The sequence below is a fragment of the Vicia villosa genome, linkage group LG2 (genome assembly GCF_029867415.1).
Source record: "Vicia villosa cultivar HV-30 ecotype Madison, WI linkage group LG2, Vvil1.0, whole genome shotgun sequence".
NCBI lineage: Eukaryota > Viridiplantae > Streptophyta > Magnoliopsida > Fabales > Fabaceae > Vicia > Vicia villosa.
Window position 1 is genome coordinate 132238378 of NC_081181.1, and position 72089 is coordinate 132310466.

The 72089-nt window shown below is 33.8% G+C and overlaps 4 protein-coding genes and 1 non-coding gene across 5 annotated transcripts; 1 reads left to right on the forward strand and 4 right to left on the reverse strand.

Moving 5' to 3' along the window:
- Positions 1-15390: 15390 nt before the first annotated feature.
- LOC131646826 (cytochrome P450 71D8-like) lies at positions 15391-17293 on the reverse strand. The gene is made up of 2 exons (XM_058916783.1): positions 16372-17293; positions 15391-16059 (listed from the first exon to the last, which is right to left on the reverse strand). The coding sequence occupies exons 1-2, from the start codon at positions 17269-17271 to the stop codon at positions 15448-15450; spliced, it is 1512 nt and encodes a 503-aa protein (XP_058772766.1). The 5' UTR covers positions 17272-17293; the 3' UTR covers positions 15391-15447.
- Positions 17294-24033: 6740 nt separating this feature from the next.
- Positions 24034-26270, reverse strand: LOC131646827 (cytochrome P450 71D8-like). The gene is made up of 2 exons (XM_058916784.1): positions 25341-26270; positions 24034-25086 (listed from the first exon to the last, which is right to left on the reverse strand). The coding sequence occupies exons 1-2, from the start codon at positions 26235-26237 to the stop codon at positions 24475-24477; spliced, it is 1509 nt and encodes a 502-aa protein (XP_058772767.1). The 5' UTR covers positions 26238-26270; the 3' UTR covers positions 24034-24474.
- A 3741-nt stretch (positions 26271-30011) lies between these two features.
- On the reverse strand, positions 30012-35803 carry LOC131650047 (uncharacterized). Its single transcript, XM_058919789.1, has 5 exons — positions 35356-35803; positions 34774-35145; positions 30651-31046; positions 30385-30526; positions 30012-30282 (listed from the first exon to the last, which is right to left on the reverse strand). The coding sequence occupies exons 1-5, from the start codon at positions 35801-35803 to the stop codon at positions 30012-30014; spliced, it is 1629 nt and encodes a 542-aa protein (XP_058775772.1).
- Positions 35804-40407: 4604 nt separating this feature from the next.
- On the forward strand, positions 40408-41275 carry LOC131650048 (protein LIGHT-DEPENDENT SHORT HYPOCOTYLS 3-like). Its single transcript, XM_058919790.1, has 2 exons — positions 40408-40469; positions 40858-41275. Exons 1-2 carry the CDS (start codon positions 40408-40410, stop codon positions 41273-41275), a joined length of 480 nt encoding a protein of 159 aa, XP_058775773.1.
- A 17122-nt stretch (positions 41276-58397) lies between these two features.
- LOC131654477 (small nucleolar RNA snoR69Y) lies at positions 58398-58493 on the reverse strand. Its single transcript, XR_009299508.1, has one exon. It is a non-coding gene; the product is annotated as a small nucleolar RNA snoR69Y (small nucleolar RNA).
- Positions 58494-72089: the final 13596 nt, after the last annotated feature.

The window sequence follows — 72089 nt, forward strand, 5'->3', positions numbered from 1 at the left end:
TTAGTGTTACAATGAAAGCTCTCTTTTTATATGAAGCTTTAAAAATACTTTCTCTCAACTATTCTTCTTGCCAATGCCTCGTGACCCAAGTAATAAAACAAGTTCCTTTTGGTCAACTCTGAGAAACCTCAATGACGATGAACCTTAGAAGACTCGCCACATCTCTGCCCAAGCTCTTGAAATAAGGACCAGTCGCAAGTTTCAAAGTATAGGTGAAACCTGTCTTTTCAAGATCCTTGATTCCAATTCTGAATTATTGATTAATGATGCATGAGTTAGGTTAGATGACCTAATGGAAGGTATATACATGAATGCAAAAGTCTAAGCCAGTTAGAAGTTAAAGGGTAGGACAAATTTGGGGTATGACAGCTGCCCCTATTTAATCGTCTTAAACCTGAGAGTGAGATTGGCGCTAGCCTTTCGAACATTGAAGGTAGAAGAAGGTTAAATATCAAAGTACCCGAAATTTGTCCTGAAAAGTTGGTATGAATGTTATCCTTATTTTTTTGTTTTGATATCTGTTGGGGAAAAGAGAATTTGGTTTTGTTTTTCTGGTGGAGTATATGGATGAATGGTGGTTGTCAGGCGGGAACTGACTTCACCGTAGGATATTAGACGAGGACTGAAAGTGATGGAAAAGATTTGCCAGGGCGAGAACTGGACTTTGAAAAAGTTTGCCAGGGCGAGAACTGGACTTTGAAAAAGTTTGCCAGGGCGAGAACTGGACTTTGAAAAAGTTTGCCAGGGCGAGAACTGGACTTTGAAAAAGTTTGCCAAGGCGGGAATTGGGCTTTGAAAAAGGTTTGCCAAGGCGGGAATTGGACTTTGAAAAAGTTTGCCAAGGCGGGAATTGGGCTTTGAAAAAGGTTTTCCAAGGCGGGAATTGGACTTTGAAAAAGTTTGCCAGGGCGGGAATTGGACTTTGAAAAAGTTTGCCAGGGCGAGAACTGGACTTTGAAAAAGTTTGCCAAGGCGGGAATTGGGCTTTGAAAAAGGTTTGAATGTTTGAAGGTAAAGGATTTACAACACGGGGGTTGGACCTGAAAAGTTTTCCCATCCGGGGGAATGGACCACGAAGACTAGTGACGACTAGACTCGATCAAAAGACATAATCACGAAGATGTTGATGCTTGCGAAGCATAAGAATTACATTAATCCCTCAGGCCAAAGGCGGAGTGTAACTCTTCAAGAATGGCAATCGTTCGAATTACCACACACCAAGTATGGTTATTCAAACGATTGAAAAATGAGATGGGTTGAATGCCCACCCTCATTCGCACTCTAATTTGCACGCAGCACGCGGGAAATAACCTCGGAGACAACGATTCTGATGAAGAAAGACATTGTGTCTGATCCACACTGGAGAGAGAAGATGACACTTCTTCTAGGGATATACATCACTTCGTACCTTCTGGGCACATGAAAACTGGCTTATGCATTGATGCATGTTTGAAAAATTTTTTATGGCGTAATGCTCCATTTTGATGGATATGCTACGCTTTTGAGGATGCAATGCTATATGCAATGGAAACTATGTGCAGAGTGCCAAATAAAGGCATTAGTGATAGAGAAGCATGATTATTGGGGTCCGCTGCTTGTTGTCCTGAGACGCCAATATGGATCGGTGTCGGAAATCCTGCAGTACCAAAGATCATTGGCAACTGCACTGAGGGTTGGAATGTAGCTTTGTTGGGGAGGAAGTGACTTCATCTGACTTTCCCTACATCTTGAACTGCTTGGGGATGGTGAGTTTGAGGAGATTCCCCCGATTCACCATGTTGAGGATTAGAAATTCAGACAAGGAGACCAGGTTGGGGGAGTGGAACAACTCCCATGAGAAATAAACTCATGTGCTTGGGGAGAGGCCAAAGTTCCAGGAGAAATAAACTCCTATGATCGGGGAGAGACAATACAACTCAAGATTTTGCCCCAAGCTTCACGACTTATGGAGGAATTCTCCTCAAAGGATCCTCGGAGAGATTTGTCGAATCTCGACGTAACTGCCCCAGATTGGTTGAACCCAAGAGAGATTCCTCGACTTGATTGCCCCAGATTGATGGAAGCTTGAATGGATGCCTCAGTTGACAGAATCTTCACACAACTTGCCCCTTGGAGTAATCAGCCTTTGAAGTGAATGGCTCATGGAATCGATCAACTTTTTCTGCAGTTGTTCATTGTTTGATCTTCCTTGATGTCAAATGTTTATTCACAAGTAAAAGATATTTGTTTTGAAGATGACAATCCTAATGCAATGCTTATGCTAGCTTCGAGATCAAAGTTATTAAAACAAAGTTGTGACATTCAGTGTTTGAATTATTTGTCATATCGATATCAACATAAATGGTAAGCAAACATCTAGGAGTCAGTTTTACACAACTTGGTGTGGTGTGCTTTCGAAATAAACCCAGCTTCAATTAGGTCTTTCAAGGGTTGTAACGTGGCCTGGTTCACGGTTTTAGAAAGAAAGGATTTAAGGCTCAAAGTCTAACCTAACCCACCCATTCTTCGTGATGTTCTCCAGTCCTGAGTTCAACTTAACCTGATACGAGCGTTCATCCTTCAAAAAGAGTTTGAAATGATTGAGGGATTAATGGAGTCTTCTTGGACATGGCAGTCACATTACCTTTCGATTTGGTGTCTGATCACACGACTTTGTTCTTTTAATCCTTATTTTTTGCTTTTGCTTTTCTTTTTGTTTCCCTAACTTTTGCCTGGACAAATTCTTTTGAATTTTATTTTGGAGTCCAGCGGGATGCCCTAATTTTTGCCTAAGTCACTTGTTTTCAAGTTGTTGACTTAGCGGGCTTTTCTTTCTTTTTATTCACCTTTTTTTTTTTGAACAAGTCGTGTGATCTTGAATCTTTGATTTGCGGGAGGTGATTGTGACTGCCTCATTCTTTGGTTGATGAGGGATTACCATTGCGGTATTGACTTTCCTCAACCTTTTGAAAGATAACCATTGTTGTATCCTTGGACGGACACTCCTGATGAATTTTGATTGCTCGATCAGGATAATTGAACGCTACCCTGTCCCTGGGTTAAATGTGAGGGTTTTTTCCTTTTTTTTGTATAGAAAAGAAACTCCTACTTCAAGGCTCAAAGGGGTTAAAGAGGGTTGCACTCCCTTATATCTCCAGTGTTTGGGGGTTAGAAACAATGCCTGTACATCCTCAGCGGGGTTTTATTCAAAAGCACACAATTAGAGATTTTGCATTTATTATTTTTTCATCATTCTCCTTTTGATATTTTTTTTTTAAACCAGAGTTTGATATCGATAGACAGAAAGATATGAGTGAACACGAATGGATTGATTCGAAACTAGCATATGCAATGCATTTTTATTATTTTTATTAAAAACAAACCAGTTTTACATGGAAGAAACATTTAACAAAACAAGGAAAACTACAAATGAGAATGCAGAAATGAATTGATGATTTCCATAGTTGAGGAGGCTTGACTCCGTCTGGACTTGTTGATCTTGAATACTCTTTGTAGTTCCTTCCAAACACTTCAGATTACTTCAAAAGAAAACTCCAACGAAATCACCCAAGAGTTGTAAACTTTTGCCTTACTTTAGGGATTCGAGCAATGCGAGTGATGCAATGCTCAAGATAAGAGTACGTCTTGCTTATCCCTCGTGCGGGAGCCCCAAGCATAGTTGCTAGAGTGGTAATCACCGTCAAACATGGAGGAACCTTGCATGGCCGTCAAACTTAGAAAAGCTATATGTTGTGAGGAAAGAATTTGTTGATTCTGGAGACTTTCTGAAATCTAGGCATTTATTCGAGCAAAGGAATTCCATTCACCCATATGTTTCCTTCTTGAAGGGTTATATGCCTCCCATCAATCAACTGTTGTACTTTGGCTTTGAAAGCATTGCAGTCCTCAGTTGAGTGCCCCATTGATCCAGCATGATATCCACATTGCACATTAGGGTCATACCCAGGTGGAAACGGTTGTGGTGGAGGCTTTAGAGATTTGGGAACCACCAATGAGCTTTGAACTAGATACGGCAAAAGTTTAGTGTATGTCATAGGAATCTGGTCCAGCGGAGCATTTCTTCGTTCCAAATTACTTCTAGGTTGGCGTTGATTCGGATGACCTTGTTGATGTGGAACACATTGCTTTTGTGGCAAATACTGAATCGGTTGTTGTTGGACCATCTGAGGTTGTTGATTGATAGTGGTGGCAAAGGCTTGTGGAATATATTGGCCAGGAGAAACTAGGACCATCTGATAGTTAGGAACCTGAACCTGAGGATAAGCAAGGACTTCCTCTTCTTCAATCTCAGAGATTGCGTTTGTTTCACTTTTCTCTTCTTCTGTGAATTCGGAAACATTAACAATATCCTGAATTTTACCCATCTTTAAGGCGTTTTCAATTCGTTCCCCTACGACCAACAAACTTGAGAATTCGGAGGAAGCACATCCAACCATCATATTCAGATATGGATCTTTCAAAGTATTCATGAACATGTCTACAAGCTCTCGTTCCAAAAGAGGAGGTTGGACTCTGGAAGCTAATTCTCTCCATCTTTGTGCATATTCTTTAAAAGACTCATCAACCTTCTGAGTTAAACTTTGGAGTTGTATTCTAGTAGGAGCCATGTCACTGTTGTATTTGTAGTGCTTGAGAAAAGCCTCTGCTAGTTCATCCCATGTGCGGACATGAGTTCGTTCAAGTCGTGTATACCACTCAAGGGATGCCCCACTTAGGCTATCCTGAAAGAAGTGCATTAGAAGCTTATCATTTTCTGCGTACGGAGCCATCTTGTTGCAGAATGCCTTGATGTGACTCATCGGACAAGTAATACCCTTGTATTTCTCAAAACTGGGAACTTTGAATTTAGCGGGAATCTTGATATCAGGCACTAGGCACAAATCCATAGCATTCAAACCAGAGGAGCCTCGACCTTCTAAAGCCTTCAATCTTTCTTCTAGGAGATGGAATTTTCTCTCATTTTCCTCGATCGGGAACTTGAAAGCTTCAAGCTCGGAATCGTTCTCTTGATGTGAATCCTCCTTATTTGGAACTTCCACGGGCACAGGTTTTGATCCCCCATTAGCAACAGTAGTCGGAGTACTATTAGCCAATTTAGCAACACTTTGTCTTAGCTCTTCTTGCCCTTGAACAACAACATGGAGAGTCTCAAAGAGTTGGGTCATCCTTTCCCCCATAGTATCCAAGTCCTTACGAAGCTCAGCCTGATTCTGTTCGAGATGGTCCATGATTCTCTTCTGATTAATCCTTGTATGCTACGGATGTAGGGAAGTCAACTTTGTTGAAGAAACAGAGATCTGGATTGAAAGGACCCCAATTAGCTTCTGATGCGGAACCATGAAATGCATGATATGAATGCAATGTTTCATTTCCGAGGAATCCTAAAGTCTTTTCACACGCTTTTCTTTTCATTTTTTCTTTTGAAATCCAAGCTTTATTTTTTATAGAATATCTTTTCTTTTCTTTTCTTTTCTTTTCTGCTTTTCTATTTCTTTTTTCTTTTCATTTCCTTTTTTGGAAATAGACTTTAGAATTCCTCACAAATGAAGTGGATAAAACAATGATGTTATGCAATGCAAGCATGGGATCAAGGTCCATATGATCTGAGTAACCACCACACAATCCTCTGAATTACTGATGTGAAGCTTCTGTACAGGCCAAATGTCACAGGATCAAAGGTTCGACGCCTTTTTGAATACCAGAATATCAAGCACCATGAGAACGGACCAAATAAAGGTCCGACCTCAAATACGAAGAGCCAAAGGTATGTAGGAGTCAAGGTTTCCTGTCCCACCCCAATCTCACGGGTATGAAGTCTAGACACGGACAAGTGGTCCCTAATGGTCACTAGGGTCTACAGTTCCCATGGGGTACAAAGTGTTTGAGGCAACAAGCGTGCCAGACACAGTGTTCCATGAAAGAACCTCGCCCAGTTGTGGTACCCCATGCCAATCTCAGCCATAGCAAGCGCTACGGGAGTCAACATGAGCATCCACGCTAATCCTATGTGTCACTTGGCCTGGGTAGTGGGCCTTTTACCTCAAAAACCCCCCACCTGCAAAACAGAACAGAAGACCCCAGGGAACACAGAATATAATCCATATGCATGATGTGCAAACAGGAATAAACATGATATGCAGGCAAAGAATAAGCATGCAAACATATATACAAGGTATAGACATAAAACAAGTAAACACCCAGTAAATAAACAAACAAACGCAGGCTAGGATCGACTCGCTAAGAATGGACCCGCAATAGGTCTAGCAACATCCCCAGCAGAGTCGCCAGCTGTCGCACGCTCGCGAAAAATGAACAGAGTCGCCACCAATATATTTATCCCATAAGGGAAAGGAATATCAGAAAACCTAACAAAGGAAGGAACAAGGTCTTGCGACCAGAGAATCAAGGTACGGGAGTCGGTTACGCAAGGGGAAGGTATTAGCACCCCTCACGCCCATCGTACTCGATGGTATCCACCTATATTTGTTTCTATCTAAAGGGTGTGTACTATGTCTATGTCTACATGCGGATGAATGCAAAAGAAATACGGGGAAAAGAAGGAAATATTTACAAATGTGCTCGTTCAAGCCCCGCGACTTGATGCCTACGTATCCTTTTCAGGAATCAGAGCGCCGTAGTTCGGCTCCATAGTTTTGTTTGTTTTTGTGTTTTTTAGTTGGGCGGCGTTAACGTTCGCGCTCTTGCACAAGGGGACAGCCTAGGATGCAATGGAGCGGAAATAACGGTGCCCTTAAGAAAGCGAGAGAAGAGAGAGAGAGTTTGAGTGTTTCGAGGAAATCCCTTAAGCAAGGGAAACTCGAGTTACTCTTTGGTTTGTATTTTTTAGAGGTTGGGAACTTACGCCTGAATGGAACCCTTAAGCAAGGGAGCTCCAAGCACTCGAACATCCCTTAAGCAAGGGAAGTTACAAGCTTCCATTCCCTTTTTATTAGTCAAAGTATTTATTAGTCATTTTTTTTATGAGTTTTCTTGGTATTTTTATGGGAGTTTATTCAAGTATTTTTAAATGTTTTGAAGTTGTAAAAAAAGAGAAACTAGCCTAAGTATGAAGGGAATTTCTACCTAATGTTATCATGGTTTCTACCTAAGGTTAGGAATAGAAGAACATGGAAATTAAAGTCACATCATGAGCAAAATTGAGTAAGGATACAATGGTATAAAATTATACACAAGCATGAAGTAGCAAGTCAAAAACATAGTGCAAAAATGAATTAAAAATACTACTATTCTTATGAGCTTTTAACGAAAGTTTTTATGTCAACAATTACTAAAAAATCTAACAAAATGTTAAAAAGTTTTATTGATTTTCATTGCTGTTTTTATTACCTAAAAAAGCATACAAAACTATATGAAAAAGAACCTAAAACTAACATGAAGATATGTACACAGGGGGGGGGGGCAAAATTAAAATAGGGGTGCATGCATGAAACTGGGCGCAGGGCCCATGGGAGTTAAGCCCAACAGACTTTTGTAGCAAACCAGAAAAAGAGAAATGGAGTGTGCATGGGCCCGGTGGGGGTGTGAAAGCAAATTCGTGATAAGCCCAAGAGAATTGATCCACTTTCTACTCACAATTTTGTTGTATCAGATTTTTAATTAAAAAAAGGTAATTGAATAAAAAAATTAAAAGAAAAGGGGAATTAGGGTAACCTCTTGTGGCTATTCAACTCAACGTTCCTTCTCCCTCAACCGTACTCAGGTGACGACGGCCGAACCTCTTCTCCGATCGACAAATTGACGGCGCCACCATGACGAACACAACCCCGATGACGCTCTCCTTCTCTTATCCTAATCTCTTTTGGTTTCGGACAACGGTGGAGCGACCGAGTTGTCTTCTCCGACGGCGCCTTTCGACTCCGAGCGTGATTTGTTGCGTCCTCTCTCTCCTCTTTTGATTAGCTTTTGCTGTTGAAGATCTGAGCCCCTGATATCGTTGTAACCTTGGTTAAGTACGCAGATTCAAGCACCTGATGGAGAACTCGTCATTGAAGATCGAAGTTGTTGAAGAATCGTGAACATGGTTCAGAAGCTAAAGATGATGAATCGGCCATCCCTTTTTTATTTTTCTTGGAGAATTGAGATGAACAAATTGAAAATTCCAGAGTCAGCGAAGAGAATTTGTTACAGGTATGTTCTCCCTTTATTCTAATTGCCTCTTCCTTTTCTCGAAATTCTCGCTCTTCTCCTTCTTCTTTTTCTGTGTTTTGATCTATCGGTGAACTGTCGTATTGTTGTTGTTGCGTTGAGAGGATGGTGAAGAGTATGAATATGAGAGATATACAAGAACGTGAATTCTGAGGTTTAGCTCTGTTGATCAGAGTTTCAGTGGTTGAAACTCTAACAACAATGGAACTGAGCTTTAGTGAAAGGGTGAGGGAAGTGAAATAGAAGGAGTTGCAGAGAATTGGAGGGAGAGAGGTGGAAGATGAGTGTGGGAGAGTGATGAAGATGGAGAATGAATGTGTGTGTGTCGTAGAGAGAGTTGAAGGTGAATGGGAAGAAAAATGGCGTGAGTGATGAAGAGTGAAAGGTGAGTGTGATGAATGGTGTGTGTGTACTTTAGGTTTTAGCACTTCTTCTCTCAAGGTTTGCAAGCGAAACAATGACGAAGCTTAGTGCTTGTGCTTTCTGGGTGTCTTTCTAAGTGGGTGGAGCTGACTTTTTATATGGCAATGATTGGGTGATGCTGACGAATCCTTGAATGTGGGACTCGAAATTGCAGTTTCCATTGAATTTTCTAATTTCTTGAATGTGGGACTATGTTTGCAGCACAGTTTTTAATTCTTTGAGTGTGGGACTGACTTGGTTTTCTTTGCTTGATGCAGGGCTGTTGTGGGGTTGTAGAGATTAGAACCTGCTGGAAAGTTCTTGCTGAGATGTTAATGAACCAAGTATGGATGTTAACTTTGTGCTTGCCCTGTAGGTGTTAAAACTGAATTTTATGCGAATTTGAGCTGAACCGGCCTCGTGCTGATGGCAATTGTATAGTAAGATGAATGTTTGGTTTTGAATGTGGATGTATATTCTATTTTTTTTGTTTTCTTTTGTGTGAACTCTATGTGTGAAGTTAATGATGTTTATGTGGATTGAATAGTTATTGAACATGGCTATTAATGGTTAGGATTTGTGAAGCTTTTTCCTTTTTCTTTCTATGGCAGCATCCTGATTTTGTAGCATGGACTCACTGAATGTGTGATGCTGAGTTGAATCGAATTTTTTGATTGATTTCTGAACCGGCTTTCTTGGATGCAGGCTGGGTTGTTTCTTTGACTTGAATATGCTGGTTTTGGTATGAGTTTATTTGCAGCATAGCAAGGTTTGGTTCAATCTTGCATTAGCTTTCAGACTGAAACTGTGCAGTGTGGCTGTCGTGGAATGGTAGGTTATGCAGTATTTTGTATGGTTTTGAATATGTGGTATGAAGTAGTATGTATGCAGGCTGTTTAAAATTCTATTTTGGTATTTTGGTTTTTGACTTATGGCTATGTGGATTTTGTTCTGAATGATTTTACAAGGTTGTTGGCTCATGTGCAGGTATGATTGTTGCAGGGCTGTTTTGAATAATTGTTGAGACAGAGTATATACAGGGCTGTCTTAGTGTGGTTTTGGTGTGGGTTATATTTGAAATGTGTATGAAATGCATGGTTTGAATTGAGTTAGTAAAGAGTTAACTGATATTGATGTTAGGATTGTTTTTTTTGGTTTCGAAATGCAGGTGCTGTTTATGATGTGAACTTGCTTTGAATTTCTTGTCAGAAGTTAGACTGAATGCTTTGGATTATGAACTGCTAGTTTAGAATTGAATGATATCGAACTGGACCCGGTTCTGTTTTGGTTATTGAATGCCATGTGTGCTGCCATTTGATGTGTTAAGATGTTGCAGGTACATGATCATGTAGCAAGCCTTGTGGTATGAAAACAACCTTGGAGATTAATGAGCAACATGATGGATGATGATGAGGAAGCATAAATGGCCTTGAGGTTTCAGCCGAAGCAATAGGTCTGATGGAGATGTGTTGACTTCGGTCAACTGTAGGTCAAAAGTGTAATTTTTTGTAATTTTCAATGGAATGTGTAATGTAATGGTTCCTTAATGGAATTTGGAATTCTGGACATGATTGAAAGTATATGCATGTATGTATGTACAGGTTGTGAATTTATTCACATGGACAAAAGATGATGGATGAAAACAATATACTCATGATAAAGCTTAGGGTTAGGAACACCATAGCTTGTAATGTAATGTAGATGTAACAGGATCTTGTACAATTTTGACAAGGATTCTCTTCACTTTGTACCATTTGAAACCTTTTTTAGCCTTTCTTTCTTGTAATCTCAATATTTCAATTCAGATCCTTGAATGAAATCCCAAAGTTATCTTGTATCACAGGTGATATTGTTTGATGGACATAAACCAAATGATCCTTAGTGTTACAATGAAAGCTCTCTTTTTATATGAAGCTTTAAAAATACTTTCTCTCAACTATTCTTCTTGCCAATGCCTCGTGACCCAAGTAATAAAACAAGTTCCTTTTGGTCAACTCTGAGAAACCTCAATGACGATGAACCTTAGAAGACTCGCCACATCTCTGCCCAAGCTCTTGAAATAAGGACCAGTCGCAAGTTTCAAAGTATAGGTGAAACCTGTCTTTTCAAGATCCTTGATTCCAATTCTGAATTATTGATTAATGATGCATGAGTTAGGTTAGATGACCTAATGGAAGGTATATACATGAATGCAAAAGTCTAAGCCAGTTAGAAGTTAAAGGGTAGGACAAATTTGGGGTATGACAGTAATATGAACGATTTTTAAACCTCCCATAATTAACTCAACATTTATCCCATAAAACATGCCACGTCACTTTCTATTCTAATTTCATCCTTTAGCAGCTGATGCGACTTCAACTTCCGCCATTGTTGTGTTGGTTATGATGCTTTGGTTGCTTCTGCTAGGTTTCGCAATTTCGTCCATTTAGAAAATGAATGAAAAGAAAATGCTATTTTTAATTAAAAAATAATAATTTAAAACAAATTGAGAGTGGGACAAATATGCAATTATAAAATGATATACAAAGTATTCATGACATGACAAATGATATAAGTAATAACCAATCTATGTAAGACATGTCAAGTGGGTAAAGTTACCCAACATTTTAAGTTGGGTAATGAAGTAGGACCGTTATTTTAATCTAATATTAAAATGAGAGAGGAAGCTTGGATAAATGTAGTAGTTGATATCTTTTTTCCTACCACTCTCCATTGCTCTCACTTATATACCTTAATTTTAGAGTTTTCAAATTATTTTAAAGTCAAAATTACCCTTGGACTCTATCAAATGATCAAATGAGTCTCATTAGAAATCAACAAGTCTAAAAAATGACACCTCAATTTTAATAAATCAACCATGTATTCTATGTTTTCTTTATTTGTTTATTTTTAATTTTTACCCCTTTTTAAATTTAAATAAAAAAAATAAACCTAAATTTTATTAAATTTTTTGAGATAGCGGGATAAAAAATGACGTCGATTATTTTGAAAAATAAATTCACCCCAGACAAAATTGAGATGCTGCATTATTCATATGCCATTATATAAAAAAACAAAACGGTTCTAAATTATATAATATAAGATATGATACCACATGTAAAATTAGAATTGGTATTACATGATATTGAAACACGCTTACTTGTTGACAGGGTTGTCTCAAAAAATTTGAAGGTTTTGCTCCAATTATAAAAAATGGCCCTAATGAAATAGATCATAAAGAAATAAAAAAATAGTCATCTTTTATTCATTTATATAAATATTAATTAATAAATATTATACATAAACGAAAGGCAACAAGCTATGAAACTATCCCTTTTTGGATTGCAAAATTAATCCTCTTAAAAATAACATCCATAGCCCTAGGGGATACACAATTATTATCCATAAGTGTTTAAACTATTTGTAAAAGATCTACGATTTCTGGCGCTAGAAAGCCAAATACACGTTGAATTGCCAGAACATGTTTTCTCATGTTTAACCACTTTACTTATAGTGTCTTTGAGCATTACCTTAATTAAGTCCACACATGCTTTTGTCTCTCTCATCCACATAAACACAAGAACATATGTTGGCCTCAGTGTATATCTTCTGTCAAGTGGATCAATCAAGATTTTCATATGCACCCCCCTTTTATTATTTATTTAATTAAGATAACTTAATTAAAAATAATACTAATCTTGTTAACTTTTTTAATATAATTTTATAAAATAAAGTTTAACAATATTTCTTTCTATAACAAAAGAAAAACAATAGATTAGAGCACAAATGATGATGAATTATATTTCATCATAATATTTTGATAATAAATGAGTTGGTATGATGAATGTTTAGATACTTAATTAGGATATCTATAGTATCTAAAATTTATATAAAAATAAATTGAAATAAAATAGTAAGGGCTACAATAAATAACCAATGTGTAAATTAAATTTCAATCTATTATATAAAAAAATCACTTTATCATTGAAATTTTAGTTGGCATAATTTACACATACATTTTCCGTGCATAAGATATAACCCTTGTGGATAATTTTTGTAAGATAATAAAATGATGTTATTGTATGTAGCTTTTGTAAAATGATGAAATAAGAATATATAATGTGCTACAGTCAAGTATCAAAACCGCAAACTTTCCTTCATCAGAAATAAATTCATTTGATGAGCTACACCACATGAATTGTTAACTATATATACATGTATTAAACTATTATAAGTTTTTAATCATACCTCCCGAAATTTTAAGGCCTCTATTTTTCTGAGATCCTGCACAACAGACTAGGTTGCACATGCAAAAATCCGATACGTCTTATTGAGTTGAAGCCATGATAATCTGCTCTTTAGAATGGCCAAAGTATTTGATTGAATTTTCCTTTGCCTTATCACATGCATCAATATTTAGGTTTTTCAATAGGGTAAACATATTTTGTGTAACAAAAAATGGGACCTAGCCTATCTATCTATAAGATAACAACGCTAATACCACCCATCATGGATCCTAGATGTTAGGTCTACACTTTAAAACACAAATCATAATTAGTGTTCAAAGTACATTATTATTTCCATGCATAAGCATAATCGAATTAATGAATTTCATTTACAACATCAACCTATTTTATAAAATCAAAATTTACAATAGATTGTATGCCACCAAAATATTTCTATCAAAGGCTGTCTTAAACAAAGTCTAAAAACAAAGAACAACTACCACTTAGGCTTGAAATTCCAAAACCTTAAAGAAAGCAGTGACCTAACTTTACATCAAAGAAAAAACAAAATTGTCACAACACGTAGAACTAACTTAGAACCCTTTGTTTATTTTGGCATGTGTTATTTGTTACAAAACTTGTTTTAAAAATGCACCACATTTTGTTTTCCCATTGGTTACTTATTTATTCGATGTGATATTTTGTTAAGAAATGCATATTTTATAGTAATGACTTATAAAAAAAGCATGAAAAGTTTTAAAGTCTGGAAAAAATACCAGTTCTAAGAGGAGAAGATGATTGTATCCATTCGTTTATCCAGAATCATAATCTTACTTGAAAAAATAAAGTCATTTTAATATTTTCATATATTCCAAAATACATATTATCAAACCAACTCCAACCCTAAATTTATCCTCCAATGGACCTAGAAATCTCGCCAAGAAAGTGATCAATAGAATACTCTATTCATTTTCTTCCATACTCTCATTCTATTCAATCTTTATTCTTATTTTCCATTCCAAAAGTGTGAGGAACAAACTTGAATATTTAAACCTTGTGTGTTTGTGCATCACTTAAGTGGATAGTGTTGTTCTAGGTTGATGCATCAATCAAGTGAAGTTTGATCTTGTTCATGCAACTTTTTGTTTCAACAACTGGTTTCTAGAGAACTGGTTGTGATTTTTGAGAAATCTCGAGCAACGTCTTCTTATCTGAATGGCCATTTTCCAACAAATCTTTCCACTATGAATGGCAAGAACTATAATAATTGGTGGAAGCATATGTAGGTAGTCTTTTGCTATCAAGTAGTATGGGATATTGTAAAGAATGGAGTGACACTAATCATTGATAATGCCACTGATGAATAAAAGACTTCTCATATAGAATTGGAGAAGAATGATTATAAAGTTCTCGTTATAATCCACCAATGTGTTGATCCGGACAACTTTGAAAAAGTTAGAGATGTAGAATCATCAAAAGAGGCATAGGACATCTTGGAAAATTTGTTTGGTAGTTTGAAAAGGTGAAAGAAGGGAGGTTACAAACTCATAAAATAATGTATGAATTGCTTCAAATGGAAGAAAATAAAAGTGTAATTGACTTATTTATTAGGGTGACTAGACTCGTGAATCAGATCAAAACGTGTGGAGAAGTGATGTAATTAAGGTTGATAGTTGCAAAAATATTGAGATCTTTGCTTCCAAAATTCGATCATGTTGTAGTAGTCATAAAAGAATCAAAGGACTTGTCAAGTGTGACAAAGAAATAATTACAAGAAACACTTGAATCTCATGAGCAAAGAATGATTGAAAGATAAGCAAGTAAGACTAAAAAGTGCAACCTTTGCAATTTACAAAGTAGCTATGATGATATCCAACACTTAATGTGTAGTTGCGATTTGGTTTAAAAAGTATGGCAGGCTGTTTTTTCTTGGTTAAACTTGCAGGGACTGCATAGTCCTGTGCTTGAAAGTTATGAGCACTTGCTGGATTTTTACTTTAAGTTGAAGGGAAAGGTTTCCAAGGGGAGGGAGGTTTCTATTTGGTTAGCAGTAACTTGGTGCATATGGAAATTTAGGAATGGCATTATCTTTAATAACGAGATTGGGGATTTCGAAGAAATTATATTCAAGATCAAGATGTTTCATGGCGGTGGATTCAAATAGGAACAAAGAGACTTAATTGTAATTTCTATGAGTGGTCTAAATACCCTCTGGATTATATTTAAGTAGGATTGTTATCTCTGTAGGGGTGATTTCTTTGTATTTTATATTCGGGTTCGAGTACCCTAGTACTCTAAGTTTGAATATAAAGTTGTTTATAAAAAAAAATGAAGAAAGAGGAATATGCTATATTAGTATGTATGTGAATACTATTATATGATATATGTTGCAAATGCAACCACATAACGTCATCCCCAATTTAAGACTAATTTAATGTCACATTTTTCTTTGTCAAGTATTTTTGTGGTTTGGCGGAAAATTTCAACTTTAAGTGAATAAATAAAATATATCACAGATTCGAACTTACAAACCTACACATAATTTTATATAACTATTTATTAACATGACATTTACTGTCACATTTTATTATTATATAACAAGACTAAGGTTCAACTTTTATTTTTGAAATTTTACCTATCACAAGACAGTATATTTAACTTGACTTATAGAGAATCAGATGGCATAAACATTAGAAATCAAATACAACTCACTTTTCCTTCCAACGGCTAATCCAAAATGTTCAGTCATGTCCAAATCTTCATGTTTCATCTCATTTGGAAGCTCCCAATTAAAATGATAAAGTAACAAAGCCAAAGGAAGCATAACACTAGCCAAACCAAATGACATACCAGGACATATTCTTCTTCCAGCTCCAAAAGGAATAAACTCAAAATTATTCCCCTTAAAATCAACATCGCTATCATCAAACCTCTCTGGAATAAACATCTCAGCATCGTTCCAATATTCAGGATCTCTTGCCACAGCCCATGCATTTATAATAACTTTAGTATTTTTTGGTATTTCATATCCGTCGATGATGGTTAATTCACTGCTTTCTCTAGGGACCAATAAAGGAGAAGGTGGATGTAACCTTAAAGTTTCTTTCATTACCAACTTTAGATATGATAGATCTTGTAGATCAGATTCATGTATTGTTTTTTTCCCTTTGAATGCTTCTCTTAATTCTGTTTGTACTTTTTTTCTCGCCCCAGGGTTTTTCATCAGTTCAGACATAGTCCATATTATTATTGTTGCTGTTGTATCAGTTCCAGCAACAAATACATCCTGAAATATCATCAACAAATACAAATTTTTATAAATATTTTCAAAAATAGAATATATATATATATATATATATATATATATATATATATATATATATATATATATATATATATATATATATATAGTCAACACGGATGTGGGATTCTAATATATTTCTATAATGTGACTTGGCCTTAGCGTTAACGTATTTTATGTTATAAGTATCTGTCGATCGATCTCACTTATTGTCAACCTTAATTATAGAGTATGTTCTTATTTGTTAGTGGTCAACTGATCATCTACATAGAATTATATTAGTTCAAAGTTACTAACCCAAATCACAGCTTTGATGTTGTTGGTTGTTATTTCTACATCAAGGTCACCACTTTGTTGGACTCTCAAAAGAACATCCACGAGATTTTCCTTCTCGACTTCAATTGTGTTGTCTTCTTTTCCTTTGGATCGCTTTTCTTGGTGTTGTCTAACAATATTTCCTATGATTGTGTCTACGCGTTTGTGAAATTTTTCTAATTTAGATCTCATCCCGGTTAACATATGTAACGGTTTAATTGAAGGAAACAAATCATCAATATCAAGTCCACTCGACAATTCTACAACCTTTTTAACCAATTCAACAAATTCATCTTGATCTTTTGATTTATCACCAAACGTCGCCCTTGCAATAACATTACTCACCATGGTGAAAATTCTACTAGTGAGATTGATTGTCGAGTTTGTTGATGATTGAATTGATTGTATCAACTTTATAGACTCATCTTCTCTAATATAAGAGAAAGATTGAACCCTTTTAGCACTTAAAAGCTCTAACACACATATTTTTCTCATTTGTCTCCAAAAATCACCATATGGAGAAAACACAATATCTTTTGAGCCATAAACCATAATTTCAGGAGAAAGAAGTTTTGGCCTATTGGCAAAAACAACATCATGTGTTTTCATGACTTCTTTTGCCAATTTGGGAGATGATACAATTATGGTAGAAATTTCACCAAGTTGTAGATGCATTAAAGGTCCATATTTATGAGCAAGGTCTCTTAGAGCATGATGTGGAAGTTTCTTTGACAAGGCTAGTTGATGAAGGTTACCAATGAAAGGAAATTTCTTTGGACCAGGTGGCAATTTGTTTGTTTTTGGGTTGAAATATTTTGATAGCAAATGAAATAAGAACAATAGAAAAAAGGGAATAATAAAGTAGGAAAGATGAAGTTCCATTGTGTTGATATTTTAGGGGAGATTGATTACTTAACTTTAAAAGTTTGAGTGTGGTTTAGTGAGATACTATGAGGTTGGTATTTATAGACTTTTGAATAGAGATATAGATTGTTATGCTTTCATATAGACCTTATGTTGACGTTTAGTTTTTTATGGCTATGCTTTTAATAATGTCTATTTGATGTTGACTGATCTATTGACTTTACTTTTTGCTGACCAAACTTTTCTAGTTTTGTTCATAAAAAAAATTATCTGTCTTTAAATATAAAATTCTCATGAGTTTTTTTATCACTTTTTATGAGACTTATTCTAATTTTAATATAAGTTAACTATTTATTTACTAACACATTTCTATTTATGTTATATTATAATATTTTATATCATGTGTAGTAATAATAATACAAATATTAAAGATAAATTTATACATTTATATAATTTGTCATCAATATAATTAAAATTGAAAGCTGAATTAAATGGAGTGAGATGATAATAAACTACATCACACATACTTAAAAATATATTGAAACCTCAGGTTCTTTTAAATACGATTAAGCTAAGCTGACGATAAAATAAAAATTGTCACCCTGCTACGTTGCATGCTGCTCTCTTTCTTTTTTGGTGAATATCATGCATAGTTACATCACACATGATAACTAGTCAATGAATATATATTATATAAACTATAAAAAGAGTCATATGTAAACAGTTGATTTTAAAACCTGAAACAAAAAGAAAATTTCTTCACCCACCTCCCAACCTTCTTGCCCACCCCTGATGAATTTACCACAATATCCCTTGTTTCGGAAGTTCATTTCCGAAACTGTACTTTTTTTCTTAAAAAAGGTGTTTTTGGAAATGCATCTCCGAAAACGTGTTTTTTTTAATATAAAATATTGATTTCGGAGATGCATCTCCGAAATAAAGTTACTTTTTCAGAAAATGTGGTGTTTCGGAAGTTCATCTCCGAACGCACCCCCCTTGGGGAATTCGGAAATGAACTTCCGAAAATATGTCTGGACAGAAGAAAATGAAAAACAACAACAATTCGCTTTATTTAATCGGGTGAAGATTACAACGATAATATTACATATAACTAAAGTTACATATTGTTGATCACAGGTAGGTGGGGATGAGTCAACATTTTGATAACATCGTCCGCCGATCTTTGAAGTTTCGCGTCCAACTCGATCGGGCCTTTCGAAGAAAATCGGTCGAATGTTGTCCACAAAACCGCCAAATTTCGTCGTTCTTGATCTCAAAAGGTGTGAACTTAATGCCTCCCTCGTCGTTAAGTGATGGCGAGCGGTACTCAAACTTGACAACCTTTCGATTCTCGGGATAGTGCAAAAGCGTGTTGAGCGACGGTATCAACTCCGCAAACGGCGTGTCGCGCGAGAAGCGAAATTGGAACGGCATCGGGTAGCCGGTTTCAAAGTAGACGAATGCTAGGTGGAGGTAGGTTTGTGTCATTTGTGTTTTGTGGTGTGGAGAGGATGAAGAAAAGTGTGTATTTATAGACTTATTGGAGCATTGATGGCCTAACAAACCTTATCCTGCCTCAGGGGACATTTCGGAAATGAACTTCCGAAAATAGGAGGCAGACTAGCATATTTCGGAAGTTCATTTCCGAATTATGCAGAAACAGACATAAATTTTGCATTTTGTTGATTGCTTAGTGTGTTGTCTAAATTGAACATATGGAATTGACATGAACCATAAATTAGACAAGCAAGTCATAAAACATAATTATATTATAAATGTATTGAATCGGTCCGATTTTACATGATAAACAACAATACATACAAAAAACGATCCGGAACAAACTAAAATTCACCGAACCAATCGGTGGATCCTAAGTCCAAAATAGGCTCATTCTTCGACCGCTCTCTATTTTGCTTGCGCTCTTGGCTCATCATTTCTTCAAACTCCGCCATTCTTGAAACAAAAGGATCTGGCCAAGTCTCCGCCTCATTTGAACGATGTGCGGTCCATTGACAACAAGTAGCCGGTATAGGACACCCCGGTTTCAAAAACACTTGGACGAAGTGCCGCGATCGTAGATACCCGATGCATATGATTCGGCCTGACGAGTCCAATGGCGGTCGACTATGAAGTGGAAAGAAAGTCTCACATAGTCCAAACCTCGTCAAATCGACGCATACAATATCATATGCACTTGCTATGAGATGACCCATATCGGGGAATGACATCCACTTCGAGACCGGAGCGATACCGGTAAGTGGTGGAACAAGTGAATCATGAATTTTTGCAAACTTTTCTTGATTTTCATATAGTCGGCCGTAGATGTCCCGATACGAAGTCAACTCCGCAAGAAGTTCCCGTCAGACTAAAGTGTGATTATTTTCCCCTTTACCGAGCAAACCCGCAACGGCCCGATATCCACAATTGCCGTTTCCGAATTATATCAGTGTTCAGCAGAATTTTGTTGAATCAATGTAGTGAAATAGGGAATGAAATAAGTGATGTTTACCTGAAATTGTAGCTTGCTATGCTCCCTTTAACGTGATCAACGGTTTGAAACTTGATTTTAGGACGAAAAATGGATGGAGATTGATTGGGTTTTGGAGAGGGTTTGGAAAAGTGTTGGAGAAAAATGATGAAATAGTGAAGGAGGGAAATTTGTATATGCAGAAATATTTTCGGAAATGAACTTCCGAAAATATTAACGGTTTTGACATTTTCGGAGGTTCATTTCCGAAGACAAAAAAAGTTCAAAAAAAAAAGCGCTTCGGAAGTTCATTTCCGAAGCAGGGGTAGTTTTGGTTTTTCGCTGGGGGTGACCCCCATAGGGAGGTGGCTAAAGAAATTTTCAACAAAAATTAAATAATGGTTAAGCATTTGAAGAGACGTAAGTTAATCATAGTTGATTAAACTATTAATATTGAAAAAATTATTTGAAGTACACATTTTTTTATTTTATATAATTTTACAAAAAAATTTAAATAGATAATTATTTAATATTTATGTAGGAGTATTTAGTTTAGGTTGCATAAAAGATACAACATAATTAAAATTATTAAATGCAATTTTAAATTTTAAGACTATCGGATAAGCAAAGGACAAAAAACAACTAAAAGAATTACATATTTAAAAAAGTTGTTTGAAAAATTAAGTTTGTTGATTATTCATATTATTTTACAAATGCATTTTTAAGAAATAAATTATTTAATATTTGTGTAAGAAAATTTAGTTTAGATGGTATAAACAGATGCAACATGATTAAAGATGTATCGATAAAACATATTAATGCAATTTAAACTTTGAACAATGTCATATAAAGAGGCTATAAATAAACTTCTGCACCAAGAGTTTCAAATCGAGGACATGAGTTTGTTTAAATAATTTATTTTTGTTTGTACCACAAAGTTTTGAGACTTATATTTTTGCACTAAGAGAAAATGGCCATGATTCTTTATTTGATCTTACTCCTGTCATGAGTAACGAACTTTTTGAATTCAAGTCTACATTTTCTCATGTAGAAAATAATGAGAGTCTTGAAAACGATGATAATTATGATCTAATTTAAATGTCACAGAATAATGAATCACTTCAAGAAAACATATTTGATTTAGGAAACATGACTAGAAAGGGGAGATTTTTGTGAAAAATCACCACAAAGGAAGGAATCAGTCCACATCTCAACACTGTCATAAATTTGAATTGGGGACTCCTAAGAAAAAGAAAGATAAGTCTATCTCTGTTTCTAAGATTTGTATCCTGATATAGATGATCTTGTTACCACTAGAAAACTTATTAGATCTTGCACTAAACACCTCGTGTCTAATTTTATATCATATTCAAATTTGTCTTCATCTTTGTCTGCATTCACCTCAAAATTGTCTAGTGTAGAAATTCCAAAAAGTGTACAGGTTGCTCTAGAAATTCCAAAGTGGCGGGAAGTTGTGCTTGAGGAGATGAACGCTCTTGAAAAGAACAAAATGTGGAGTGTTACGACACTACCACGGTGCAAGAAGATAGTTGGATGCAAATGGGTGTTAATTGTGAAGTATAATTTTGATGGGTAAATTGAAAGGTACGAGGCTCGCTTGGTGGCTAAAGGCTTTATTCAAGCATATGGTATACACTATTCAGAGACATTTGTTCCTGTTGCAAAATTCAACATTTTATTAATTCATCTATCTCTTGTTGCTAACCTGAATTGACCCATACACCAGCTAGATGTTAAAAATGCCTTTCTCAATGACGATTTAGAAGAAGAAATGTATATGGACATTCCTCCCAGTTTTGAAAACAAATCTTGATCAAATGTATGCAAACTAAATAAGTCTTTGTATGGATTAAAAGAGTCCTGTAGAGCTTGGTTTGAAAAGTTCACTCAATACACGAAGAAACAAGGGTACATTCAAGGACATGTTGACCACACCTTGTTTACAAAGTTCTCCCAAGATGGGAAATTTGATTCCCTTATTGTTTATGTTGATGATATTGTCCTTACTAGAGACAATACATTTGAATTGGCAAGAGTAAAAGAGAAATTATCAGTAGACTTTAAAATCAAGGACTTGGGACTTATGAGATATTCTCTTGGTATGATGGTTGATTGGTCAAAGAATGGTATTATGGTTTCACATTCGAAATACACTCTAAACTTATTGAAAGAAACATGAATGAGTGGATGTTGTCCTACAAATACCCATATATAGATCCTAATGCTAAAATTTTAGGGAGAAGGTGATGTTCATGTTGATACTGTAGAATATTAGAGTCTGGTCACAAAACTGATTTATTTGCCACACACCCGACCTGATATTGCTTTCTCAGTTAGTGTAGTAAGTCAATTTATACATTCTCCTTTCAAGGAACATCTTAAGGAATTTTATAGGATACTAAGATATTTGAAGGGAAATCCCAAAAAAAAGCTTATAATTTTTAAGAATAGTAGTGAAAGAAATGTGTTTATCTTCACTGATGATGATTGGGTAGGTTCAGTCATAGATAGAAGATTAACCTTTAGATATTGTACATATGTTTTGGGTAATATTGTGACATGGAGAATCAAGAAACATGGAGTTGTAGCAAAAAATAGTGCAGAAGCCAAGTTTAGAGCTATGTCACAAGTTATTTGTGAAGGATTGTGGATCCTTGGAGTCCTAAAAGAACTTAATATGAAAATTGAGCTTCCATTGAAATTGTACTCTAACAGTAAAACTCCCTTTAGCATAGCTCGTAACCCAGTTCAACATGACAGAACCAAGCATATTGAGATTGATCGACACTTCATAAAGGAGAAGTTAGATGCTGGAATCATATGTATACCTTTTGTGACTTCAAGTCAGCAAACTACATATATCATATGACTAAAAGTTTGGTAAGACTTACCTTTGAGCATTTGAGAGACAAGTTGGGCATGATAGATAACTATGCACCAATTTAAGGGGGGAGAGGTTTAATGGAAAATACATCAATATTTTTTTATTATTTTCTAGAAAATTCCATTATGTTTGTTTATATTCCTTTATTTTCCAATAAGGAGAAAATTTATTGTAGCCTCTCTTTATAAATTAGCCTTGTGCTGAGGAATTAACACAACATCGTTTTACCTATTATCTTCATTAAAGTATATTGATATGGTGGTCGTCTAGGATCCATCACATTATACGTCAGTGACGCAGCCGCGATGGTGTCGTTATTGATGTATGAGGTAGACTAGATTGTAAAGTTGAAATCTAAAGATAAATAATATCGGGATTCCTAAAGAATTATGATATATATATATATATATATATATATATATATATATATATATATATATATATATATATATATATATATATCAAATGAGAGATTTTGAATTGTTTTTTATATTATTTTAATATTTCCGTAATTATTATGTGGATATATATTTTTTAATCATATTAATTATATTTTTAAATTAAATGTCTTAAATAATTAAGTGATCAAATAAAATTAAAGGCTAATTAGATTTCATTTAGAAATTAATTAATTAATTAATTAATTGGATATGGACTCAAATATGCTATGATCCCTAATATACTGCATACAAGCAGTTTATTTCTTCCCCTCATCTAAATTAAAGGAGTATCTGGTCCATACCTTAGAAGTACCAGTTGATAAAGAACTATATATAAATCATCAGATATTTTTTGTTTGTCTCTTAACCTTCATGGATTTCTAAAATCAACTTGTAGATATTTTAATTATATACATGCATATACATGTATGACCATGCGGCATCCGCGCTACAGTGTATATATGATTAATCGCTATTGATTTAATTCTAACATGTACTTTTCATATAAAAAATGTTATCAATTTTTACTTGCATAAAAAGGCTTTTTTTTTTAAACATGTCAAATTTCAAGTGTTTTTTTTATAATCACTTGTTGATTAAAATATAGCTATTTTTATATAGAAAAAGTGTTTGTTTATATAAAATCATTGAATAAATTTTTAAGTGTTTAAACCTTTTTTTTTGTGTAAAGTATTGTAAATTTATTAAAATATGTTAAAAAAATTTACTTTTATTTTAATATCAGCATATTTATTTATTTTTAAAAACAATGTTGATTAATGTCGGTATTTTTTTTAACATTTTCGTAAAAAAATTATTACAACTTAGTATAACGAAGTTACTTTTAAAATATATCAGAATTTTCTGATTAGTCTATAAATCTATAAGATAAATAAAGAGGATATATATTATAATGATATTATGATTACAATATTATGATATGTTGCAAATGCAACCTGATATATCTGTTGGTGGTTTGATTACCATATGATTTACAATCAATGCATTTATGGATTTTTTAAAAGCAAATGAAATATATAAATGAAAACGAAGAAGGCACTAACGACCAAAGTACACATAAATCACCACAAAGAAATGGCACAAGGAGTGTCCATCTAGACCAAAAGTACCAAAACAACAACAAACAACAAAAAGTTACAAAGAACCAACAAAACAAACTGCACCAAAAATACGAGAGGTGCCAAACATAGAGAACAAGGAATCAGAATCAGGACAAAACTAGATCTCTCCAATAAAGGAAGCAGAATCAATGTAGACACCATTGCAGCTGCAATACTAAGACCACATCACATCACATTTTATTATAATACAACAAGACTAAGGTTGAACTTTTATTGTTGAAATTTTACATATCACAAGACTAGATATTTAACTTGACTCATGTGGAATCAGATGACATAAACACTAGGAATCAAACACAAGTCACTCTCCCTTCCAACCGCCATTCCAAAATGTTCAGTCATATCCAAATTTTCAGGTTTCATCCCATTTGGAAGCTCCCAATCAAAATGATAAAGCAATAAAGCCAAAGGAAGCATAACACTAGCCAAACCAAATGATATACCGGGACACATTCTTCTTCCAGCTCCAAAAGGAATAAATTCAAAATTATTCCCTTTAAAATCAACTAAATTATCATTAAATCTCTCTGGAATAAACATCTCAGCATCGTTCCAATATTCAGGATCCCTTGCCACAGCCCATGCATTGATAATAAGTTTAGTATTTTTTGGTATTTCATATCCATCAATGATGGTTAATTCACTGCTTTCTCTAGGGACCAATAATGGAGAAGGTGGGTGTAACCTCAATGCTTCTTTCATTACTAACTTTAAATATGATAAGTCTTGTAGATCAGAATCATGTATTGTTTCTTTTCCTTTGCATACTTCTCTTAATTCATCTTGTACTTTTTTCCTTACACTAGTGTGTTTCATCAGTTCTGACATAGTCCATAATATTGTTGTTGCAGTTGTATCAGTTCCAGCAACAAATATATCCTGAAATATCATCGAAAATACAAATTTTATAAATATTTCCGATGATAGAAAAAAATATTTATAGTCAATAACGATGTGACACTTCTAATATATTTCTACTTAAAAAAGATTTGACATGTCCTTAGTCTAACTTATTTTAGGTTATATGTATCTGTTCATCGATCTGATTTATTGTCACCACTGATTATAAAAAATATTCTTATTTACAAACGGTTATATTTAAAGAATTAGATAATTAGTTCACTGTTACTTACCCAAATCACAGCTTTGATATTGTTGGTTGTTATTTCGACATCAAGGTTACCACTTTGTTGTACTCTCAAAAGAACATCGACAAGATCTTCATTCTCAACATCAATATTGTTGTCTTCTTTTCCTGATCGCTTTTCTTGATGTTGTCTAACAATGTTTTCTGTGATAGTGTCTACGCGCTTGTGAAATTTCTCCAATTTAGATCTCATCCCAGTTAACATATGTAATGGTTTAATTGAAGGAAACAAATCATCAATATCAAGTCCGCTAGTCAAATCTATAACCTTTTTAACCAATACAACAAATTCCTCTTGATCTTGTGATTTTTCACCAAACGCCGCCCTTGCAATAGCGTTACTCACCATCGATAAAATTCTACTAGTGAGATTAATTGTTGAGTTTGCTGATGATTGAATCAATTGTATCATCTTTGTAGACTCATCTTCTCTAATATAAGAAAAAGATTGAACCCTTTTAGTACTTAGAAGCTCTAAGACACATATTTTCCTCAATTGTCTCCAAAAATCACCGTATGGAGAAAACACAATATCTTTTGAGCCATAAGCCATAATTTCAGAAGAAAGAAGTTTTGGCCTGTTGGCAAAAACAAGATCATGTGTTTTCATTACTTCTTTTGCAAATTTTGGAGATGATACAATTATAGTAGAAACTTCACCAAGTTGAAGGTGCATTAGAGGTCCATATTTATGAGCAAGGTCTCCTAGAGCATGATGTGGAAGTTTCTTAGACATGGCTAGTTGATGAAGGTTACCAATCAAAGGAAATTTCTTTGGACCAGGTGGCAATTTGTTTGTTTTTGGGTTGAAATATTTTGATAGCAAATGAAATAGGAACAATAGAAAAAAGGGAACAATAACGAAGGAAATATGAAGCTCCATTGTGTTGATATTTTAGGGATGATTGAGCTTACTTATCTCAAAAGTTTGAGTGTGGTTTAGTGAGATGCTGTGAGGTTGGTATTTATAGACTCTTGAATAAACATATAGCTTATGTTTTCATATAACGTTATGTTGAAGTTTAGTTTTTTAAGGCTATGCTTTTAATAATGTGTAGTTGATGTTGACTGATCAATTGACTTTTCTTTTTGTTGATAAAGCTTTTCTAAGCTTTCTATTTTAGTTCATAAAAAATTTATTTATCCTTAAATATAAAAGTCTCTTGAGTTTTTTTTTATCAATTTTTATAAGATTTATTCTAATTTTAAATTTAATTATTTATTTACTTATTAACATATTTCTATTTATATTATATGTAATAATAATAATAATAATAATAATAATAATACAAATATTAAAGATAAATTTATACATTTATATAATTTGTCATGAATGATAAGTGTTGAAAGTTGAATTAAATGGAGCGAGATGATAATAAACTACATCACATACTTAAAATTTAAAATATATTGAAATTTCAGGTTCATTTAAAGACAATAAACCTAAGCTGACGATTAAAATAAAAATTGTCACCCTGCTATGTAGTATGCTGCGCTCTTTCTTTTTTTGGTGAATTTCAGTTTCAGGCATACTTACATCACACATGGATATTTTTATATTATATAAACTATAAAAAGAAATCATATGTAAACAGTTGACGTTAAAAAGATGAAACAAAAATTAAATAATGGTTAAGCATTTGAAGATACTCTACGTAGGGCTCGACAATGGCCGGGTTGGGCGGTTTCGGGCCCAAAAGCCACACCCAAGTCAACCTGCGGTTTAGATATATAAACCTATTTCTGTCCATTTTTATAATCGGTTTAAATAGGTTGGGTTAACATGGGTCGTGGGTTAATACAAACGGTTTAACCAAGTTATTGAGCTGCTACATTTTGAGCTACAAATAAATTCAAATTACTAAGGTAAAAATGGTTAATTAAATAATAATAGACTTAAATGCACTGCTTCCTTCTTTAGGTTCGAAGTCCAAATTTATCTTTTTGTTTGCAATAATTAGATATTGAAAAAAATATACATCATCAATAATCATATTTTAAAAAAAAAAATTATTTACATAATCAAGTCTTAGAAATGATCCAAACGTGCACACCATCTCAAATAGCGCATGCACCTAAATTTAGTGAGGAGGTGTCCGTTGACCTGGCGCATGCATGCAAATTTTACACATGGCACCATCTCATTTAACACATGCATGCGAAATTTAGGAGCATGCGTCAGATGACTTGGCACATGGGTGTATATCTTTTTTTTTTTAATAATAAAAACCATTTAAGAATAAAAGTAAAAAATTGATAATATTAATTAAAATTCATGATTACATAGTCGAATAGTCGATAAAATAAACTATTACAACAAGATCTAATTTTCCCGTCTCCACCCTCTTCTAATAACTCGTTGTTTAGGAATTTCCTGCTGAAGTAAAATAAACGATTACAACAAGATTTATTTTGTTTCGCAACACCGATTATATTCGGTTTTGTTTAAACAGAAAAGCCAATGTTTCGTATTGAAAAAAACGACTAGAGGTCAAACTTGAACGAAGTCCACTTTCACAAATCTTCTACCAGGATCTTGTAATATTTGGCAAGAACCAAATAAAATATTATCAGGTGGAGGTTCAAGATGACGAAGATCTTCAGAATATGTTTTGTAATCATTAATATTCTGGGCATAACTCGATTGAGCTGTACGTTTTGCTACAAAATCCTCAAATGTCACAGGCACCCGTGTCACAAGTTGTGGATCCCATTGGCGATGAACAAGCTGAAGTCGGTGTTGTTGACGAAGAAGAAGAACAACCAGAACTAGAAGTTGATAACATGGTGAACGATGATTCTGAAGATGACGGTCAAGGTCCACTACCTTCAACGAAGATGAACCATCAACACATATATTCTACAACCAGTCTGTGCTATCAGATGAACAAATAAAATAGGGAGACAAATTTTGTTCAAAAGACGACTATGTGCGAGCTATTAAAAAGTTCCACATGGTGAACTCTAATGATTTTAGAGTCAAAATATGACGCACACTATGTAATTTATTTTTAGGTCTGAACGATTTTTTTTCATTAATCATCTTGGTTCCAACAAATCGAAATCTTCTTAACATGAATTAAACTACTTAACACAACATCATATCTAAGAAATTACAACTGTCAAAATAATTTGAAGCATGATAATCTCCTTGATAATTGCTTTAAGAGGCAGAATAATCAAAATGAGGCAAGAGGAAGAATAATCAACAACCTGAAGCCAAAGACAAATCTTGTTCCACCACCTCCTTGAAATAGAGCAATGACAAAAAAGGTGATATAAGTCTTCGTCCACCTCGAAGCAAAGAGGACAAACCAGATAGTGTGGCCCATCAGTACCCCACGCTTGAATAGCTCTGATTTAGTTGGAAGTCTATTCCACAATAAGCGCCACCAAAAAACTTGGATTCTACTTAGAAACTTTATTTTCCAAAAACTAACCAAAGCCAAGGAAATTCGAAAATCCAAATCCCAAGTACAGGAATCCTGATACAAATGCAATTATAGGAATTACTCACGGAGAAACCATTGACATTCCTCCACCAAACAAAAGAATCAGGAAAAGAGCTCTGCAGTTGAACTAGAACCAACAAAAGTAATAAATCACCGATATGGGCATCTGTTTCCCGTAAAGCGTGACCTAACCTCCACCTAATGGCCCATTCCCATACACCATTAATCCAGTCCCCCATACAAGTAACCTTTGAATACATAGAATCTGTCAACAAAAAAATTTCAAAAATAAGTTGCAAAGAGGTGATGGACTAATCCAATGATCACGCCAAAATTCAATGCAAGTGTTGTCACCGAGTTTGCACAAAATAGAGGAGGAGAACCAATTTGCCAAAGGTTTCGACTCCAATCTTCCAACCGCACAAAGATGCCTCCACCAAAGTGACACTTTACTTCTCGAGTGAAAACCCGAGTCTCCAAGCATAGATGTTTTGATATCACCATACCTACAAGAAAGAGGTTAGTCCAAAAATAATTGTCATCATTCAAGATACGCCACTTCCATTTGCTAAGAGCCAAGTTAAATTTCCCACAATATTTTACACCAAGACCGCCATCTTTCTTTGGTAAACACACCTTATCCCAAACAATCCAACAAATCTTATTTTTCACTTCATCACTTCCTTAAAGAAAAAATCTTTGAAGCATGATAATCTCCTTGATAATTGCTTTAAGAGTCTTGTAAAAAGAGAATATAAAAATCGGAATACTAGACAACACCGAATTCAAAAGGACCAATCTTCCATCAATAGATAAATGTCTATTTTACCACCCTCCTAACCTTCTTCTTAACTTAGAAATAATAGGCTTCCACACATATCTCCTACTAGGATTGATCCCAACCGGAATGCCGAGAAAAATAAAATAAGAGGAACTAATCTCCCAATTAATAAAAGAAGATCCCGCTTGAAGAAAAATCGGGTCCAAATTAACCCCCAAAAGTAAACTTTGGTTCAAATTCACCCGAAGACCAGAAGCTAATTCAAAGCCACGAAGAGTGGCCTTAAAACACCACAGGTTGTCCCAAGAATCATCCCCGATTACAAAAGTATCATCGGTGAATTGAAGAATATTAAAGTAAGCTAAATCATTAATCTGAATACCCTTCAAATCACCCACTGAAGACGCCATATTCACCATTCTCGCTAATCCTTCAAATCTCCTTGACACAATCCTCTAGAAACCAAAAAATCTCTAGTCGTACTACCATTCACAAGAATCGACATGGAAATATTAAAAATAAGTGCTTCCATCCAACTTCTCCATTTCTCTCCGAAACACATCCTACGCAACAAATATCTCAGAAAGTCCCAAGACACACAATCATAAGCCTTCTCGAAATCCACTTTCACCATCATAAAACTCTTCTTGAATATCTTTGCATAATCCAACACTTCATTGACCACCAACCCCCAACTAACATATTTCTATTAGGAATAAAAGCGGATTGACAAGTAGAAACCAACTTACCAACTACCTTTTTTAATCTAGAGTCAAGATTTGGCCAAGATTGTATACATGCTTCCAAAGAGGCAAATCGGTATATAGTCATCCAAAGAAGTTGGAATATCCACCTTGGGAATCAAAGCCAAAAATGAATAAGTAACCGCTTTGGGCAAAGAAGCAAAAGCATGAAACTCATTAACGAAAGCAAGAATATCTGATTTCAAGAAAGGCCAACAAGCCTTATAGAAAACCAAATTAAATATGTCGGGGCTCAGACTCTTATCACCATCACAATTCCAAATGGACTTCCTCTTTCAAAAAAGGAACCTCCAAGGTACGAGCATCCACCCTCAAGAGAGACGTGAAGAGAATCCCATCCATGAGAGATCTTGAGAACAAATATTCCGAAAACCTTTGTTCAAAGTGAGACCAAACCTCCTCTTTGACCAAATCCACCTTATCAATCCACCCATTAGGTGAATTCAGCCCCAACAACGAATTTCTCCTAACTCGATGTTTGATTGCTTTGTGAAAAAAATGAGAATTTAAGTCTCCTTCTGAAAGCCATAAACATCTAGCTTTCTGCCGAAGAACACTCTCTTTGAAGTAAATCGAATTCCACACCCTAGAAGAGGCCAACGACCTTCTTGAAGCAAGATTCGACCCATCCACCATATCACAATCTTCCCCTTCAATATCAAGATCGTTAAAGTCCTTTAACGCATCCTCCACCTCTAAATTTAAGTACCCAAACACTTCAAGATTTCATTTTCTCAACAACCTCTCAAGAGTTTCAGTTTTTCCTTAAACACAAAAATAGCTTTGCCATGAATATCCGAAGATAACCAACTATTTTCAGCAAAAGAGAAAAAAATCCCCGTGCTTAGTCCAACAAGAAAAAAAATGAAAGGTTTCGAACCCCAATTTAGATCATTCCCCTTGAACGAAATAGGACAATGGTCAAGATCTCTATAACCAATGACTTGACCACCTACTTTCCAGACATCCATCTGATTATCAGAGATAAAAAAATCTATCTAACCGACTCATGGCCCTCCCATCCAAACTGAACCAAGTGAAACTTCTTCCTACCGACAAAGTTTCAACCAACTCCATATTTTCAATAAACAAATTTAACTCTTTCAATTCCCTTCTATTCACAAAATGGCTACCACATATTTTGATTGATTATATTCCTTCTATTCACAAAATGACTACCACATATTTTGATTGATTATATTTATTTGTTACCCAACCTCATGAGTATGAATAGAAAGGGAAAGAAAATGGCAGATGATATGATACTATTCATTCAACTAACCTTATTTTATAATTATAATCATCTTCATTCAACTAACCTTATGTTAAAATTATATTACATTTACTATCTTATGTTCTAGTTGCATATTAAACCTATTCCAATGACTCTTTAATTTAGAAGATCTAGTTTGGTCAGTAAAATTGTTAGCTTAGAAATGGTCTTTTAAAGGAGATATTCCTCGTTCCAAATGTAATTTCTATAAATTTTGTAAGAACCCTATTGCTTGTTATAAATAAGATGCATTTGGTTTAGAATCTCTCTGTTGTAAATTGGTATGAGTATCCCTAATATTCTCTATATTTAATGAAGAAAAAAAATCTTAGTACCTCTAACGACAGATTTATGTTCAGGATTTCATGACACACATGACTTCTATATATTCTAAAATCTACATTAACAACATTAAAATTGCCATATTAATGAAGAAAGTGATATCCTAAACTTAATGACATATTATAATTCCTTGTTCCAGGTTTTGGGAAATTTATAAAACCAAAACTTTTATGTGTGTGAATTGCCATAATACTTCTAAATTTATGAAAACATTTTTAAAAATTAAATAAAATAATTAAATATTATAATAAACTGGCTCTTATACTTATAAAAAGGATAAGTTATATAATTATATATATAAAAGCCAAACTTTGTGTCCCCTTACATAATTAATGCTACTCCACGATGCTCTAAAATAAAATATACTCCTACAATGAACTAAATATTAGGCCAAAACAAGTTGAATTGTTCATTATAAATATTAGGATAACTTCATAAGTCTTCGAAATTTAATGAATTAAATTAATTGTATTTCACATATTCAAAGATCAAGTTGACTGTTTACTCAAATATTTATCTTTTATCTTGTGATTCTATTTTTATATGACTTTGTTTTGGTCTATTTTATGTGACTTTTTTTTGTAGTTGAATATAACGTCTGACGATATGTTTGAAATTTTGAATAACACTAATTTTCCATTTTCTTTTTCTTTTACAAAAGCATAAGAATATTTAAAATATTTCGTAAATCAACTAAAAAAATCATAGAGATACTAACACATAACAGTTAAATTCATTATTAAATGAGTAATATAAAGTAAGTAATAATTAAATTGGACAATATATGTATATATAAATCATACTTAAAGGGTCTCTAAATAAATTATAAAATCCATCAATTTTAGAACTTAAAAATTTGTTAAAAACATGCATGTTCAATGGCTTTATATCATGTATATCTCTAAAAATGGCTAATTTATTGCCTACTTTTCCCTATAACAACAACTACCAGTATTGAATAATTGCAAGATTGATTGTTTTTTTCTAGTTGTACCTTATTATTTATCTAACTGATTGCCTTCAAGTGGCTATAACTTTCTAATGCATTATAACATATGTTTATTAGTAGTATCAACTGGCTGTTAAGTTGTGAAACGGGTATATCCATCTCGTTTTAACTGGTATAAAAATCGGTGAGATGAAGCTGACATGGTTGATGATACAATCCTAAAATATTAATCATACAAAAATTAAGATGGATATACGGATACTGTATTTTTAACGTCTAAAAAATATAAAAAATGTATATTAATGTTGGCATTCACAAAATCACACAAAAAATAGGACAAAACGCACATATTTGAGAGCGCAAGCCAAAAATTTTGTTCCCTCTTACAAAAAATTTGCATGAAAAATAAACATATATAACAATTCAGATCTGTTTTGTCACCCTAGTATCAATTTGTCCCATATCCTAACGCAAGTTGTAACTTTTGCACTACAAGTCCACCTCCCTGTATATCTTTTCCATTTGTTCTACGTAGAACGAACACATCACACAATTCACAGCCTCTTCAATTTGAGAATCTAGAAGAAGTCGTTTTCACAACCATCGTATAGTTTCAAGATCACAGCATGTTGAGTAGAAAATATATTATTTTTAAAAATGTTCAAATAAATAAACCGTCAACGGAGTTCTATATATAATTAGTTAATTAGAAAAAAGTGGCATTAATACACAAAAATGGAAATTCAACGCACAAGTTAGAAATAACTTCAAGGCATGCAAATAAGCATGATACATATCTCTATACGTCATCAGACCCCAATTTTAATCAAGTTCTACTGTTCTAGCACTAATTTATATAGTATGTTTTAAACCAAAAATAATTTTTTGGATGTATATTAAGTCAACTTAGTTATTAGTTATGCAAGAATAATTTAAATTTAAACGCGAATTCGAATATGTGACATTCAATTTGTTAATATTTAAAATGTGATTTTTAGTCACTATGCTATGAAAAAATAATTAATTTTTGAATAATTTTTTAAAAATCAATCATAATTATTATTTCAAATTATTTCATTAAAATGACATCATTAAAATATAAAAAAATTAAATTATCTAATAATTTATAAACAAATAGTTTCTAAAATAATACAAAATTGTAAATATGATATTCTTGGTAATACAACTATTTCTCAAGGTATATTAAAAAAACAACTATAATCAATTGCTTATTGAAAGAAAAAAAAAACAACTATTTCTCAAGGTAAACTTGAATTTGATTTTAGAAATGTTAATATTGGAGAAAATAAATGTTTTTTTTTTGTTTTTTTAGAAAGCAAGATGACGTTAAAGGGAGAACTAAGGGTTCTTCAACCCGATTGATTACAAAGAAAACTGGGAAAACCCGACAAAAAAAGAAGATTACAAACCAATTACAATTATGAGAGAAAATACAAAGGATCCATACAAAACTCGTAAAAAGAGTAATTGGGGTGTGTAATTTTTCCGCAAAACGACCACTTCCAAACTAACAACTTAATGTTCCAAACGATATTATTCACATTCCAAGCCTCCTTACGAAAGCACCAACCATTCCTAAATAACCAAAGACTCCAAGTTGTAGCCATCCAAACAACATCCAATTTTCTATCCTTCACCTTTTTACTATGAAAAAAAAAGTGTCAATCCATAAAATTCGATAAACACTCCTCTTCAAAAATATCCTCTTTACTCACCCAATAAGCTATTTCTCTCTAAATATACTTCAGCACCAAACAACCAAAAAATAAATGATTCCTACTTTCCGCATAATATCCACAAAAAATACACTTTAAAACGTTCGAAGGAAAAGACATACCTCTCATCACCAAAAGATCTTTCATCGGAAGCCTATTGTGAAGAAGTCTCCATCCAAAAGTCTTTATCTTGTAAGGCACTTCCATCACCCACAAAAGGCCAAAAGCTTTCGCATTTTTTATAGGAGGGCCGTATGGAATAAGTAATTTCTTATACAATTCATAACAAGAAGCTACCGAAAACTCTTTCTCCGAGTTTCCCAACCACACCACGGAATCTTTTCCCTCCTCCCACCCATCAAATGCCGATAAACTCCTCCTCAAAGACATGATGTCCGCCGCATGAACCGAGTCCACTGCGATGTGACCGGGTATCCCAAGTTTTTCCTTAAGAATAAAGTCTCCTCTTCCTTCCACCTTCAAACTTTTCCACTCTTTTTCAACAAAAGGAATGAAAGAAACGTTCGAGAACCATTCATTGTTAAATTTGAACGGTTTAGGACCCCAATTTTAACTTTCCATCATAATCTAAATGGGACAATGATCCGAGATGTCCCTATCACCAATCAATTGACCAATCACTTCCCAACTATTCACCACGATGCTCGATAAAAGGAACTGGTCAATCCTACTCTTCGACTTACCATCTCCGCTAAACCAAGAGAAATTTTTTCCTTTACAAGGAACGTCCACCAAAGCACTTTTGAAAATAAATTCTGAAAATAACTCTGCTTCTCTCTTATTCAACATGGCCCTCCTACCTCTCCTCTCTTTACCATTCTTGATAGCATTGAAGTCACCTCCCAAGATCCACTCTCCATCAAGCAAAATCTTCTTCAATTCTAACAACTCATCCCACATAGATTTCTTCTTATTGAGATCGCACGAAGAATAAACATTCACCACATAATAAAGATTATCCTTCCACCTCACTTTAATACCCAAAAAGCCATCACCCTTAAAACTATTCAACACCGACATACAATCGTTCCTCCACAAAGTTATCAAACCCCCTGATCTTCCCACCGAATTAGAGAAAGAAAAACTAATATCCAAGGATTTCCAAAAACTATTAGCAATAGCTTCGTCCATACTAGTCACCTTTGTTTCTTGAATAAGAAAAATGTTCGCTTTACCTTTAATAATTATGGAACTAATTCTCCTTCTTTTGAGTGCATTCACCCCCTTCTAATATTTAATGATCCTATAATCATTCCGCGCCTCTTATATTCGCCTTCTTTCCACTTCAATTTCTTTCCCTTGCTCCAAGTCTTCAATCCTACTCACTAGCTTTTTCCTACCCTCCTCATCTACGACTCCCAAAGCGATAATGGCCGCCCATAATTTATCCTTCACGTCACGGTTTACAAACTCCCATTGTCTTCCATTGTTTATTCTAATATCTGACTCTGCCATGTGGTCCACCCAATATTTCGTCGACCTTCCACTGATAAAACTGCCACCCTCCATTGTTTTGAGCAAAGACTGCTTCCTATGTCTTTTTTTTAAAGGCGTTAATGCCAGCCTTAAGAGACCCTCAGGCAATCCCTTTGGTAAAACAACTCTTGACACCTTTGTCCAATCCAACCATCTCATTCACATTTTTTACTTTCAATTTTTTCCCACCAGACTTGCCCCCACATAACCCTACTGTACATTTCACAACAGATGGACCTGATATTACAGAATTTTTCCTATAGACATGATTGATCTCAGCGTTAGTGCATGCCCCTCTCCCATTTTGAGTACCTCCCAACTTTGAAAAATCATGAGTATCGAATGGCATAGAACCAGAAATAGCTACAGTCTTTCCCTTGATATTGTCTTCCGACTCGCCTAACCCCATATCTCCGTCTTTCTTAGCGTGACGAATATTAGCCAAAGAAAAATCAAACACACCAGCATCAGTTTTACGGACAGCTGCACCTTCCCTTATTTCCTCAAATTCATTCAGTGCCTTTGAATTTGCATCTCCATCCAGATTCCTCCTTTCGTTAACAGTCGAACCAGCATCAATAGAGACTTGCTCGGTACTGTTTCTAGTGTAATTCGACCCCCCCGCTTCTGCCGAATCCACAAAAACAACATTCCAATCTTCTTCAGACTTAGACGAATCAACATCAGTAGAAATGGAAATCGGTTTACTTGATGTTGATCGATATAGTCTCGTCGTGTCTTCCCTAATAAATAGCTCAAATCGCCTTCCATCGATATTGACCGAAACAGAATTAGGAATCACTTGTGAAATCGGAACACTCACCATGACTCTTGCGACATCGAATGCTTCCCCTTTTGCAGTATGTTCATTAATACAAATAAACCTTCCCCAATTTTCAGCCAATGCAACAAAGAAAACTGAGTTCCAAACGTGAGTCGAGATGTCGTAGATACGAAACCATGCATCTCTACAATCATCTACCATACCTTCCTCCCACTTCTTAAATTTGGTGAACCAAGTCTTCCACCAAATTTCTCCTTTACTGATCAAATCCCTAATGAACCCCTCTTCCATCTCCTCTAGCATACAACAATTACCGTCGAAAGGAGTGACTTTAATCGCAAAAACACCCTCCATCTCCATATGTGTTTGAACATTATAAGCTGAACCCGGAATGCTAACCTTACCCATATACACCTTTTCCAACCTTTTTCTTTGAACGACATCCGATTGAAAGTTGAGTAGAACATTATGTGCCTCGTTAACCTTCGGAACCGTAGGATTGTTCACAACAGCCTCAACATACGATTTTGATGAGTTCCTACTAGATTCATCTCGAAACCCATCCTTAAACTTCTCGTCTTCTAACGGCGTTGCCCTACCCTGCATCCCCTTAGTTATACCACCCATCCTCCCTCCATCCCCAATTAAAGCCCTCCGAAATCTTGGAATGTTAACGTGAATTTTGCTGCCATCGATAATGATATTATCCAAACGGACTGCTAATAGCCTACTGTCTCCCACTTCGATAAACCTCGCAAAGCCGAACCGCTTACCAAACTTGTTTCTTCTGGGTGATATCGCGACCTCAACTACATGCCCTGAACAACCAAACAATTCAAAAAGATCCCTAGCAGTGTACGACTCAGGGAACTCGGAGACGTACAAAGATGTCACCACCTTATTCACAGAAATGAAATTCTGGTTCCTCCCCCAAATGGAAAGATATCCCATTGCACTCCATATCGCTTCAGATGGGTCACTTTAATCCATCCTCCTTCTGCATTTACCAAACACCTAAACGGAGCACAAACTCCACTCAAGACCGCCAAACTGAAAACAAAAAGCTTAAATCCGCAGTCAACCCTAAAAACAAAAGTTACAGTTAAACCCGTCGACAAAGTTTGTGATCCTAAAATCAGGAGTGTAAACTGAAATCAATGAGATAACGTAACCAGAGTTCGAAAGCCAACCAAAGATCCACCATAGACCAAGCTAGAAACCAAAAGAATGGGGTAAAAGTCGGAGAAGAAGATCAAATAAATTTGGTCCTAAAAAAAAGAAATATAGAAAAAAAAATCAAATTTTATTAAAATTAGGGTTAAATATGTTTTTGGTCCCTATAAATAAGTCAAAATCCAGTTTTAGTCCCTATAAAATTTTCATTCAAAGAATGGTCCTCTTAAATTTTTCCGTCTCCATTTTTAGTCCTTGCCGTCTATTTGCTCTAACGGAAGCAGACGTGGCACGCCACGTGTTACGCCACGTCACTAAAAGTCAACACTGTAAAAAAATATGTTAGATTGCGGGGGTTTTAAACCTCCCTAAATTTGATAGTTTTTTTTGAAAATTGTTACATTCCAATTTTTTCTTACCTACAAATATCAGTATTAATTGAAGTCTTCATTCATATATTCCCCTTCTTCACACTACAATAAAATAATAGATTAACTACCGAATTTTACTACAAATTATTTTTATAGTTGATTTTAAGTTAAAAAACATTTATTTAATTCTAATTATTTTTAAACTTGAAATAAAATAGATTATTATTGTATATTGTTTTGGTATTGATAAACATCTAAAATGGGCACAAAATATTAACTATTGTATTTTACTATAACTATGAGTAGCTTTTGGTTCTGCTGCAGCCATACACCATGACACCATTGTTCTTGATTGAACCAATACACTTTCTTAACCACCAATACACTCCCCACATTGTGATATTGGTTTTTTCACCAAGTGATGTTCATTGCTTCACGATGCTCTTTATTATATTCTTTTAAGAGTAATATGTGTCATCAAAATTTACATGATTCTTATATTGCTCGTAAGAAATTGTTGGTGGTACAATGCTACCTACACTTGTGGATAGGTTGATGGAGTTGCATTGTTTCATCAATTGTGAATTTTCAAATCCAGTCAAAGATATAAAGTGGTAGAATTTGCAGTGTCCTTCCTGCTGCCTATATATCTTTAATGTGCTCATTTCAAAGAGATCACTCACTTCCACAGATGGAAAAAACAAAAGTATTTCACTGTTTTATATACTTTAAGAACAATGAAGAGAAAGAAACAAATTTACCTATTGATTGTTTGTTTACTATAATGGGAGTTTGCATTAAAAATTCAATATTTTTTTCAACAGAGTGGGTGGCAAAAAGGAAATCATAAAAGTAGTGAACACTGCCAGAACACTACTGTCAGCGAAACAGATTCATATTTTTCCTTTTTGGTATGAAAGAGTAAACCTAAGACAATTTGTGTTTTACACTGATCACCAGCCTTGAAAGGCAAGAATCAAACTCCAAAAGTGGATTGGAGTGAAGTAAACCTCTCAGTATGGTTATGTTATCCTTGCTAAATGATTTCATTTTGCTTCATGTGCTAAATTTGCTTTGGTTTTGTCCTTGTTAGCTATAGTTTTTAACCAGAGTTTTGTGTCAAAGTTTAGTTGACATTCATCCAAGTTCCACAACAAATGGTAGGAAGAAAAAAGAAGTAGCATTTTAATATAAATATGAAGGGTTAGTTTGCATTTTTTTTTCCACCACACTAATTCTAATCTCTTGAGTGTATTGGGAGCTTCGGTTGTTATGTGCCTAGAGAAGATTTGCAATTTTGTTTCTATAAAAATTATAGATTGAGTAATAAAATATTGTTGTTTCTTTTGTAGACGTACTTTTGCTTGTGAGCATGAAAATTGACACATTTATGTACTCATCATTCTGCTAGAACCTTTATTGTTTTCTCTCAACTGAAAAGCTCGGGGAGTTTGTATTCCATTCTTTACATATATTTTTACAATAATCAGTAAATTCTTCATCCATTTTCATTAGCCGTTAATTCTGTTCTATAATTAAAACTTTGCTCTATCAAGATCATTCTTGAATGAGAATAACTACTCAAGAAAGGAACAAATTAACTCATTGAATATGAGAATAAGAGAATGATCAATCCTTAACTAACTGCATGAAGCTCAGTGATATAAAAATTACAATACACATGCCTACTGTAATCACCACGGCGGATAAATGATTTCTACACGTCCTGTATCTTTTGGGGAGATTAAAGCAATGCTACAACCTTCAGCAGAAGCTCTAGCTGTTCTTCCACTTCTATGAACATAAACCTAAAATTAAGAAATAAGTTTTATAAATGTACATACTTATGCGTATGTATGTGTATGAATAATAAATATATGGATGGAAGAAGCAAGGAGTTGGCTTATCTCTGCTGAATGTGGAAGCTGATAATGGACAACAGTTTTAATACTGGGTATATCAAGACCTCTTGCAGCAACATCTGTTGCAACAAGTATGCCATTTTCCTTTTCACGAAAGCGGTCCATGGCCTGCATTAAACAAGGTAGGAAACAACAATAAAATGACGGAACATTTACCTTCCTTCATAAATTCATCTCTTATTCTTTGATAAAAAAAAAACTAGTTTATACTCATGCAATTTTTTCTCTTATTCTTTGATAAAAAAAACATAATATTTTCTTCAAACTAGGGTATGATCTTTCTTTGTTTATGAAGCTTCTTCTATACATGCCATTTTTTTCAACTAGTTTATACTCATGCAACTTCTACTTCAAGGAGTATTCAAGAAGAATGAACTGAGAAACTGAAAGAGATCTAGCCTCTAGGGTTATTGAAATATGTTGATTTTTTTGGTTGAATTTGTTAATATTTTGATTCAGGTACTTGGATCAATTTGGCAAAACAAAAGTGCACACACCAATTTGTCCATTCTATGGCCACCCAAACCCCCCAGCACCATGTCCATGTCCATTAAGACAAGCTTGGGGAAGCCTTGATGCACTGATAGGTCGATTAAGAGCAGCTTTTGAAGAGAATGGAGGAAAACCAGACACAAATCCATTTGGTGCAAGAGCTATTAGGCTTTACCTTCGCGAAGTTCGTGATCTTCAATCAAAAGCAAGAGGTATAAGCTACGAGAAGAAGAAAAGAAAGCGTCCACCACAACAGCAACAACATCATCAGCATCAGCAGCAACAACAGCATCAGCATCAGCATCAACAGCTTCAACAATTGCCAATGCAATTGCCGCTTCATCTTTGTCACCACCAGCTTCCACCCCCAGGTGCAACTCAATAATTATGAATGTCTCTTCTCATATCATATTCCATGGAAAAAAGTTTCAATCTCTATATATCTCACATGTTTTATGCTGATGACATCCTTATCTTTTGTACTAGGAAACAGTCTAACATTTGTGTGCTTCAAAAGGTTTTTAGTGACTACTCAGTGGCTTCTGGTTAAAGATTTAATATGGGAAAATCTTGTATTTATGTTGGCTCCACTTCAAACTCTCAGTTGGACAACTGTTTACAACAATTTCTGGTAAAGAATTGCTAGTCCTCCAAATTCTTATATATTTGGTAATTTACAGGATCAACTAGATTGATCCTAGGACATGTGTCTAAGTGATGTTATATTTGTCACTAAATTCATACTAGATATCTACTTGTATTGACAAAGGTATTTAAGTTTAAAGGGAAAGGGCATAAGAGAAAAAGGAAAGTAAAAGAACATATGAAAGAGAAATAAAAATGTTAAATGTTTCGACTGTAATATGAAATAATTCAATGAAAGTATGTAAATGACTTGTATTAATAAAATGAAAATAACATTGAAAATGATACTGGTGTTACACGTACATTCTCAGCAAAACTCTTTCTCTTACGCTTGGTACTTGAGTATTTTTGAGTAATTTCTGTACAAATTAAACACACCAAATCCTAACATTAAGACTCCTATTTATACTAATTCGACCCTAATGGTATTTTCTTAACGAAATGTCACGTTGCTCCTTTGCATGTATTTTGATTTTCTGATGCTTCCACGCGTCCCTTTGGCTAAAACGAATTACTTCGGAATTCAAATATTCTCGCTCGAAGCTCTGGAACGCAACCAACGTGACTTATCGAAATATAGAAGACTTTTTTCCAGTGTAAGCTCCAACTCGACGTAGAGAAAAAGCTCTCATACGAAGAAACTTTTGAGAAATAGCTTTGCATGACCATTTCCTATTTTCTCTTTGAAACGCATCATCTAAAATACTTTGTCTCTGATTGTCGATTCTCCAGCTAACAAATTTCCCCCAATAAATGTCTATTTCGAATGAAATGCAGAAATGGGCATTTCTTGTCACTTCAGATTTCGACTATTTTGACCTTTCGGTTTTCCATAAATTCAATGACGTCATAGTAATCATGACGTTTCTTTCAAAAATTCTCATTAAGACGTGCGCCATTAAGGTGATAATTACTCTTAATAAGTAGGAGTGAGGCTGAAACTATCAACCGCCTGAACGATCAATCACCATCGAACGCGTGTCCCACTAATCTGTAATCATAAAACTTTCAGAATTGCAAAGATCAATTCTTACTTCTATAAATAACGACTTCTGTCACTTTAAAAACATTTCCTCTTGCTCTCTCAGAAACAACAACATTCTGATATCTTCTTCCTCACACACCCATTCACCAAACTTGCATTTTTCGAATGAAATGCAGAAATGGGCATTTCTTGTCACTTCAGATTTTAACTATTTTGACCTTTCGGTTTTCCATAAATTCAATGACGTCATAGTAATCATGACGTTTCTTTCAAAAAGTCTCATCAAGACGTGCGCCATTAAGGTGATAATTACTCCTAATAAGTAGGACTGAGGCTAAAACTGTCAACCGCCTGAACGATCAATCACCATCGAACGCGTGTCCCACTAATCTGTAATCATAAAACTTTCAGAATTGCAAAGATCAATTATTACTTCTATAAATAACGACTTCTGTCACGTTAAAAATGTTTCCTCTTGCTCTCTCAAAAACAACAACATTCTGATATCTTCTTCCTCACACACCCATTCACCAAACTTGCATTTTTCTAACAAACTTTAACCTCAAATGGCTTCTGCTGATCAAAAGCTTAAGCAAACACAACTTGATGATGCTTCTCAACCAACCCTAAAGATATCAAGGCCGGTTCAAGTAGGAAATCAAGAGTACGTACCAGAGCCTCCATACCTTGAAGAGAAACGCGGAATCTATGCTTCTCAGGTATTAATCCCTCTTGAAATTGTTGGTGAAACATACGCATTTATGGGTCCAATCTCTGACCCTAATGTGAATGTGAATTCTGAATTCTTTCCCAGCTATCATAGGTCTAGGCCTATTGTAAGCAAAAACAAAGTAGATGACAAAGGGAAACCTATTTTAGTTGAAACTACGGAAGTTCGACAAAACTAAGCTATGTCTTCGACGGAAGCTTTAGTAGCTCAGGAAACCATTCAATTAGAATATATGACAAACACCCTTAAGGTGTTTCGATCTATCCCTCTAGCGAAAGATCCTGAACCCTATTATGCTTGGTTAGAGAAGGTTGAGGCGAAGAAGTCTCAATTCTGGAAAGACTTGGGAATTTATGATTTAATTCAGCTGTCAAAAATTGGACTTGAATATAATCAACCTATGTTGGCAGAGTTTTTGTATTTCTGGGACGCTTCTCACAACACTTTCCACCTTCCATGCGGAATGGTTACACCCACACTCTTCGATATGGCTCCCATTACTGGGTTTCGCCCAATTGGAGAAGATTTTGACCCCAACTATATGGATGTGGATACCATTAAGTTTTAGTGCGAAACACCATAATAAGGATAGTGCTAACGTCTCCAACGAAGAACATGTTGCCTTCCTGGAACTCTGGCTGTCGAGATGTGTCTTTTGTTCAAGGTCTATACAAGTGGCGAAGAGATACTTAGCCATGGAGAACCAACTCAACTCTGGTAGGAATGTTGACTTGAGCCAGATGATTCTCAGATATCTTTATGAGTCCTTTGGCGAATCTGCAGATCTCTTGAAGGCTTATAAAGCAGGAACTTCTCTATTGTTTATTGGGCCCTTTTGGTTACTTCAGTTGTGGTTAAACGCCACATTCAAAGCTGCTTTACCAAAAAAGGGTTTTGTCGACGAAGATGATGAAGATATCAAAAACAGAATGGTCGAAGGAACCATATTGGCGTATTTGAATTCCCAAAACGAAGGAGGACAGTTGCCTGAAGCCTTTCGATCTTATATGATGACGTTCACCAAACGTTATAATTTTACTCCCTCGATGGATCCTTTCGCTGAAATAAACATAGGCCAAGAATGGTTCACTCGAGAGTTCCCTGCTCCCATTCCAGAACACCAAGCTGAATTGATGGCTATTTGGGGAGAATTCTTAACCCCCAATATGCGACCTCACAGATAGATGACTACGAAGAGCCATTATCATCTTCTGAGTTACCAAACCAATCTGGTTTCGAGATAGTTTTGTCTCATTCAAATCAAGCCAAAGTCCATGTATGAGAAGAAGAGCCATATGTGTATTCATTATATGTTTTCGACTAAAGAAAGCTTTCAAATCAAGGACTGCTAGATACATTGGGATTATTTCTCTCACACCCGTCTCCTTCAAGACTTCCTTCAATTGTACCCAAGAGTTTTCTACGTGGCGGTCCAGTTATTACGACAAGGAAATCTTTGACGTACCTACCCTTTTGAAACAACTAATTACAGCTTTTGCTTCTACGCAGAAGCGCTTCAAAAAAGGTACTACGACGCATATCAAGGAAATTCAAGCGTTTCAGAAATATTTCAAAACTACCTACAGACCAGATGATCTTAGTCGAACCATTCGCGGAGCAGCTTTTACCTTACATGAAAACTTTTCTAAAAAATTGGAGAGTCTGAAATTGCCTTCTGACGTTCATCCTGAACAACATTATGAAACGACTTTCAAACTGTATTCTCCAAAATTCCCTCGACTACTGAGTGCTCACTTTGGTGTGGCTTTAAGTCCTCTGTTCCCAGACTGGTTCGTCTGTGAGGATGCTGTAAAAATTCTTCGCGAGGAGTCCAAAAAAAGTACCGACCAAGTGGTTTCGACTAAGCACACTTTGGACAGTTTCCAAGGACATATTCATATTGGCCTCGAACACTTTCGTGTTCTAACTCCGATACCTGAAGGTGTGGAACAGGAGAATATTTCAATTCCGCTATTCTTTTATGTCTCTCTTGGATCTACTGTATTAACCTTTTGCTTTCTTTGTTTGACTTCAGTTATTGATCAAAGACAATTCATCAAAGACAAGGCGACTACTGCTCGAAGAACTGCTACTACTTCTAAAGACAAGAAATCTAGTGAAGACACCAACACCAGCAAATTCGAACATGTGGTAATCATTTGACTCTTTATCTGCACATCTCAATCTATTATTGCAAATACTAACATCTCTTATTTCAGACTGCTCGAAAACCTCCCTCAACTCCAAAAATAAAAGCCACGCAGGAAAGCATACAGCTTGAGTCTGACCCTAAAGACATATCTCCTACACAGTCAAAACTGATCATCAGGAAGAAACACAAGACTTCGATTCATGTGGCTCACGAGAAAACCTCTATAACATCGAAGCCTGATGTTTCGATTACCTAGAAAATCCTAGAGGTGCAACCTCTGAGGACTGTTGGGACTGCAACGATTGTTGAAAGTCATAACTCTGGCCCAGATAATACTAATCCCAAGGTAAACCAAGATTTTCATCATATAGGCTTTTGGCTTGCTTTCGATTCTAGTGACTCATGTTGTTTCACTTGTGTAGGATGATGTTGCTGGAACTGCTACCTCAAGCCTAAAACTTGACAAACCTACAAGTACAAATTCTCGTTCGATTCCTCTTTTATCTACCAAAGGATCTTTCAAAGGGTCAAATAGCGAACTTAGCGACTTTTTCTTTGTAATGCCCTCTCAAGGAGCAATACTTCAACCTAATCCTCCTCCACAGACTTCAACAGATTCAGATACTGAGAGTGACGAAGTATTGAAAAATAATCTAAAAATTTGACTTCGTCGAACCGACACCCAAATATGATTCGTCTCCTGAAATCCCACCTCAAGGACAAGATGATGAAATGGAAGAAGACCAGCACTTGTCGAACATAGATGAAGGTGACGAACAATCTGACGGGGACGAAGAAGATAAACTAGTAAAAGAAGATGAACCCTTCAGCGAGGCTTCGAACAAACTAGAGGGGGAAGACAAATCGAAGTAACTTTTCGGGACGGACACACACCCTACAACTACCTCAACTACTGCTTCTCGAAACTTTTCCCAGGCTGAACTTGCTGATCTCAAGGCAACAAACCCTGTAAGTTTTCTTAAGGCCATGATGAATGCGAGGAGTAGTTCTTCTGAGAAAGGTGGGACATCTTCAACAATTTCTGGGGGTAAGCCTGTGGAGAAAGCTAGCAAAAGTCTCCTTCGTCAAATTAAGGAAAAGGTGTTTAACATCAACTTAATTCAAGCTATAAATGATAATGTCAATATCTATTTTGGACTTAAGGATTTGCTGAAGAAAGTTGATGTATTGAGTGTTTCTGGAGAAGTTTCCAAAGTAATGATAGCATTGAGATTCTTGATCGATCAGCTCCAAGCAGATCAACTTCACAAACAAGATACTCTTAATAAGATCACTATTATAGTGAATGCTCATTCTTCCTCATGGGATGCTGCTAATGCTTCTAGCATCAAAGTTGAAGATGTGGAAACCCAACGCTCAAAGTATGAAGAGGAATACAAAACTTGTGAACAAAATATCGTCGAATGGGAATAGTAAATCGAACGAATGAAGCAACAGATAAAAGCTGGGAAGGATTGTCAGGATGAGATCTGCAAAGTCGATAGCCAAGAATTAATTGAAGACATTCAAGCTAGAATTTAACATATCGAAAAGGCCTAACAATTGGAGACCGAGATCAAAGAGTTGAAGAGGCAACAAAGTGTGATCGAGTGTCGCTTGGCCGTATCTGCTTCTCAATATGCTTAGATGAAAGCTTTCCTCCCTGCTGACTTTAATGTTTGACTGTTTTTGTAATAGCTTTGAATCTCCATTTTGATTACTATGAATTTTTTTTTGTACCATTTCCCAGCTTTATGTTTTGGCAATGATCATGGATTTTTTGTTTAACTTTTAATTTGGGTTGTATACTATTAAGACAGCGCCATTTTGGCATGTTCCATTTGAATATTACCATTTTGGATTCCTATGTGCTTGACTTTGTATGTTACTCTGTCAAAATTTTAATTTCTTGAAGACAAGTGTTGCACCCTCAAATTTTCCCTCCCACATTCAATACAATTAGTTTCAAATTCACAAGCTCATTGGTGGCTCTAGACTACACATGAGTTGGGCAAACCCATACTTCTCCTAAACAACAAACCTCTAACTAGGGTTTTGAATTTTCCCAAGGTAATTGGACTTCTAAGACTTCAAGTGGACTCCATGGTGTCTCATATGATGTGAAGTTCCAGGCCTTGAATCATAAGTTTGATCAGTCAGTTGACCAATAGTCAACTGTATCAGGCAAAAAGTCTATTGTGGTTAACATACAGTCAAAAGTCATGATTTTTGGTCAACATCAATCATTTGAAGTCACATTCATCATTTTATAAAGGATTGATCATGATTCATCAATAAAAGCTCAAATATCATCAAAAACCAAAGTTTCTTAATTAGGGTTTTTTAAGGCAAAAGTCAACTAAACTTTGACCAGCAATAACTTTCACATAATTTATCATAAATTTCTCAACCAAACCTTATTTTGAAGGAAATTCAATTCTCTACAACTTTGTCTAACTAAGGGCTTAGCCAAAGATGCTTCATTTGAAAGATATAGACCAAAACATTATAGTTATTTCTAAAAGTCTACAAAAAGCCATTTTTTGTCAGGGCCAATATCTTCAAAATGAAATCTTCAAATGCAAAAAATCTTCCAAAGGGGATTGTAGAGGACATCTTGATCTTTTCAAAAAGTACAAGATCATTTCCATATGATAAAAATTGAGAGAGTTATTGTTGTTAGAAGTTGGGTAAATTTTGGAAAAGGCATGAAACCCTAAGTGAGGAATTTTGATTTTTTGGGTAATGGGCCTTTATTTTTGAGTTATGAACGTGATGAGGATCCCATAAAAGGCCCATAGACCCATTTATCTTTATTTCATGATTTTTATTTTTTTTATTTTAAATTTATCCATTTAAATTCAAATAAAATCAAATAAAAACATAATTAAAGTATAAAAAAATCATATAATCATTTTCCAAATATCTTGATCAATCCCTAATCAATCCAAGGGCCACTAACACGTGAGAAAGAGGCTTAAAATAGATTGGACCTAAAATTGGAAAGATTTCATACAAAAATCAAATCAAATTTTCTTCCAATCAAAACATGATTTCCTTCCAATTCTTTCAACCCTAATTCACTCCTCCATATAACCACAACTCATTCAACATTAGAGGACACGAAACCCTAGTCTCAAGAAGCAACCCTAAACTCACAAAAAATTCTCAAAATTAGGGCACAAGAAAAAATTGTTTTCAACAAGATTCAGGGCCTCCCATTCATTACATTCAACTTCTAAGAGATTATAAGGTAGGTCTAGGTAGTCTTTAAGCCATGATCACGTCTGAAAATCACATGTCATAATCACCAACTTCATACATATTCTTGAATTTTCGTATCTCGTGTTTTAATCCATTTCAATGTAAACTAATGGTTTGTTTAGGTTCCTGACACTATTTAGAAGGCATCTGGATCATTAGAACAAAGCTTTGACGCAAGAACATGAATCTACCATTGTTAGGGCATAAAGAGTTGTGAGCTTTGAACCATATAATCCATGGGATTTTAAGCCAAACTAATGCCATTTTTGAACTCATGGCGAAATTTTAAGCAAGATAGGGCTTTCCTTTGTTTGATTTGATGCGTTTTTTTGCAGGTTTGAATTTCCAGGATTTACTACAAACAAACTGTAGCAAAACCATAGCAAATTTATGGTAAATTCGTAGCAAATTCTGGGTAAGAAAAAAGAAGAGGACGATGACACCAAGAGAAGTAAGCCCAAAAAAAAACACAAGAATTGTTAGACCAAACGACACGACACTTGGTCGGACAAGACCGACTCGCTCTGATACCACTAATGTAACACCCCAATTCTACCCAGGCATATAGGTACAAATATCAGAGTATAAAAATTAAATTCATAAAAACAATTAGGGCGTTACACTTAAGTAACCACATAACCAAACATAACATACTCGCAAAAGATGCGTAACACAAATAATCAAAGAGGACGGATACACATAAACACCTGAATGTATTCATACTTATATATATGCATCGGTAAACAAAATATCCACAACATTCCTCCAAAATACACCGTATGAGAAGGTATCCAAAATACATAATACGAATGCATCTAAAGGATCAAATATACATCAAAAGGATCCTATAAGCATTATCTACAAAATAAGTGTTCGATCCCCCCTAGGTGTTACGTATCACGAGCGGACGACACCAAAACGGACGACTACAAAGAGAGCACCTACACTTACGGATCACCTGCACATTACCCACGAGTAGGTAACATTAAGGCAGAAGGGTGAGAATATAATTCATAATGAAAGCATGATCAATATAGTAATGCCCACAAATATCATTAAGAATCATATAACAAGATAATCCAATAAGTCAACCACAGTCAATATATAAGTAATGCGGTACATGAATGATAACATAAATTATAAAGACTGACGATGATGAATGAGACTCGACTATGCGTATGCATGTGGTACCAAATCCGGAGTAAAACTCCTCCTTGTCATTATGACAAATACACCTGCCAAGCATTATGCTGGGACTTTATTCCACTCAGGAAGCCCGCAGGCTGTCGTCATCGAGCATTTAGCTCCCACTGATGACCTCTTGCCACTCAGGCTAATATACCGTTACCGAGCATTAAGCCCCTACTGGTAACCAATGCCCGCAGGCCATCTGTTAACAGCATTCCGCCATTAACGTATTGAAATGTTATGTTGTGCATACAAACGACTCGATTACATAACAACAACAACAATAATATAACTCGGTCACATATCCACATCACACCGGTTATATTAATTCACACGAATACATCATCAAAATTGCCACTCAGGCGTTCATATTCACACAGCACACATATATCGTCAAAACATACTTGATTAGCAAATATCATTTCACAAAATACATTTATGAAAAATCATTCAACCACCAACACACTCCTCTTTATCATAAAGCATACTCAAGGGTTCTCATAATACTTCAAACGGCGCGTAGAAACGACCTACGGTTCAAAAGATACAACAAAACGAAGTTTGGAAAACAAAAATTTCGCACAGTCCGCTTGAGCTCCGCTCAGCGGACCCAGACAGGAAATCATCAAACAAAAATACAGAACCTCCGCTCAGCGGACCTTCACATAGATTTTCCTGCAAAAGGACCTCCGCTCAGCGGACCCCCTCCGCTCAGCGGACCTGCGTAAACCTAGAAAAATCAGTTCTGCTACAGACCTGCAAAATCCCATCCAATCCTCTCAAAACCTCAAATAAGCTTCCCTACACATCCTACACAACCCATACATGCCATATATTCACTCTATCAATCAATGATCCATGGCTCACTCACTAAATGTCAATAACCTAACAATTTCTTCATGAGCAAGAAAACATGGAGAAATGAAAAACAAACATGATCCATGGGAATATCTATCATCATAGTACACATACACACCACAAAATCAAGTTTATAACTTCAAAGCTCACAAAACACCCAATTTACCATTGTTGATCAAGCTTAGAAAAGAGCAAGAACAAGAACAAAACACACAAAACTATAAGAACCATACAATCAAGATAAACTAGATTCATCCCCCTTACCTTGGTTAGATTCTTGGCTCTAGCTTGGTTTGGATTCCTACACTTCCCTTCTTCTCTTTGTTTTTCTCTTCTTTCTCTTCTCTTCACAAGCTCTCTTTCTTTCTTTCCCAAAATATCTCAAAATATCTCTTTTTCTCTCTATATCTTTTTCTATTTCTCTACTTCTCATTATCCCCCACTCAACTTTCATAAATTCTAATTTTGGCCCAAATGTTACTAAACATTAATTCTAACCAATTAACACCCAAAACATAATAATTACACACATGGAAAGTAATAAGTAAAATATTAACATAATTAATATTTACCGACTGACTCGACTCAAAAACGGTAAAATTAGGGAAATGTAGCAAACATCACAATTAATCTGAAAAACACATTTATGGGCGTTACAAGTGTAAGGGCCTGGGTTCGAACCCTACCCTTGACACTTTATTTTTTTTACAATTGAATGTTATAGTTTGCTCACAGATCTGATGCTCTCACCTCACGCATGACCATGATGCGCTTTCAATTCTGAGCCCTTGGATCTCCACTGAAATTAGATCTGAAGGATCACACGCATTCCACACCATGGAACCTCAGAGATCCATCACACTGGATCAGTTGCAAGAGCTATGGGCTTTCTCTTATTGGGCCTGACTTCTTGTTCTTAACATCCCTCCATTGTTTGCAGTACAGACCTATTTATTTTCTTTTTCCTTCTTTATTTTTATTTCTTCTTTTAAATTTATTTTTTACTAACTTTTTTTTAATTAACTTTTTTTATTAACCATAAAGTACCAAAAAAAAATAGGTTTTTAGGTTTTAATTAATTTAGTAATTAGGTTTTTTTTATTATTTTTTTCATTTAATAACCATAAAAATCAACAAAAAACACAAAAAATATTTGTTTCTCCTTCAATTTGATTTTATCACTAAACATAATTTTAATTAACTTAATAAATTAGGATTTGGGCTAATTTTAGGGTAAAATTAATTAGACCTTAGTTTTAGTTAATTATTTTAATTAATTAGGCTAGTTAGTGTATATAATTAATTAGGATTAATTTTAATTTAATAATTAGTTAGTATTTAGGTTAAAAATAGGTTTTAATTAATTTTAGCTTTGATTTATTTTCAAACCCTAATTTCCTTCTCTCCTAAACCTCAAAAACTTCTCGATTCTTGATTTTTAGTTGCGCATTTTTTATATATATAATTGTAACTGTACATGGATTGTAATAACCTTAAATGGTTTTTATTTTCCGCACCTCTTTTATTGTTGGGTTTATAATTGTATCACTCCCAAGGCCATGTAATAGTAACTAGGGCCCTATTTCTGTCTTTACTTTCTGCACCATATAAACTGCTTAGATGAATGTTTAATAGGATTGTATGGCAAGATAACAACTGAACATAGCTCACTAACTTCAAGATAAATAACTGAAAACAACACACTCCTTTTTCCTATTCACACACTCATCTTTAGGGTATCCCCTCTTTGTTGCCTTTCGATTATAATGGTCAAGTCCCTCGAGCGTAGGGATATCTTAGCAAATGTTGCCAACAATTCAAATCATCATAGTCCCTCCGATATAAAAATCACAGTCCCTTGGAGTTGCCAACGAGAAAATGATCTTGTCCCTCGAAGACGCTACGATAAAACGATGATAGTCCCTTCAAATTGCTAAGTTATCTTTACATGTTGCCTTCTATGACCATTCGATGACCCTTAGATGCCCCTTCACATCCAATATATAGGACTAACTACCCATAAATGGTATGGATAATACTATCACTCATGAAAAGTAATAAGTACAAGAAAGATCTTATAAACTAAGGGTAAGTAACTCTTAAATGCTTGCTCACAACAATTCAAACCAATGCTTTTTACACCTCACTCTTTTTCAAAATATTTTCAGAAACACTTTGCATACATTTGTACAAGAATCATTGAAAAGTATGTCTTACTAATGGAACTCTAAATTTTTTCTAAACACACACTTCTCTTATATTTTCTTGCCAATAATCTCTGCCTGGACCCACCTATCAGTAGGGACTTCAGCGGGCAGCTTAAAGGTAACCCTCTTGTTTACTTTAGGATGAGGGCTATCTTACCTTCTTGGGATCTCTCTCTTATCGAAAGTGAAGGTATTCGGGTTTGAAACATGTTGATTCCATCCATAAACATATGGGATCCTTTCGAACATTTCAAACATCTCTCTATCATATGCAGCGCCACACCTGGGGCATAAAAAACACTCTGTCTCAGCCTTGTGACAACGCACTAGGAAACTCAGTAGGCTTTCTCCTGGCTTAGGGTAAACTTTCAACCACTGACATTCTTACCTCCAGTTGCCCTGAGTTTTGACTTGTTGGTCTTTCTCATATGCTTAAGCGATCCTTCGATTCAGCATGATATTGCACCTGGGACATAGCAACATCCCAACATTTCAACTGTTCCACCTCCATAAATAGTCACGTAGACTTTCGTCAGCTTTTGGGTAACCGAAGCTCGCCTGTTCTCTTTCCAGTTTGAGACACTTCTCGACTTTTTCCATTTCCAAACTTGGCTGGTTAAGGTCCACCATGTTCACAGCTAGGCTAGGACCCTCAGCGATCCTCACCTTTTCGAATTTGATTCTAAGGCCTTCAATAGCCTCAGTCATCCCGACCATAGAGCCCTCAGTAGCCCTTAGTTTGGGAGTACCTGCAGGTAACTCTTCGACAGGGGTGTTGAAAGGAGATATGTTGGTGAGGCTTTCAGTAGCCTGCTCTCAGACCATGATGGATTCCTCGACTCCCTTGGTTTCGTCTTCTTCGAATCCGACAATGTCCACCATGTTGACATCGACAGATTCAGCATAGTTGGTCTCGACAATGTTGAGGGGGTCTACGTCGACCTTCATGTGGCTTTTGGATTTCTCGCCAAACTTCAACCTTCCCTCTTTGATAGCATTTTGAATAAGATCCCTGAAAAGAAAACATTGTGAGGTTTTGTGGCCTAAGAAGTTATGATATTTACGAAAGCCTCTTTTCTTTCGCTGTTCGATCGGAGGAATTTTAACATAAGGAGGCACTATCATTTGACCATCTTTTACAAGTAAATAAAAAATTTCATCACATTTGGTGACATCAGATGTGCAGGTTTTCTTAGGGAATTTATCACTTTTCTCTGTCTCGACAAAATTGCAGCCATTAGATGGCGTGAGCATTTTACAAGAATATGGGGTGCTTCTTTCAATTCCGCCAAATCTACTTCGAATTCTTTAAAGCTATCGAAGAGTTTTGTTACCTCTTCTTCGATCTCGACATAAGCTACCCTTTCCTTTTTATGATTCTTACTTGCTCTAGTCTTTTCAGCTTTCAATCGTTCGACTTGTCGAACTCTATCTGCTAATTGGGTCATATCTCTTAGATATTTGGTATCTAGTTTCTTTCAAATAGAATAATCTAGCCCACCAGCGGCCATTTCTACTAATTCGTGTTCAGGAACTACTATAAAGCACCTGGATTTCAATAGACGAGACCTATTTAGATAGTCATCTATTGGTTCAGTGAATTTTTTCTTAATGCTGGCCAATTCTTTAAGACTTATCTTAGTTTGTCCCATGTAGAATTGTTCATGAAACAACCTCTCTATTCGAGTCCATGTATCTATAGAATTTGGTGGCAATGTAGTAAACCACGTAAAAGCATTCTTTGATAAGGAACTAGGGAAATATTTTATCCTTAGAGTTTCACTATTGGCTAAATCCCCTGCCTCAGTCAAATATCTCGCTACATGTTTGATAGTAGATTCACTAGTGTCTCCTGAGAATTTTTTAATTTTGGGAATTTGCAACCCCTTGTTACGGTTTGGAGAACATACTCTGTCGGAGGGGAGGTAGAATTTGGTCTCCTAAAGCCTGTGTTTAGACCATTTTATGCCATGATTTTTCGATCATGGTAGTCAGATTATTTTCCACCAGCATGTTATCCTGCCTAATTCTATGAATCTCTTCGTCTGCAATTTGATCTTTGTTAATCATTACTACCCTTCTGGGTTGTTCTTCAAGGATTTCATGTAGAATCCCCTGTTGTTCAACCATTGCCCCCATATCCCTTTCGACGGCTTCCTGTCTGGGTGGTCGAACCTAATTAATGGTTGGTTTTTCCTCCTGAATTGCTAATTGGTCTTACCTACGTCGACCAGGTGGTTGAGGGACCCCAAAAAAATTTGCTATGCGCTGACAGTTGCTGATAGGATTGGGTATTTTTTTGGTTAGTTCTATTGACATTTTGGATCAAAGGAGGGAAAATGGTATTCATTTCTCGGGCAAGCACTCTTACCATGTCATGGTTACTAGCGTCCATTTGTTGCCTAAATGTTGTCTGATTATTAGTTGTAAGTATAGGTAATTAGTTCGACAAACCTTGGTTCTGGGTACTTCGTCCCACATGGTTCATACCATAACCAAAATTTTGTATTGGCGAAAAAGTTATCATGGCAGGCTGCGTGTATGTAGATGTACTATTTTATAATCCTGACACAAAGGAGGTTGGCATCCCGTATTGGGGTTGGTCCCTCCAAGGCCTGGGGTTTTCGAACCCTGGTGGACTAGGGGTCGTAGGTTGGGCTTGATTTCCAATATATGTCAATACATGTCCATTTTGTGTATTGAAGGAATCTCTGTCGCACTTACAAAGATAGGCATGGTTGTCGAATTACTTGTGGGCATGGACCCTGTGGATACAGGTATAGAACTATTTGTGGCCATAGATCCTGTTGATATGGGCATGGCCTGTGAACCAGGGATTGCAGTCGACGCATTCGTCGAACTCGCAACGACTGTGACTGATCCTTGTGAAGGATTTTGTCCCCCTCCATCATTGGTAGTATTAACCATCTTTCTAGTATATTTTCTTTTGGGTACTGGTTGGTTATTGTTGGCTATCTTACCACTCCTAAGGTTCATACAATAATGGCAAAGATAAATTCACAAAAGAAACAACAAAAGACCCAATTTTGAAGAAACAAAAACAATGTGTGATAAAACATTTCGACACCGTCCCGCTGGGATGCCAATTTGTTTACAGTGATTTCGGGTATACAACCGCTAGTCCTCCAAATTCTTATATATATTTGGTAACTTACATGATCGACTAGATTGATCCTAGGACATGTGTCTAAGTGATGTTATATTTGTGACTAAATTCATACTGGGTATCTACTTGTATTGACAAAGGTATGTAAGTTTAAAGGGAAAGAACATAAAAGAAAAAGGAAAGTAAAAGAACATATGAAAGAGAAGTAAAAACGTTAAAAGCTTCGACTGTAATATGAAATAATTTGATGAAAATATGTAAATGACTTGTATTAATAAAATGAAAATAACATTGAAAATGATATTGTGTTACACGTACATTCTCAGCAAAACTCTTTCTCTTACGTTTGGTACTTGAGTATTTTTGAGTAATTTCTGTACCGAAGCTTCGGAAATATTCCTGCTCGAAGCTTCGGAACGCAACCAACGTGACTTATCGAAATATATATCTTTCGAACTATCCTCGATCCTTATTTTCAAGACTTCGAAGACTTTTTCCGGTGTAAGCTCCAAGTCGACGTAGAGAAAAAACTCATACGAAGAAACTTTTGAGGAATGGCTTTGCATGACCATTTCCTATTTTCTCTTCAAAACACATCATCTAAAATACTTTGTCTCCGATTGTCGAAATCTCCACCTAACAACAACATCATCGCCACCATGGGTTTCATGAAAGGTTCATTGCCTTTCACTTATTTAGGCCTTCTTTTCTTCAAAAGGAGAGCTAAATCCATTCAATTGTCGCCCTTAACGGACAATTTTGTTAAACCTTTCTTCGAGAAAAGGATCTCTTATCTCGATTGCGGGTCGTCTAATTCTTGTGTAGTCTATTATTCATGGTATGATCTCGTACTCCTAAAACACTTATTCATGGCTAGGGATGGCATGCAGACCAAACCCGTGGGACTCACCCGCACTCCAATCCGAGTCAATTGGGTTTAGATGCGGATTTTGGTAGTTTGAAACCCGCAACTGAAACCTCAAATGACACCCACTTAGACATTAAATTACATGATTACATAATAAATAAATAAATGTAATGTTGAGGTTGAAAAGTGGTAGGAAAATTGATGAAAAATATTAAGTGCAGAGTCATAATCATCATATTTATTTTCTCGACATTATGGACTGTTATGAATTTGAAAAATACTGTCTATTTTTCATTTTTTTAATTCCAACTAAACACACCTTATTTTTTCATCCCTATAAATACATTTGTTATTAACCCTTAAATTCATAAACACTATTTTTTACCATCTCGTTTTTAGCCATTTCTTCGAAGAACATTGTTTTCAAAGCCAAGCCATTTCCTCGGATAAGCCATTTCCTCGAACAATAGTTTTTAAAGTCGAGCCTCTTTCAAAGTCGAGACTCAGACAATAGTTTTCAAAGTCGAGACTCAGACAATAGTTTTCAAAGTCGAGACTCAAACAATAGAGTTGAGACTCAAACAATAGTTTTATTATTTTCAAAGTCGAGACTCAAACAATAGAGTCGAGACTCAAACAATAGAGTCGAGACTCAAACAATAGAGTCGAGACTCAAACAATAGAGTCGAGACTCAAACAATAGAGTCGAGACTCAAACAATAGTTTTATAGTTTTCAAAGTCGAGACTCGGACAATAGTTTTCAAAGTCGATGCTCAGACAATAGTTTTCAAAGTCGATGCTCAGACAATAGTTTTCAAAGTCGAACCCCTCCCATTTTTAAATCGACCCCTCCCATTTTTTATTGGATTTGGGTTAATATCTTTTATTTTTATTATATAAGTTCTTATTCAAAAATAAATTTAATAATATTATTTAATAACTTTATAATATTTATGAATCAGAAAAAATAAACTAAATTAAATATTTTTCATTTTACAAATTAATAACCATTTATATTAATTAAAATATTCTAGACTTTTAATTTGAAAATTTCTAAACAATATCAGCACATTAAAAATAATATATCAATCGACATTGCAACACCTTCAAATAGAAAAATCAAAAATATAGTTAAACTTTATATCAATCGACATTGCAACACCTTCAAATAGAAAAATCAAAAATAAAGTTAAACTTTAATAGTAAGACGATATATTTTACTTTAAAATAAAAAATTTATGTACTTGCATGAGGCACAACGAAACTCCCCCAGCAAAATATATTAAAAAATAAATTAGTCTACACTTATTTTTGTAGTGTTAATTTAACAAAGATGGAGAATTAGTTTTCAAACTTAAAAATAATAAGTGCAATTTTTTAAAAAATAAATTTCAAAAATTATTGACGATACATCAAAAACAATAAATCTAAACAACACTAGAAATTAAAAAATTATATAATAAAAATTATAACTGATAAGGGAAGAAAGCTCAGATAGATGTGGAAGATTCAATTCCCAGGCCTTACATAAAAGCCTCATAATGAGCTGGGATACACATTATCATCACAGCAACGAAAGCAGAAACTGAGATCAGTGTTTGAAAACAAAACAAAAAACCTACAAAGCTAATCGATGAACCAATGAATATCTTTAACCAAAGAAACACAGTAGAGAAAATCAAAGAGGAAGGAATTTAAAAACCTCTCAACTATGATTTCCTTGATTAAAAATATGCAATTGCTCAGAGGGGAAAAATGTGAAAACAAAGTAAAACAAAGGTGAGAAGAAAGATCGGCCGCTTAGCTTATGAAATTGTTGGACTTGTGGGATTATATACAACGGAACAGTTGCTAGGGTTACATAAAATATGAATAGTTTTGGGTCGAAAATGTATTGAGAGGGAAAGAAAAGCCCATGTATTTTTTTCCGGCCCAATTAGTTTTTACAATAATTTACCCCCCTCATCTCCTATAATTAATTGTATTATTGTTAGTAGAAAAATTGAAAAATATCAAATTTATTTTTTTTACGTATGTTTTTTGTTCCTATAAATATTTTAAAATTTATTTTTAGTTCCTATTAAAAAATATGACATATATTAGTCCCCACAAAATTATTATGCACGTAGTTTTAATTTCTACTGTTAAATCGATGTGTATTTTTGAATGATTATTTTACAGATATGTTTACAACGTTATAAAAAGTTCCTCGAAAAAAAAACTCAAAATTTGATTTCTAAGTCGAGATTTGCATTACTTCTATCATTATCTTTTGAAATTTAAAATATTCATATTTAATTCTTCTCATTTTAAAAAATTATATAATTTGGTAAAACAATATTTTATAATATTCTAAACACATATGGAAAAAATTATTCAAAAATTTAAATTTTAAGGGTAATTAAATAGTTTTTCAAAATCTTAAAAAATAGTAGTGACTAAAACTGCATGCATAAAAATGAAATTCGAGATATTTATAGGGACCAAAAGCATACTTAACCCACTTTTTTAACACGCATAACTTCCACTCCACACAAGTTTTCTGGTTTGAATAAATGTTCGGCTCTAGCTTTCCTTGATTGAACTCAATCTTATAACAACCAATTGACAACAAATACACATAATTCATTCACTAAAATAAGAAATTTGTCAGTCTTAAACACTTTGGTTTGCACATCTACAACACGTGCAAATGTAGGGTATTGTGCAATCTTTAGTTTTTTTTGATTGACTTGCTCCCTCAAGATATAGAACTTTTCTCCAATAGGTATGATCTATCATACTGGATTCTTTTATAGATTTCTAGTTTACTTGTTGTCAATTTGCAATTTGATTGGCCTCTTGACTTCAATCTTCAATTTCTTTAGAATTGACTTTATCCATATGGTCTGATATGCAACATAGGATCCTACTGTATACTATGGTTTGCATGATGATCTTTGGGTCAAAGTTCTTTCCAAATTTTAGAAATAAAACTTGTTAGTCCATTATGTCCCTCAATACTCTTCTATCTGCAAAACCTGCTCATTAAATCTATACCAAATAAAATGTTTGTTTGTTGTGGAATAAACATCTAAAAGAATTAGCAATTTGCTTGAAGATTATGGAATCCACCTTTTCTTCCTTGTCTCGTTTCTCTAGAAGAGGATACATTTTTTCATCTTAAACCTTTTGATTTTCATCAATATAATTTTGTGGTGTTGCGTCAATCCTTTAAAGGCGTTGAGAATTTTCATTTGTCAAAATTAAGATATCATGCTTATATCAGTCTTATCAGATTTTGTTCCTTGAATCTCTTTATCTCATATTTGTTACTTCCAATTACAAGTGGATCATCAACATACAAACATATCATAATTATGCTAGATTTTGTTTCTTGCATATACACACCCTGCTCAACCATTCATTTGCTAAAGCCCAATTGCACTCGAAATCCATGTATTATCTTGTTTAAGGCTCTAGATGTTTGTTTCAGTCCATAAAGTGTTTTGTTCAACCTATATAACATGTATTCCTTTTCTTTGATTTCAAATCCTGGTGGTTGAGTGACAAAAAGCAGTTTCTTAATTGGCCCATTTAAGAATGGTGACATGACACCTATGTGAAACGTGGAACATCCCCTTGCATTTGTTATGGATTTCACAAGCCTAATTATTTCAGTTCTGACTACATGAACATAAACCTCTAAATATTTTTGATATGGTCTTTAGAGGATTCCTATCGTAAATAAAATTGTTATGTGTTTTGCAATTGACCCATCTAAATTGTGTTTCAGCTTGAAAAAACCACTTTATTTCAATAGTCTACTTATCAGATGGAAATTATATTATTTATCATTTGTCATTCATTTCAATTATTTATTAAAGATTGTAAAGATTCGCTCGACATCTTTTATTTTGCTATCTAGTTTTATTCTTGTAATCAGGTTCGCTAGCTAATGTTTGTGTTATGGATAGTTTTACCTCATGTAAACCATTGTTGTAATAGTTGTATTCTGTTTGGAATATCTATTATTTTTGCTATGATTTGACTGAGTCAGGTATTGCCCCCTCAGTTTATTGTACTCTTTTTATTATATATATATATATATATATATATATATATATATATATATATATATATATATATATATATATATATATATATGAGGAGGGTTAAATTGACTCCAAGAGTAAGTGTTCAACACTTACTCCAAATCATAACCATTGATTATCATTAATCCAACGGTTTTAATTAAAGTTTTATATAAAAAAATATTTCCAAAAATAATTAGATTAAATGATCAATTAAAACCGTTAGATTCATGAAAATCAATGGTTATGATTTGGAGTAAGTGTTGAACACTTACTCTTGGAGTCAATTTAACCCTCCTCTATATATATATATATATATAAATATATATATATATATATATATATATATATATATATATATATATATATATATATATATATAGTAGTTTATTAAAAAAAATTGCAGCTAGAACTTATTTCACATCAGTTTCTCATGTCTTGTTCATTAAGGCTTCATGATGGTTGATGGGCTTAACATCTCCCATCAGTGCCAAATCACCATCTTTAGTCGCTTCATTGTCATTGTTTAGCCCGTACTCTTGTAGCCTTCTTGAAATGTTCCCTATTCTTAGTGGTATAACATTAACCTAAAAATTTGGTGATTTTACATTTTCTTCATATGATTCAACATTATCATCGCTTTTATTGAAAAATGAATATGACTTTATGTGTTGTGCGGGTCATAAAGCTATATGTGGTTTTTTATGATGACAAAAGAGCAAAAGCAAAAATAATCATAAAGCATCATCAATATAAAATATAGGAGTTATCAAAAGCCAAGTTGACCAATTTTAGTGTTAAGGGCAAAAATAAATCGATCATAGAGATCAACATTGAAAGGAACTAAAGATGTTAAACCTCGCATGGGCCCGCATTTATTTTTTTTTCTAGTTTTTTATCAGTAGTGTCTAAATAAGCAAGAGTGGTTCTTAAGATACTAAGGAAATTCACACACACACACACACACACACACAAAATTATTTAGAAATTTTCAATTATTTCAAAATTCTTTCTAAAACCAATCTTGGTCTTTTTGTAATTGATAAGAAGCATCATAACCAACTAGTAAAGCAAAATCTTGTTGTCTAATTGATTAGAGATTGTACACGATCGATTATGGAGAGAGCTTGTCACTTAATCAATTAGAAACCCTTTTAATCGATTAGGATGTGTTTTTGGCTATGTTGTTTCCTTTTTTGCTAGGTTTAATCAATTAGCAGACAAACTTATAGTTTGGAGAGCGACTAGAGCCCATGAACTTTTTTTTTGAGCCAAAGTTTGTCTTCTACATTAATGAGTCTTGTGCACTCTTTTAAACATGCATATTTTCTAATTTAACACTCTTGTGTTCTCTTATTATCTTACCAATAAAAAATTTATTCATTATACATTGCTTCATTATCAAGAGAATGAAAGGCTAATACTGAGTGTTATGTGTTTTTTATGTGTAATCATATTAAGTTGTAATTATTATTCATGAGCATAATTCCCTTGTATCTTTGAAATTAACATTAAGGTTCAAAGCTAAACCTGGAAAAAGGCTTAGCATACGGAAGGTTGTTGGGTTAATTATTGTTTAAAGCTCAAGTTGTTTGGTGGAAATCTCAAGAGAAAACTCTTAGGCTCTAAATGATGTCATGTGGTTTAAGGCGAAAACAATATAAAACCCTGTGTGATCTTTATATCTCTCTCTCTTTTACTTTTTCATAATTTATTTTTTGCTTCTTAATTTCTTCTTTTTCTCAATTTTTAAAACCAATCAACCATTTTCAAAAACTTTTCAAAAACCGAATAACACAACTCACCCCCTCGCCCTTATGTTTAAAGTCATTTGGTCAACAGTTGGTAGCAAAGTTTAACAATTGTTATAAGACTAATCGTATCACGAGGTAGAATGACGACTTCAAAAATTTCTCTTAATATAAGTTATCCTTTGAACAAAACATCCACCGTTTGATTTTGAAAGGTATTTCATATGGAAAGCAAGGATGACATTTTTTTTAAAGTTGTTGATCATGATGTTTGAGATTCTATCACATGTGGTCATTTTATTCCATTCATTTCATAAATAATGTTTTGGTGAATAAGCAAAAATTTATGGACAAAATTGGAAAAAGAAAAAATTTATCACGGTTTAAAAGTCAAGTGCTTAATGTGGTTTAAAAGTCAAGAAAAAAATGTATAAAAGAAGCTATATCTAGAACATGATGGGGAGATTGATGAGTTTGACGATGGAGTTGCTCTGGTGATTGAGGATTCATCTGGTGTTGTAAAGCAGTGTCGCAAAGAATTTCCCAAGGCATGGATCTGAGGTTATCATGATGTGATACATCCCTCTATGTGCGGCCTCGAGATGGAGTGATTTATTATTATTTTTCTACTCGTAGGAATCTTTCATCAAGGAAGTGTGTGTTTTGTTATTGTACCAAATTGTAAATGTCTGTGATCATTTCGTTCATTTCTTGCTTTCCAAGTGTGGTTTGAAGTTGTTGAAGGATCTAGAACATGTTTTGGTTTGGGAACTTGTGATTGAGGTTGGTTTGAAGTTTAGCATGGAACTAATTGTTGTAAAGGTTAGACAATAAGATTTAGAAAGTGCTTCGGCCGATATATCGAGGGATTAAACCCGAGGAAATGAAATGGTCAAAGAAGTTACTAGGATCGAATTGACTTCCCTTGTGGAAGTAGGTGGAACTTCGTGTGTGAAAGCAAGGACCGGTGCAACGACTTCTGTCTTAGTGTCAATATTGCAATTTCTGCCTAACCTAACTGACATTGGAAGCCACCAATATCAATTAAGAGAGTTAGTAGATATCATATCGGTTGATAGAGTCGTTGAGACAGTGCAATGAAAATGATTTGTAAATTTTGTAATGAAATTCGTGAAAATTAGAAGACGATTCCCATAAACGATGTCACTATTCTGGTATAGAATAAAATATCAATGACATATAAGTATAAAGCTCTTTCGATACATTAATGCAAGGCTCGAATACGATAAAGCGGGGGTGTGCCTACAAGATTATCACTCCAACGTCCAAGTTAATGAAGTCAGAGAGATGTAACTTACAAGATTGAATGAAAAAGTACATGTTATATCGCATAGATAAGCTTATATACGACAGGTGGTTAAAACCCCTCTCGATTGTTCTGGCACAGAATGCGGGAAGACGCTGGATTAGATCTGATGACTTGCAAAGTCTAGATCTAATGCACGGTGCCCTGGCGAAGGTCTATCCATTCATTATTCTCCAACAAGGGTATTTTGAATTGGGCCCTTGGTGTTGGGCTAATCTTGTTAGGTTCTTTGACTGGCCCGAAATGTTTATCTTATATCAATCAACTAATTAAATCAACTCTATTTCGCATCTAATGTTCTCTTTTAACCTTATTTCTTAGTTATTTCTCTCTTCTCACTTTTCTCTCACAATCAAACACACTATTAGTTTTGTCACCTTAGTAATTTTTGGCTAATCATTTATGATTTTTTTCTTTTCTAAAACTATAAATAAATATGATTTACTTGACATATATTCTTTAATTAACTAGGAAATATATTTATTTTCAGTACAAAAATGGACGAAAAATATAAATTTTTTATTTTGAATGGTAAATATGGATATTTATCTTTATTGAACATTATTAAATGTATTCATGTAGTTTGAAAATTTAATTTTTATTCATTATTTTTATTTTAAAAATATTTTTATTAATAAATTAAATTAAAATTTACCAATACTTTATAAGAATAAAATAGCTTTTTACTTATCGCGTTAAGTAAGCTCAGTTGGTAGTTGTATAGAGACAACAGATGCAGGGACACGAGTTTAAATTCACGACATTCCACTTATTCATTTTTAAAGGGTGAATTTAAACTAGTGAACTACTTCATAAAGAAAAAAATAGTTTTGACTTATTTGTAATTAATTTTAGTAAAATAGTAGGGATAGCTAGATTTACATGGAAGTTTTGTAATCTTTTATTTTAAATTTTATTCTTTAAAAACATATAAGTGGTATGTCATGAATTCAAATTCGCACTCTCACAATTGAATTAATGTTCATACACAACTATCAACTAAACTAATTTAACAGGACAAAATAACTTGAATCTATTAAATTAAATATTCAATTTTATCACAAAATAACTTTTGACAAATATATGTATATAACATATAATAAAATCTATATAATTAATTTATATTTTAAACATACATAAAATTATTTTTTTTAAATGTCCCACCGAATTAAATAGAATATAGTATTTTTAATTAAAAATATATTTATTTATTTAAATTTGTAAGATATTTAAAACAACGTAAATTTAATATTCTAAAATAAAAAATGAAAAATATTACATAACAAATGATAATTATTTTTGTTTCAATCAAAAAACTATACAAAATTTGCCAAAAAATTTACAATAGTCAAGTTAATAGCATAAAATAATAAAAATGTTTATAAAATAACAAAACAAAAATAATCGGAATATTCATATTTAATTAATAACATTAATAATGTCCAGTCATTCATTGAATTCATAATAAATTAAAGTCAATCAATTTAAACCAAACAAACACGCCTCAACACGACGAAAAATCAACAATAACTGGAAAAAAAAATTTAATTTATGAGAATATCACTGATTTAAATAAACAAAAAAAATGTAAATAGTTCATTTAAGGATTTTTTTTATAAAAAAAAACTCAAATTTATCAGCTCTACTACTACATGAAGAAAATAAATAAATTAGAGAGTACTATGAAGTTTCCCTCGCTAAAATAACTAGAGACGATTCATCATTTTCAAATTCCCCAAAAATTAGCTTTAAATTCCATTTACAACCTCTGAATAAATAACACCATTGTTAAGAATCACCTAAACCTCGGATCTAAGCATCTAATCATCATCATCATCATCATCATCATCATCATCATCATCATCATCATCACCATCAAAATCATCTACAATTTTACCAACAATGTCGCCAATCTTATTAGCAACTCTGCATAACACCATAGACAAGACAATGGCACCTCTGACCCAAATTTCCAACAAACGTTTTAACATCATGTTCATACTTTAGAGAATGCAGAATGCATGAGTTATATATGGGTGGTGAAGTGAATAAGGTTATTATAGTATAGTTTTAGTGCTCAAAATGCTCTTATATATAGCCGAAGGTTAGAGTGTGGGGATTGAGTTTGAATACTAACTTCAGCCGTTAGATCCACATACATACCTAATTTACTTCAATCCAACAGCATATATTATTGTTTGATAACCTAAAATTTTGTTAGATATTCACCGTTTTAAGTTAAAATTGACTAGATTAATTACACATTTTGTTTGGTTTAAAAATATGTTAAAATTGGACTACACTTTCCTTTTATTGAAATATATACTTTATTTGTTTTTTATTTAAAACATTTTAAAGAAAATTATACTATCATCGCTATTTTCTTTTTTAATAAATACTTTAGTCTTTTTTATATAATGAAACTTTAAATACATGTTATTTTTGTCCATTTTTAATTCATAATATCGATTACACCATATCGTAAATCATAAAGTGTTTTGTTCAGGAATCAGAACTGGACGTGGTTCATTGATGCAAAATCTTGAATTGATAGTCTTAACCCCAAACAATACTGAAATGAGTTTCTAGTGCGGCGATTGAGGGGTGTCTACCTGCAAGACACTGCGACGCCCAAGTCATTTCAGAGCTCACAATGAAAGTAATAAAAAGTGGAGATTAGAGAATATACATGGAATCCTGCATGAAATGATTTTATACCTTGTGCTAGGGGGCAAATTGAAAATTTTTACATCTCACCCCAACAATTTTACCCCACCCCTATTAACCATCCAATATTCCAGATTTATCCTTTTACATTTAACTTTTCACCCTATATCATGTGTTTCGGTATGTATAAAATAGTCCGATTTATTAATTTTTGTGAATTTCAAATTTGAAAATTGTACACTAGAAATGTTCTTGTTTATATATTTTTACAAATTTCAATTTTGTATACTGGAATACATTCACAAGAAGTGTTCCTGTTTATTATTTTTGCAAATTTCAATTATGAAAATTATACACTAAAACAATTTGAATCAGTATTATGGTTTGTTAATATTTACGATTTCAGTTTTCTAAATTGAAACACTTACAAAAATCGTTCAGAATTTTAAGAATTTCAATTTTTAAAATTTCTCACCGGAACACTTTGTATGAGTGTTCCGATCTATTAATTTTTACGAATTTTAATTTTTAAACCGAAACACACATATAAATTGTTTCAATTTATTAAATTTTACGAATTTCAATTTCGCAAATCGGAACACTCTATTCCGGTTTATTAATTTTTAAAAGTTTTAATTTTTTGAAAAAGTGAAAAAATAATAGGTTTACTTTATATAAGGGGAAAATAGTCGGTTCAATATAAATGTAAGGGTGGAGGTATTATGGTTGGAGTGGAAGGTAAAATTTCTAGTGAATTAAATAAATACGGGCCTAAGTTCTTTTGAGCTTTTGACCGATCCAAAACATAAAGTAATACAATATCATATTATAATGGCTTAAATGCAGTTTTGTCCCCCTAAATTTCTCAATTGTTTGATTTTGGTCCTCCATGTTTCAATTGCTTGATTTTGGTCCCCGAGTTTTGTAATTGCTTGATTTTGGCCCCAAGTTCCAACTGTTTGATTTTGGCCCCTCAAATTTGCCCCCTTTTGCATTTGATAGTCTCCTAATGACATGTAGACTAAATTTTTCTATTTTTATTGCTTTTTCTCTTTTCCTTTTTTAAATTTTCTTCTCTACAATTTTATTATTCTTCTTTTTTTTAATAGTTAAAACTTGAATGTAATATTTAAAAAATCTTAAATATTGTATTCAACTTATGCGTAATAGCAAATTATTTTAACAAACTAAAATAGATCACTGCCTAATTAAGATAACAAACTCTTTGGCCAATAACTCTCAAATAGTTAAACATAAAGTCCCAAAGTCTAGCAATCCTATTAGTCCTATAGAATTTCAATTTTTTTATAAGGGATATTGGATGTTTGTCCGTATATTATAAGTTGAATGAAATATTTAAGATTTTCAAAATATTATATTCAAAGCTTAACTATTAAAAAGAGAAGAAAAATAGAATTGTAAAGAAGAAAATTAAAAAAAAAAAAAAGTCTACATGTCATTAGACAACTATTAAATGCAAAAGGGGACAAATTTGAGGGACTAAAATCAAGCAATTGAAACTTAGAGGCCAAAACTAAGCAATTAAAAAAATTGGGGGACCAAAATCAAACAATTAAAACATGGGGGGACAAAATCAAACAATTGAAAAATTTGGGGATAAAAAATGCATTTAAGTCTATTATAATATTGAATTTTATCAACAATAAGAGTATTAGACAAATAATTAAAATTTCTAAAATAAATTAGTATTCACTACAATAAATAATATATTTTATTTAAAAAAACTTTCATATCAGGCAACAAACAACCAATGTATAATTCCTACGCACACCATGTTTTAAATTATTTATTTGGTTGTGGGAACCAACCGATAGGAAAAGTGGCTCAGAGATCACGATTTAAATCTCAACTCCTGTATTTTTAAATTTTATTTATTTTTTAATTGACATTTTTTTATTTATAAATCATTTTGTTCCCTCGCTTGTTGGAACTAACCGATATAAAAAGTGGCTCAGGGATCAATGTTCAAATCCCACCTTTTGCATTTTTGCTTTTTTTAATTGGCATTTTTTCATTTTTAATTCATCTATTATCTCGTGTAGGGGTTCCTACCGAGAGAAAAAACTCAATTTTGTATTGCAAACGACGTTTTTCTCTTTTTTATTTATTTTTAATTTATCTATTTCTTCGGTTGGGAGTTCCAATCGAGAGGAAATCTCAACTTTGCATTTTAAAAGAAATTTTCTCTGTTTTTTTAATTGATATATTCTAGAGGAAATCTCAACTTTACATTTAAAACGACATCTTTATAAATTTATCTTTTTTCTAAGTATTTTCCAAAACTAAACTCTATATTTCATTTACTTTATAAATCTCAACTTTACATTTAATATATACTTATAAGTAAAAATACTAGATAAAATAGAGCTTTGCAAAAATGGGGATTGGAGGGAAGACAAATTAACTGAAATGGTGAGAGGGAAAGAAATATTGAGGGAGAAATATGTTTGTAAAAGAGGAAGATGAATGAATGATAACTTATTTTTCTCTTACTGGTTGCGTATGTGGGAAATAGTGAAGTGACTTCAGGGGTGGCCCTGAGCACGGGCTCGCGGGGCGGGAGCCCAGGGCCCCATAAATTTAGGGGCACCAATTTTTTTTTTACTCCTATATATATTTAAAAAAAAAATCTAATATAAAAATACTTCTTAGAATTGTTTTTTTGAAAAAACTGGCTAACAAAATTGTAGGGGCACTACAAAGTCAAATTGAATGTGTATTTATTTAAAAACTTAAAATTTGTAGAAAACAACACTATGATGAAAATTCATCTAAACCCACACAACTGAATCATGAGTCTGCTGAAGAGTCTTTTTGAAATCACTGTTTTTTATATATTGTAGATCAAACAATTGGTTTAGTTGATAGAAGATTTGAGCAGTATAGCACATATGAAGATATTTTTGGATGCTTGTATAGTATTGAAAGACTTAGATCATTATATGATATGGACTTGGAAGCATGTTGTAAACATCTTAAAACTTGTTTAAAATATGACAATTCTCCTAATTTTGATGGTGAAATTTTGTTTGAAGAATTGAAAGTTATTAGAGAAGTTTTAACAGTTGAATCAGAATTAAGTTATATGATATTGAGTTCTTTAAATGATTTTAATTGTTTTCCTAATGCATGCATAACTTATAGAATAATATTGACTATTCTTATTAGTGTTGCATCTGCTGAAAGAAGTTTTTCTAAAGTAAAATTATTGAAATTTTATTTGAGATATATTATGTCACAAGATACATTAAATAGTCTTGCATTGATTTCATTTGAAAATATTTTTTTAAAGAACCTTGATTATGAACAAATTATTAACGGTTTTGCAACAAAAAATGCTGAGAGGATGATATTTAAATAATTTTAAATGTTTGGTCAATTTTTTTATAGGAAAAAGACCTGATCAAGAAGAATAAGAAGAAGGAGAAGAAGTCTCTTTATAGTGGTTTATGTTTTGATGTACACATTGATTCAAAGATCCATACTTGTATTCTTTTTGCACAATGACAAATAAAAATGTGTTTTATCCAATTATTTCTTTTATCGTGATGTATTTATTGTTAAAAAAATTGGGCACCACTCTTTTGGTTCGCCCAAGGCACCCAAATTCAAAGGACCGGCCCTGAGTGACTTAGTATATGTTTGGACGTGCGTTTGGTATGTCTTTCTCGCGTTCCAATGTTGTTTTGGCGTGAAAAAGAAAAAGCTACAAGTTGTAGCTTTTGGAGAGACGTGCGTCTAGTGGTCTTCCAATGTTTTTTCAAACACACACTTGATAAATAAGCATTTCAGTATTGGGGAAACACAATGTAAAATAATATAACTTGTGTAGCGAAGTGAATAACATGCCACTAAATACTCTACATGTCTCACATTATAAGACGTTTTAGACATTTCACACGAATTAACAAACATAGTTAATGTTGTACGGAAAAGAAAAATTATGTATGACTTTATAATATTGTCCTTCATTTATTACAGATAAAAAAGAAATTTAAAAAATTGAAAGAAGAATAATAATAAATGATATAGGATAAAATTACGTGACTTTCACCGTAATTTAGTTGCGTGAATTTCACAGTTACTAAATTACGTGGTTTGCGACAACTTTTTTTTAGTAGTGTATTATACAATATGTTGTGTTGCTAACCTTTTTTTAGATGGTAAAATAATTTTTTTTAAAAACATTCATAAATTTAAATAGACACATTATTGCTATACATAAATTATAACGCTTTGTAAAAAATTAATTGTTTTGACGCTAAGAAGTTAAGAATGTCAAACATAAATTATTTTAAAGAGAAATGTTAATGGGTACCCTCGATTAAGAGATTAAGTTGAATATTGTTTAATAAAAAAATGTTTTTATTTAAAATATATGTATTCTCCATGCATTGAAAATATAAATAATTAATTTTTTAAAATATATATTCAATGCATTGAATTTTAAAAAAAAAAATATTTAAAATATTTAACATTACTCTTTTAAAACGTGAGGTGGTGGTGAGACCGCTTTACCAAACACACAATTAGTCACTTTAATTAAAATCACTTTTAAAATTGTCTGTCTCAAAATAAAATTTTCGTTTTCATGAGTTATCCATTGAAATATATAAAGATCTATATAAATTAAACATCATTAACATTAAGAAGAATGAATTAAAGAACAACTTTACAATGTAATAGTGACAAAATTGGCGTCATTGGAACAACCATACATGATACGTAAGTGAATATTAATCTAAGCTAAGTGAATATTGTAACCACGCAAAAATTAAACAACAACTAGTAGTCACAAAAATTAGACGGAGAAATCATATACAAAAACAAAATAAATATCAAATTTATGTGAATATATATCATGTATTTAAATTTAAAAACAGTATAGAATCTAATGCAAGAGCATCATTCTGAATAATTAAAAAAAAAACTAAATTTACATTTTCCTTGTGGAAGAAGAGGAGAGAATCTCTCATTACAAAAGTTAGGGTTTTCAAATATTCATGTTTTTTCAAATTCTATAAAAAAACAGAAAACCTATAAATCTCGTCTAAAAACCAATGTTTGGATGATGAAGAGTAGTTCATCAAGTATTTCACAAAGAAAAATGACACCATCAAGCCAAAACTCCAACAAGTCTTCAAAGATTATGATCATATTTTTGAGAATGCAAGATGTTGACGTAAAGAAGAGTGAAGAAAGTGAGTATAGTGTTTTGGATACTCGAAATTGCTTTTATATATAGGTGAAAGATTTAGATTTGGGATGCCTAAGATTTCTCTCCAGTGGTTAGATTAGATCTCCATACATATCTAAGTAAATTTGAATATAGTTT

Coding starts and splice junctions, on each gene's coding strand:
- LOC131646826 (XM_058916783.1), bottom strand. CDS start 17,271: ATGGAACTTCATCTTTCCTACTTTATTATTCCCTTTTTTCTATTGTTC. Junction 16,060..16,371: donor ACATCAAAGCTGTGATTTGG/GTTAGTAACTTT, acceptor ATGATATTTCAG/GATGTATTTGTTGCTGGAAC.
- LOC131646827 (XM_058916784.1), bottom strand. CDS start 26,237: ATGGAGCTTCATATTTCCTTCGTTATTGTTCCCTTTTTTCTATTGTTC. Junction 25,087..25,340: donor ATATCAAAGCTGTGATTTGG/GTAAGTAACAGT, acceptor ATGATATTTCAG/GATATATTTGTTGCTGGAAC.
- LOC131650047 (XM_058919789.1), bottom strand. CDS start 35,803: ATGGACGAAGCTATTGCTAATAGTTTTTGGAAATCCTTGGATATTAGT. Junction 30,527..30,650: donor TCTCTTGAGGGTGGATGCTC/GTACCTTGGAGG, acceptor TCTTGAAATCAG/ATATTCTTGCTTTCGTTAAT. Junction 30,283..30,384: donor ATTTGCCTCTTTGGAAGCAT/GTATACAATCTT, acceptor GAAATATGTTAG/TTGGGGGTTGGTGGTCAATG.
- LOC131650048 (XM_058919790.1), top strand. CDS start 40,408: ATGGACAACAGTTTTAATACTGGGTATATCAAGACCTCTTGCAGCAAC. Junction 40,470..40,857: donor AGCAACATCTGTTGCAACAA/GTATGCCATTTT, acceptor ATTTTGATTCAG/GTACTTGGATCAATTTGGCA.